Source organism: Mustelus asterias, unplaced genomic scaffold, assembly GCF_964213995.1.
Source record: "Mustelus asterias unplaced genomic scaffold, sMusAst1.hap1.1 HAP1_SCAFFOLD_1393, whole genome shotgun sequence".
Lineage (NCBI taxonomy): Eukaryota > Metazoa > Chordata > Chondrichthyes > Carcharhiniformes > Triakidae > Mustelus > Mustelus asterias.
The window spans coordinates 26,337-94,691 of NW_027591338.1; the positions used below are offsets into that span (position 1 = coordinate 26,337).

General features: G+C 43.9%; 1 protein-coding gene across 1 annotated transcript; it reads left to right on the forward strand.

The window, feature by feature from the left end:
* Positions 1–28,561: 28,561 nt before the first annotated feature.
* On the forward strand, positions 28,562–59,103 carry LOC144488232 (coiled-coil domain-containing protein 14-like; the record flags this gene model as incomplete). The annotated part of the gene is made up of 12 exons (XM_078206266.1): positions 28,562–28,943; positions 36,379–36,434; positions 37,076–37,151; positions 37,252–37,324; positions 37,954–38,094; positions 40,887–41,120; positions 41,301–41,395; positions 43,886–44,426; positions 50,697–50,838; positions 54,087–54,169; positions 58,660–58,878; positions 58,971–59,103. Coding segments are annotated over exons 1-12 (1,850 nt in total), but the record flags the coding sequence as incomplete, so codon positions are not given.
* Between the last annotated feature and the right edge of the window lie 9,252 nt (positions 59,104–68,355).

The window sequence follows — 68,355 nt, forward strand, 5'->3', positions numbered from 1 at the left end:
GCACAGTATTAGAAATTGCCAGAAGCATAGTCAGAATCCTTGGAAATGGCTAGAATTCAATTACAAAAGAAACAGCTTGAACATGAAAAAGAATTAAAGCAGCTTGAATTTGAAATGAAGGAAAGAGAGAGGGTAGCAAAACAGGATAGCCCTGGCAGAACAAAGGGCCAAAGAAAGGAATGCAATTGCAGCAGAAAAAGCAAAAGGAGGGGAAGGCCATTACAGCAGAAAAAACAAAAAAAAGGGAGGAACAAAAAGAAATTAGACTGCTTGAATTGCAGGCAAGGGAAAAAGAGAGAGGGAATTAGAACTTCAGACATGGCAAAGAAAAATTGAACTTGAAATGCTCGAAGTGCAAATGCGTAAAATGCAAGGTCAGCAGCAGACATGGCAGATGATTATGAATTAGTTCATAAATCAAAGTTTGGTTTCCGACATCAGTTTCAGCCTTTGGGAGATAGAAACTGGGGAAGAGAAATGCTCAGGTGGTGAAAGAAAAGGAGATCTTGTGGAAGATAATAAAGATAATGTACTTCAAGTTGAAAAGGAAATACAGGAGAGTGGAAGAGAAATGAAAAACCTCAGAATTTTTCATTGTAATAAATTAGGCCATGTAAAGTCACTGTTGGTGGTTTAAGAAAAACACTGGGAAGACTGATGTGGTAAAACAGGATAAGCCAGTGGGGTTTGTTAAAGTGGTAAAGGAAAGCCCAGCTTGGCCAGGAGTTGATTGATAAAGTGCCAGATCTCTCAAAAGAATTTACTTATGCGGGTAAAGTTTACTCGTGCATCAGGAGGAGTAGGTAAAGAGGTTAAAATTTTGAGATACAGGAGCAAGTCAATCTTTGATGGTAAGAGATGAGGAGTTACGTAGTTTGGGAGGAGTATTACCAGAAAAGGTGATGTGTGGAATTCAGGGTAAGAAGAGTAGTGTTCCATTATATAAGGTGAGGTTGGAGAGTCCACTGAAGAGTGGTGAAGTGGTAGTAGGAGTAATAGAGAAATTATCTTGTCCAGGAATACAGTTTATCTTGGGTAATGATATAGCTGGATCATGTTGAAGGTTAAATATCATGGGATAAAAGGTGAGCTAGCTAGACTGGTGGAGAACTGGCTTAGCCATAGAAGACAGATGGTAACAGTGGAGGGGTCTTTTTCCTGTTGGAGGTCTGTGACTAGTGGTGTTCTCCAGCATCTCCGGCATCTCCACATCATGACTAGTGGTGTTCCGCAGGGCTCTGTACTGGGACCTGTGCTGTTTGTGATATATATAAATGATTTGGAGGAAGATGTAGCTGATGTGATCAGTAAGTTTGCGGGTGACACAAAGATTGCTGGAGTTGCAGATAGTGATGAACATTGTCAGAGAATACAGCAGGATATAGATAGGCTGGAACTGGGCGGAGAAATGGCAGATGGAATTTAATCCAGATAAATGCGAAGTGATGCATTTCGGTAGATCTAATGCAAGGGGGAGCTATACAATAAATGTCAGAACCATCAGGAGTATAGACACACAGAGGGACCTGGGTGTACAAGTCCACAGATCCTTAAAGGTGGCAGCACAGGTGGAGAGGGTGGTTAAGAAGGCATATGGCATGCTTGCCTTTATTGGACGGGGCATAGAATATAAAAGTTGGCATATGATGTTGCAGCTGTATAGAACGTTGGTTAGGCCACATTTGGAATACTGCGTCCAGTTCTGGTCGCCACACTACCAGGACATGGAGGCTTTGGAGAGAGTACAGAAAAGGTTTACCAGGATGTTGCCTGGTATGGAGGGTCTTAGCTATGAGGAGAGATTGGGTAAACTGGGGTTGTTCTCCCTGGAAAGATGGAGGATGAGGGGTGACCGAATAGAGGTGTGTAAAATTATGAAGGGCATAGATAGGGTGAACAGTGGGAAGCTTTTTCCCAGGTCGGAGGTGACGAACACAAGGGGTCACGGGTTCAAGGTGAGGGGGGCAAGGTTCAACACAGATGTCAGGGGGACGTATTTTACAGAGGGTGGTGGGGGCCTGGAATGCACTGCCAAGCAAGGTGATTGAGGCGGACATGCTGGGATCGTTTAAGACTTATTTAGATAGCCACATGAACAGACTGGGAATAGAGGGATACAAATGAATGGTCTAGTTGGACACATGAGCGGCGCAGGCTTGGAGGGCCGAAGGGCCTGTTCCTGTGCTGTATTGTTCTTTGACACATATCCTAGGATTTTTCCTGATTGTGTAGTAACAAGATCACAAAGTCACAGGTTAAAACAAGAGGAGAAATCAAAGAGAGTAGATGAGAAAGTTGAAGTTCAATTATCAGAAATGATTTTTGATCAAATGGTTGGGAAAGAACAAGAACAGGTGGAGGATCAGGTAGTTGTTTTCGTTCGGGAAAGTTGGCAGAGTTACAATTGTTTTATTTCTATATCTTTCTGTTGTATCAGGAAGCATACACGGTGTATACCAGAATGTTATTACCTTTAAAAATGAGTCTTAGTGAGGAAATGGAGACCTTTACTTATTCAAGTGGATGAGAAGTGGGCAGAAGATCATCAAGTGATATTGCCGATAGGGTATAGAAAGGAGATGTTGTGAGCAGCATGAGGTGTACCAATAGGTGGCCATTTGGGAGTAAGGAAAACTCAAGCTAAAATACAAAAACATTTTTATTGGTCTGGACTGCATAAAGATGTAGTTAAATTTTGTCAGTCATGTCACACATGTCAAGTCATAGGGAAACGTCAAACAGTGATAGAAACAATACCCGTAATACCCATTCCAGCATTTGAGGAACATTTTACAAGGGTCTTAATTGATTGCGTAGGACCCCTCCCTGAGACAAAAAGTGGGAATCAATATCTTTTGACTATAATGAATGTGTCTATTCGGTTTCCAGAGGCCATTCCATTTTGTAATATTACAGCTAAAAGAATTGTACAGGAGTTACTTCAGTTTTTTTTACTAGATATGGACTACCCACAGGAATACAATCAGATCAAGGATCAAATTTTACCTCAAAGTTGTTCAAGGAGGTTAAGGATACTTTAGGAATAAAACAAAGTAAATCAACTGCGTACCATCCAGAATCACAGAGCGTTAGAACGGTGGCATGAAACTTTGAAGACAATGTTGAGGGCTTATTGTCAAGATTATCCAGAGGATTGGGATAAAGGAATTCCATTTGTACTCTTTGCAATTAGGGGTGCACCTAATGAGTAAACCAAATTCAGTCCATTTGAATTGATTTTTGGTCATGAGGTAAGAGGACCACTGAAATTGATTAAGGAGAAATTGGTGAGTGAGGGTTCTGAGACAACATTATTGGACTACATGTCAAATTTTAGGGAAAAAATTAGGGAAATAGAGCAGGTGAATTGGCTAGGGCAACATTTAAAAGTAGCACAGCATGTGATGAAACAGGAAACAGATATGAAATCAAAAATGCATAGTTTTGCTAGTGGGAAACAGTCTTAGTACTGTTCCCAGTGGTAAGTTAACCTTTAAAAGCAAGGTTTAGTGGGCCTTATCATTTCGAAAGGAAATTGAGTGAGGTGAATTATTTGGTAAGAATGCCAGATAGAAGGAAAACTGTGTGCCATGTGAATATGCTTAAAAGGTATTTTGATAGGGAAGGAGAGCAAAAGAACGATGTGTTAATGGTTATAACTCAGAATGAAGAACTGAATCCAGATGACTCTGAATTTGACATTCCTCAAGTTAAATTGGATAATAAAGACATTATTAAAAATTGGGATATATTACTGAGTTACCTTCCAGATGAAAAACAAATTGATCTAAGTTATTAAAATCACATGGACAAGTATATGGAAATACACTGGGATGTACTAGAATGGTTATTCATGATGTAGATGTGGGAAATGCTGTTCCAATTAAACAACATCCTTATAGACTTAACTCTCTAAAATTGGCACAAGTTCAAAAGGAAATTGAAAGTATCCTTAATGACATAATTTAAGTGAGTTTCAGTGAGTGGTGCTCACCCATAATGATGGTACCGAAACCAGGTGGTACCCAACGATTGTGTGTGGACTATAGGAAAGTTAATGCAGTTACGAAATCAGACTCTTATCCTATTCTATGGCTTGAGGATTGCATTGAGAAGGTGGGTCAATCAACTTTTATCTCTAAACTGGATTTACTCAAAGGTTACTGGCAAGTACCTTTATCCGAAGGGCGAAGGAGATTTTTTAGCTTTCATGACACCAAATGGTTTATACCAATTCAAAGTTATGTCATTTGGCATGAAAAACACCCCAGCCACATTTCAATGCTTAACTAACAAAGTCATTTCAGGACTACCTAATTGTGGTGTACATAGACGATCTGGTGATTTTTAATCAGACATGGAAAGAACATTTGAAGCATCTGGCAGAATAATTCAATCAACTTCAGGAGGCGGGCTTGATGGTAAACCTGGCTGAGTGAGTTTGGAAAAGCCGAAGTTACGTTCCTTGGCCACACAATTGGATATTGACAGGTGGCTCCATGGGATGTGAAAACAAAAGTTTTATTGGGAAGTTCCCAACACTACCGACAAGGGAAATAATGAGATTTCTGGGCCTGAGTGGTTTTCACCGTAAATTTGTACAGTTTAGTTTTCAGTTTTAGCAGGCGCCTCAAGCAAGAAAGAAGCTGCAGTCTCTCTCTCTCTGTCTCCCTGTCCTATTTGGAGATTCTGCTGGTTATCTCAAGGCAATATTTCTTCTGGAAGGAAAGTGCAGGCTTTGAAAAGACTCAATTCCAGTCTGAGATTTTAATCTATGCTGTGAAAAGGGTTTTGTTTGAGAGGTTTTGGTTTGTTGGAACAGCTTTAATATTCAATTAAGGGTTAATACATTATTGAGGTTGTTTCCTTTCTGTCTTGTTTGTAATTGATAAAAGGTATTACTAATTTTCTTTCTATACATGTTAACTATATTCTTAAATAAACTTTGTTTGATAAAAACTCTCCAGAGGGTTGTTGAATCATACCTGAAGTGAAACATATCATGCTCATCCTAGCCAAATTCAAGATGCAAAACTTATGGTTCGGGCAGTCTCCATAAAGTACGTTGGAGTTTCTAACCTGAACCATAACAATACCTTAGGACATCCCAAAGCACTTTATATCTAATTAAGTACTTTAAGTGTAGCCACTGTTATAATGTAGGGAGTGCAATATGGACACAATAAGGTACTACAAAAACAGCATTGTGATCTGTTTCATTAATGTTAATTAGCCTCTCACATCTGCTTTCAGGAAGGATCCCACAATTTAATTACCTTTCAATGCAGTGTAATATTATCCTTTTAAATAAGGATATCATGGGTAATTTTGTGAGTTGACATTACTGATGCAGAGCTTCTTGTGCCAGGAGAATATATTGGGCAGGCAAACCTTTGCTCTAATTTTCTGTCTGTTCAAATAATTCATAGTTATTCCTTAGCTTATTCCTAATACGGGAAGACCTAAAGGAAAAATTTTAAAGCAACAATATTAGAATAGATTTATATTAGGATGCAAGTTGCTTGCAAGTGAAAAGCAAGACTTTGCTTTTTATTCACAGAACATTACAAACGCCATGAAGTATGCCTTTGAAATTTTAAGCTCGAGTGAAGATGGTGGTCGAATCCCTTACACTACATTTAGATTCCTCTACAGTTATCTTGCCATGGTAGATGGTGAAATCCATCGATCACAGATTGAGAAAATGCTAAACAACATTGAGCGGCAAGTGTAAGTACATTATGCTATGAATGATATAAATATATATCAAATGAGATAGATGGCATACTTAGAAGGGTTGCTTTTTTTCTTTAAACCTCTATTCATCCTTGAATCACTAGTAATAAATTCAGTTAACAGGTGAGTTGCAGAAAGCAAAAACAGGAATAACTTTGTAAGATGTTTTGATGTCAGTAAAGTTACACTTTCAGCACATTGTACCATTTATTGATTTTCTCTTATTTTTAACATGGAAAACAAATGGTGCTCGGGAAGTAGAAATAATAGTCAGTTTAGATTGTGGTTTTTGGCCATCTCTGGGAGAGATACCGGCTGAAGAAAATTATCTAGTAAATGCTCAAGAAGTCCACTGGAAGAAAACTGTTATAAATTGAGCTAATCCACGCAAGAAGCCTTGGCGTTGAGAAAGTGATAAATCTTCCCTGGGATTTTGTGTCTGTAAGAATTGCTGGGATAAAAGGAATAGTGTGAGTCTGAATTATTTTCTGGTCACTTTTTTGTCTAATGTAATGTAGTAGATTTTTCTTGTTTGATAACTTTTAAACACAAAGAATAAAATGTTTAACTGACAGACCCTTGTGAATGTGCTCAGTAACTGACCTCCCCGGTTTCTAAATAAAAACAAAGTTAGGATCTACCAAGCCAGGTTTCACACTGGGATTTGACTTGTCCAGTATTAACATATATTGTGAACATAACAGCAGCATGCAGTTACTGAAATGTGATTAGCACAAGTATGCCAGAAAAAGGAGAATGATGTCAAACAATGTCTAATGCTGATTTGGCATCCCGACTGCTTTTTTTGGGCACTCTCCTCTACTAACCAGTCGCAGATGAACATGAATACAAGGGACTCTCACTTTCTCCATCTGAACGGTTCATCATTCATATTCAGCTGAAGTATTTTTGACTTTCTTGTGCTGCTGCTGAATTAGTGGAAGTACTGTGCTGAGTGTTATTGGAATGAGTAGTGCCAGACCTTTCAAAGGAGTCTGGTGGATTTTCAAGGCCTGTCAGGAGAAAGCATACTTTCATTACACTATAAGAACATAAGAAATAAGAGCAGGAATAGGCCATTCAGCCCTTCGAGCCTACTCTGCCAGTGAGATCATGGCTGACCTTCTACTTCTACACCATTTTCCTGCACTATCCCCATACACCTTGATGTTTTTACTATGTAGAAGTTGATCAATTTCAGTCCTGAACTTATTCAATGACTGAGCCTCCACAGCCCTCTGCGGCAGAGAATTCCAAAGAATCATCACCCTCTTAGTGAAGAAATTCCTCCTAATCTCAATCTTAAATGCCCTGTCCCTTATTCTTAGACTGTATCATCTGGTTCTAGAACTCCGAGCATAAGGCAACATCCTTCCTGCACCTATCCAATTGAGCCCTGTAACAATTTCATATGTTTGATTGAGATCACCTCTGATTCTTCTAAATTCCAGAGAATAGAGGCCTAGTCTATTAAATGGTTCTTCATAGGACAATTCCTATGAATTTGTATGGTGAATCTTCTTTGCATTCCCACAATGGCAAATATATATTTCCTTAGGTAAGGTGTCCAAAATTGCACATAATACTCTAGGTGTGATCTCAACAAGTTTATATATAATTGCAGCAAGACATATTTACTCTTATACTCGAATCCTGTTCTAATAAAGGCCAACATACCATTTGCCTTCTTAACTGCTTGCTGGACTGCAAGTTAGCTTTCACTGACTCATGGACAAGAACACAATCTCTTTGAAGTTCAGCATTCCCCAATCTCTCACCTTTTAAGAAATATCCTATTTCTATTTTTCCTACCAAAGTGGATAACCTTCTATTTTCCTACATTGTATTCCATCTGCCAGATTTTTGTCCACTCGCTTTGCCTCTCCAAATCCCCATGAAGTTTCCTTGTATAGTCCTCACAACTCACACTTAGTTTTGTGTCATCTAATCCTTGCATCCAAATTATTGATATAGATCGTGAACAGCTAAGACTCAGGCACTGACCTTTGTGGTAGTCCACTAGTCATAGCCCGCCAACCTGAGAATGGCCCATATATTCCTATTCTCTGTTAACTGATTTTCAATCAATGCCAATATATTCCCCACCCACCTCCCAATCCTGTGTGCCCTAATTGTGCTTGCGTTGGATCTTTTCAAAAGCTTCATGAAAATCTAAATATACTCATCCACCGGTTCCCCCTTATCTATTCTGCTAGTTACATCCTCAAAAATCTTAAACAGATTTGTTAAACATGATTTCTCTTGCACAAATCCATGATGACTCAGTCCAATACTATCATTATTTTCCAAGTATCCTGTAATTATATCCTTTATTATCGATTTGAGCATTTTCCCTACTACTGATATCAGGCTAAAAGGTTTGTAGCTCCTCGTTTTCTCTCCCCCTCATTTCTTAAAAAGTTTACCACCTTCCAATTTGCAGAAACCATTCCAGAATTTATAGAATTTTGAAGATGACTACTAAAGCATCTACTGTCTCTACAACCACCTCTTTCAACACTCTGGGTGTGGATCATGCGATCCAGGGAATTTAAGTCCCATTAATTTTTACAAATATTTATATCTTGCAGTTCTTTTAAACTAGTCCCTTGATTCTCCATTATTTCTGAGAAGATTCTAACTCTCTGAGCACAGACACAAAGTATTTGTTCAGTTTCTCTGCTATTTCCTTAATTCTCCTGACTCTGCTTGTAATGGACCCACATTAGCTTTGTATCCACATTAGTGGGGGGTTATAATTGCAATCCCTCGTGCAAATCATGCAGACTGAGCAGAGGAAGAAAACTATGATCAGAAGGAGGAAAAAGGGAATTCTCATTGAAGGCCCTATCCACTCCAGGTCTTTAGGGAACACATCTACTTGCACCTCAGCTAGGAGCATAGAATAGAATCCTACAGTGCAGAAGGAGGCCATTTGGCCCATTAAATCTACAGACTCTCAGACCGAACATTCTAGCCAGGCCCTATTCCCATAATCCTGCATATTTACCCCGCTAATCCCCCTAAGGGACAATTTAGCATGGCCAGTCAACCTACCCTGCACATCTTTGGACTATGGGAGGAAACTGAAGCACTGAGGAAACCCACCCAGACACGGGGAGAACGTGCAAACTCCATACTGACAATCACCCAAGGCTGGTATCGAACCCAGGCTGTGAGGCAGCAGTGCTAACCACTGTGCCACCATGCAGTGCATGAAGTGCCCATATTTTACCAAGGAAGTGATAACTTAACAGTGCTATCTATTGCAGCTGGACCTAAAGCTGTACAGTGGGGTTAGGAGGCATGCTAGTTCCTATGAAGACAACCGTGTCCTCAACTTTTATGTCTCAGGGTCTTTCCAAGTGGGAGCAGTCAAGATTTCCATGATTTCACAGTTCTCCATGCTGCATTGTATTAGGGAGGTGATAGAGACAACTTAAACGTCTTAATTTGTTCTTACTAGAGGAAGAGTGGGCACGAAACTTTGCTTAGCTAGTGGAATCCCCAATGATGCACGGTGCCATTGACTGCTGACACATGGTTCTGTGGATGGGGTGGGCGAGGCTCACAGAATGGAATTCTCTGTTGGCCTCGAGCGGAATTTTACGAGCCTCGCCCGAGTGGGGTCATAAAATCTCGGCCTACATATCAATTGGTGGTCGGGTGAGGGTGGGTGGCGTGTACAATGGCGAGTGGTGGGGGTTAATGAAATGTAAATATATTAAAATATATCTAAATCAGGGTCACGCATTGATTATGTCACTGGTGAGAGCTGGCAAAAATTGGAAGTTATGATCTCACTGGTGAGATCTGAGACTTCTGGGGTTTCGCTGAATCTTGTAGCCCTGCCATCATTCCCGCGGATGGAGACTGCAGGCTCAAGATCACTCCAAATGTTTGTGTCAGAAGTCTGATGTTGCTTTCACCATTGATAGTGAGGCTGCATTGGCTAGCCAGGTAGCAAATCTCTGGTATCTGAAAACAAACATACAAAAGGGGTGGAGTGGAAAGTAAGAGGTACATGGTCACACCATCGAGAGTTTGTATTTCATGCCATAGAATGGGAAAAGGGTGAAGTGGGATTTCAGAAAGTGTATATGGCAGGGATATACCATCATTCTGAACCTTCTCAGTGACTCAAGTACAAAGGCCTCAGTTATAGTCAGCTCCATGATGTGAAGCACTGCCTTCAAGGGCTCAGGCAATGCACACATGCCTGGCACCACCAGTTCTCTACTGCTCTACGTCGTTATGTTCGACCTTGTCCTGGAAGAGAGACAAAAGAATGTCAGTGAGAATGTTTCATTTTGTTTGGGCAATATGCCAGTCATAGCTGAATAGCTAATACATATGGATATGTGGAAACTGCAAAAGATGGGTGACAGGCTGGCAGTATTGGCAAGTGTGTGAACATAGAATGGAACATTGGAATGTTAGGTATGAGTCCTGATAGCTGATGGATGAGTGATTGGACTTTGGTGCACGAAGCAACATGAAAGATGTGTTGTTGTGGTGGGTAGAAGATATTATTTGAGGGTATATTCACTGATCTTGACCAACCTTGAGAAGTAATTGAAGTTTTCCTACAACTGGGCCAGATCCTCAAGCCAGACTCCAGGAATTGACCAGTCTGGTCATCTACTCTATTCCCTTTGCAGAGTGTGCCTTCAGAGCCTCCTGGCACCCAGTAGAAACAAGGCCTCCCTCCTCCTTTACAGCTCCATTACTAAAGATTTCAGCATGCATCTGAGAACCTGGGAAACTTCTCTTGGTTCTATTACCAGTCTTCCAAACACTGTTTCAGCAGCTGCTATAGCCAGAGTGCATCTCCCCTTTAAGAGTAACCGACTGCCTTTAAGAAGTGGAGGTCAGCTGTACACCATGTTAACCATGCTTGATGGTGAGGCCCTGCTGAGTGTGCAGATGGTCAGCATTGTGCTTTGCACTGGATTGCACAATACAATCATGTTGATGAGCAGGCAGCACAACGTTTCCATGCTACCTGCCTCTATTGGACTGGATGTGGGGTAATTGCACATGGTGTCAATGTCCATTGTCAGGCCTAAACAAATGTTTCACTAGATAGATTGATTTGAATTATTTGACTGATCATATATGCATAACTGGAATTTTATACTTTAAACATGATTATAAATAAGATAAGTTCAAAGTCTCCAATTATCAAAATTTATATCTCAATAAGAAGGGTCTGAAGTAGTAATCAAGACTTTTGCTTACAATTTAAAATAAAAAGAAATTAGAGTAATTATTGAGTAATGTTGTTTTCACCTTTATTATATCTTTTTTTTGTGACCTCACAGTGCTGAAAATGATGGACTTGTCAGAGTGAGTGATTTCACCAACTGCTGATTGCACAAGTAATAAATCATCTCGCAACTTCTGGAAGTTGAAGGTTACTTAATAGGTGAAATTCATTTCATCTTTCGAACGCATACCTCTCAGTAATGGAGTTACTGTGTCAGTACTGCTTCTTAAGTTGCATAGATCAATAAACCTCTTAATCTAGTGAGGCCATGCACTTTCGGAGGTCTGTGTTTATGTATCAATAACAGACGTTCTAGGAGCTCTTAACATTCAGAAAGCAACTCACTGATTTATTCATTTTCTTATCACCTGAAGAGCATATTATCAAAATAAGTCAGCACTGCAGTGGCAGGAATATTCACCAAGTCCAACATCAATTAATGTTTTATGATAATTTCAAACAGAAATTATAAAAAAATAACTTTGTATTAAATTAGCAAGTTATGACAGATTTTCTATAATGTACTATGTGTAAGTATTATGTAATTGTAAATTCAAAATGTCAAAGTCAGCAGTTCTCATCTACTTACTGCCCAAAATCTCCAAATATTTTCTCATCCATAAAGTATCAAATATACTTTTCACCTCATTCTGCAAATTGCATTCCAAGGAACACCTTCTGTAATTTTGTTCATTTCTCTCAGGGATGGGAAAAGAAAAGTAGAACCATTTGGGAAGAGGTTAAACATATTTCAGAGGGTTGAGAAAAATGAATATAAAGAAATGTTGCAGCTAATTATAGTGCCGTAAATCACACTAAAAGCAAAATTAAAATGTTTCAAAATAGCATTAATCACTCAAAGAATGAAAAGCTAAGCGAGGTTTTCTTCCTGGAGTTTACACAGCAATGATATTCCTTCAGCGAGAAAATGAAAGCTAATTATTGGAACAAGTCTTTTGCTTCAACAAAGCAGACCAATTAAAAAAATGCAATTAAGACACTGTTTCTCCAAAATCGGCCATGTCATAGTGCAAACACAGTGATGGCTACATTACAAAATTAACAGGCAGAAACATCTCTGGGACACAAAATACATTGATGCTAATCAGAAAATCCACCAAAAATTTCAAGCCTTCCAGCATCTTCCCTTCAACTTCTCTTCCCAATTCTTACAAGGCCCAGGCTAGTACTTAGATGAATGTCAAGTTGTTTATGCAATAAATTGTTTAATGCTCAGATTGTATTGCAATGCATATTTGTGGTATCAGAATTGTCCTTCCAGAGCCATTCTTCTCAGAACAGAGCATTCCTTCACATATGGCACCAGAGGCACGTGGAATGTATTCAATCACACTCCTAGTCATTCCCTTGTAGACGATGGAAAGGCTTTGGAAGTCAGGGAATTGCAATCAAAATACTCTGACCTGCTCCTGTAGCCAAAGTATTTGTGGCTGGATCAGTTAAGTTTTGGAAAAATGGTGGCATTCCGGGATGTTGATTTGGGATTCAACGATAATAATGCCATTGAACATCAAGTGGAAATGGTTAGATTATTTGTAGGAGATGCTCATTACCTGCCTCGTGTGGCATGGATGCTACTTGCCACTTATCAGCCATTATCTGTGGTTTATAAATGGAATTAACACTCTGCAATCATCTGCAAACATGCTCAATTCAGATCCTATGATGGAGAGAATAGTATTGATAAAGCAGCTTAAGGTAATTGGGTCAGGACACTGCCCCGAGGAATTCCTTAGCTGTTTAATTATCCATCACTATTCACAACTGGATATGGTAGTACTGCAGAGATTTGGTCTGATCTGTTGGTTGTGAAATTGCTTAGCTGAATCTATAGTATGCTGCTTCCACAGTTTGGCATCCCTACACTCTTGCATTGTAGCCTCACCAGGCTGGCACCTCATTCTTGATTATATTTGGTGTTGCTCCTGGATAGCTGTCCTACAATCCTCAATAAACCTGGGTTACTTCCCAGACTGGATGTTCACAGTAGAGTGAGGGATATGCCATGACAGGAACAGACCATGAGGTTACCAATTGTGGTGGAATACATTTCTGCAGTTGCTGATGGCCCAGAGCACCACCTGGTTGTTCAATTTTGAGCTGCTGGTTCTAAACCTATCACATTTAACATGGTTGTGTTGCTATACAATACAATGAAAGGCGTTCTCAATATGAAGACAGAACTTGGTCTCCACCAGGACTCTGCATTGGTCTCACTTTCCAAGGCATGTTCACAATCTACAAGGCATAAGTCAGGAGTGTGATGGGATACTACTCTCACTTGCCTGATAAGTGCAACTCCAAATATACTCAAGTTAGACAATATTGAAGACAAAGCAGGCTCTTTGTTCAGTGTCCCATCCACCATCTTAGACATTTATTCACTCCATCACTGATGCACAATGGCAGCAGTGCATAACATCTACAACTCACAAAGACCCCAACAAAACCTCTACCACCTAGAAAGACCAGTGCAGCAGATGCATGGGAACAGCATCACCTGCAGGCTTCCCCCAAGTCCCATATCAACCTAACTTGGAACTATCACTGGATCAAAATCCTGGAACTCCATCCCTAACAGCATGTAGGGTGTGCCTAGAGTACATAGACTGCAGAGGATCACTATACGGTCGAAGCATTAGCAAAAATCATCAACCAGAAGTGTCGAGTGGATGATCCATCTCGGCCTCCTTGGGAGGTCCTCAGCATCAGTCAATTCAATTCACTCCACTTGATACCAAGAAATGGCTGAAAAGCACTGGATACTGAAAAGGCCATGGGTCCTGACAATATTCTGGCAATAGTACTAAAGACTTGTGCTCCAGGACTTGCTGCACTCCTAGCCAAGCTATTCCAGTACAGCTACAACACTGGCATCTGTCTGGCAATGTGGAAAATTGCCTAGTTATGTCCTGTGCACAAGGAACAGGACAAATCCAATCTGGCCAATTAGCACCCCATCAGTCTGCTCTTGATTATCACTAAAGTGATGGAAGGGGTCATCAACAGCATTTACTCAGCATAATCTGCTCAGTTTGGATTCTGCCAGCGTCACTCAGCTTCTGACCTCTTTACAGCCTTGGTTCAAACACGGACAAAAGAACTGAACTCAAGAGCTGAAGTGATAGTGGCTGCCCTTGACATCAAGGCAGTACTTGACTGAGTCTTAGCAAAACTGGAGTCAATGGGAATCGGGGGGAAAACCCTCCCTTGGTTGGAATTAGAAAGATGGTTGTGATAGCTAGAGGTCAATCATCTCAGCTCCTGAACATTACAACAGGAGTTCCTCAGGGTAGTGTCCTAAGTCCAGCTTCAGCTGCTTCATCAATGATCTTCCTTTCATCATGAGGTCAAAAATGAGGATGTTCGCTGATGACTGAACAATGTTTAGTACCATTCACGATTCCTCAGATACTGAAGCAGTCCATGTTCAAATGCAGCAAGACCTGGACAATATCCAAACTTGGGCTGACAGGTGGCAAGTAACATTTGTGCCACACAAGAGCCAGGCAATGACTGTCTCCAACAAGAAAGGATCTAACCATCGCCCCTTGACATTCAATTACTATTGCTGAATCCCCCACTATCAACATCCTGGAGGTTACCATTGACTAGAAAATGAACTGTACTAGCCATGTAAATACTGTGGCTACAAGAGCAGGTCAAAGGCTAGGAATCCTGTGGCAAGTAACTCACCTCCTGACTCCCCAGAGCCTGTCCACCATCTACAAGGCACAAGTCAAGAGTGAAACGGAATACTTATCATTTGCCTGGGTGAGTGCAGCTCCAACAACACTCAAGAAGCTCAACATTATCCAGGACAAAGTATCCCGCTTGATCGCTAACCCTTCCACAAACATTCAATCCCTCCACCATTGACGAACAGTGGTAGCTGTGTGTACCATCTACAAGATGCACTTCAGGAACTCACCAAGATTCCTTAGCCAGCACCTTCCAAACAAACAACTAATACCGTCTAGAAGGACAAGAGCAGCAAATACCTGAGAACACCACCATCTGGAAATTCCCCTCCAAGCCACTCCATCCCGACTTGGAGGTCTATCACCATTCCTTCACTGTCGCTAGGTCAAAATCCTGGAACTAAATGTAGGTCACAGGTGAAAAGTGAACCAGACTTGTGACATGTTAAAACATGAACAGCAGAGTTTATGGAGGATAGAATGTTGGACACTAACTAAGCATCTGTTGGAATTGTCACATCTAGAGTTAACAAAGACATGATTGAGGGTTTCAGTAACAGATGAGCTGAGACAGGGGTCAAAGCAGGAGATGTTATGAAGGTGGAAATAGATTATCTTCGTGAGGCACAAATGAGGTAAGAAGCTCAGCTCTTGGTCAACAGTGACACCAAGGTTATGAGCAGACTGTGCTAATCTCACTGTTTCCACTAGTGGCTTTTGCTACCAAATATACCTGTTGAACTTTAACCTGGCGTTGAGATTTCTTACTGTGTTTGCCCCAGTCCAACGCCGGCATCTCCACATTAGACATGACAGACAGAATGGCCTTCAGTGTTGTAACCATACTGATTGATTGTATTCTTTATCTCACCATCACTTCTTTCAACCGCTCCACTGTCTCTAAATTATCATACTGCTTGTCCAACATCCAATAATGGATGAGCAGAAATTTCCTGCATCTAAATATTGGGAAGACTTAAGACACTGTTTTCAGCCTTCAGGAGACAGGGACAGAACCTGACGATATCTGTTCCCAAGATACTGACTCCATCCCTCTGCCTGGAAACAGTAAGATTAGCACAGTCTGCTCATAACCTTGGTGTCACTGTTGACCAAGAGCTGAGCTTCTTACCTCATTTGTGCCTCACGAAAATAAACCTGTTGGACTTTAACCTGGTGTTGTGAGACTTCTTACTGTGTCATGTCTATGCCAGCTCTTTGTGCCCACCCAATTGGATGACAGTGGAGAAGCCGAATAGTGTGATCAATTATGTCAATGACTGAGAAGGATGAGGAGGAAATATTTACCTTTTTAACCATCACATTAAGTGCTGTCTCGGTACTGAGACAGGGTCAGAAACCTAATTGGAGGGATTCAAGAGCCCTTGGAAAGATGGGCACAAATTTGGAACTTGACACATGGTCAAGAACTTCGGAGAAGAAAGGGAGCTTGAAGTTTTGGTAATAGTTTACAGGGACAAACATATCAAGTGGTTTTCTGAGGAGAGGGGGTGATAATAGGATTTGAAGGAGATAAGGACAGAACCTGAGGAGCGCAAACTGTTAGCAACATCAGTCAATACAGGTGCCAGGAAGAGAACTTGAGTGGTCAGTGATTTAATAGGAATAGGTTCAAGAGAGCAGGAGATGGGTCTCATGGACAAGATGAGCTTGAGAGGGCATAAGGAAGGGGAGCTAGGGGAGAAACAAAGATACATTTCATGGTGGGTGAGGGGGTGCTTGGAGCCTGAGATGAAGGAATGCTCCTGAATGTGACAAGAAGTTCTGATGTAAGCCTACCAATGCACCGTGCGTGTGCGTGTCCATCAGTCTTCTCCCAAAAGCCACCCCACTGAATTCATCATGGGAACTCTGCAGCAGACACATCTGAGACATAACTCTCCAGTGAATTGCCACACACATCATCCCTTCCCTCTGGCCTACCTACAACTCCCTCTTGCTCAGTGATTCAGCGTGAGCTGGCCCTGACTCTGTACACGCTCAATTCAACAGGATGTCCGGTCACATTGTGATCGCCATGTCACCCCCTTGTACCGCCCCCGCCCGCAGACATGCCTTTTTAAGAAAATGATGAAAATCTGCCAAGAGTATAGAAATAAAAATTCTATATATACTCATTGAAAAGTTGATCTCATGTAAAAGTTGATCTCATGCATTTTGGGCCAAAAGTATAATTTTTCATATGCTTTGTGTAAATGTTGATTGTAGATTTTCTGGAATCAAAGTCCAAAAATTTCAAAGTATAATCTTGGAGATATTAATCATTCAATTGCATTGTAAGTGTATAAATACAAATAAAAACGAACTGATAAATTCACTTAACATTTATGTTAGGTGAAATGTATATAGTTTGTAATGTTATAAAATAAATAAATGTTCAATAATTAATGAATTCTCTTGTGTTGGTTTTTAATTTGTTCTATTGCAGTAGACTTTGTTGCATTTCACTTGGACCCAAATCAAGCATGCATGTCAACCCCACAAAAAATTGGCCGGAATTTTCTGGTTGTTCATGCTGGTGGGATCTGCTGGTCCTGCTGACAGCACAGCCCCACAATGTGTCTCCCAACGGTGAGGGGTACATTTAACAGGAAACCTCTGACAACAGCAGGACTAGAAGATCCCACTGTCAGTCAATGGTGGGCCACCTCCGCTGCCCCAAAACATATGGCGGGGTGTGTAGAAAATTCTGTTTATAGGCTAGACTTTTCCAGCAGTTATCATTGGGATCTTTCAATCATGCCGATGGTGAATCCCCTCTGCAGGTTTCCCGGCAGGGGGGGCTGTACATGATGGAAACCCTGTTGACAGCAGTGGGATCTTCTTCAAAGGGGGCGGCTGTAAAACACACTGTGGGGGCATAGAAAATTCCACCTATGATCCATATAAAATAGATCTCATGATTTTTGCTTAACAAAATATGTCTCAAAAGTTTGACGATTGAGTGTTTGTATAAACGATTCTTTAGATGTGATTTAGGTGGAAATAGGAGGTTTTTGCAGGGAAGGATGAATAAGGCTGTCCACAGCTTAAGCAAGATTTATAAAGTGGTGGGTAGGTCTCATTAGAAGTATCTGAAAAGTCTGGGGGTGGAATTTTCCCAAAGAATGGCAGTGTCAGGTTCAGACTGAAAACTGGCGTGTTTCTCCCAGAGAAACAGGCAGGTTTTCAAAGAACAAAGAAAATTACAGCACCAGAACAGGCCCTTTGGCCCTCCAAGCCTGCATCGACCATGCTGCCCAACTGAACTAAAACCCCTGACCCTTCCGGGGACCATATCCCTCTATTCCCATCTTAGTCATGTATTTGTCCAGACGGCCCTTAAAAGTCACTATTGTATCTGTTTCCACTACCTCCCCCGGCAAAGAGTTCCAGGCAGTCACCACCCTCTATGTTTAAAAAAAACTTACCTTGTACATCTCCTTTAAACCTTGCCCCTCGCACCTTAAACTTATGCCCCCTAGTAATTGACTCTTCCATCCTGAGAAAAAGCTTCTGACTATCCACTCTGCCCATGCCCCTCAATCTTGTAGACTTCTATCAGGTTGCCACCTCAACCTCTGTCATTCCAGTGAGAACAAACCAAGTTTCTCCAACTTCTCCTCATAGCTAACGCCCTCCATGCCAGGCAACATCCTGGTAAATCTTTTCTGTACCCTCTCCAAAGCCTCCACATCCTTCTGGTAGTGTGGTGACCAGAATTGAACACTATTCCAATTGCGGCCTAACTAAGGTTCTATAAAGCTGCAACATGACTTGCCAATTTTTAAACTCAATGCCCTGGCCGATGAAGGCAAGCATGTCGTATGCCTTCTTGACTACCTTCTCCACCTGCATTGCCACTTTCAGTGACCTGTGTACCTGTACAGCCAGATCCCTTTACCTATCAATACTCTTAAGGGTTCTGCCATTTACTGTATATATCCTATCTTTATTACACCTTCCAAAATGCATTACCTCACATTTGTCTGGATTAAACTCCATCTGCCATCTCTCCGCCCAAGTCTCCAACCGATCTGTATCCTCATCGCTATCCACAAATCCACCAGCCTTTGCGTCGTCTGCAAACTTATTGATTAAACCAGTTACATTTTCCTCCAAATGATTTATAGCAAAGGTCCCAGCACTGATCCCTGAGGAACACCACTTGTCACAGCCCTCCATTCAGAAATGCACCCTTCCACTGTCTTCTATGACCGAGCCAGTTCTGTATCCACCTTGCCAGCTCACTTCTGATCCCATGTGACTTCACCTTCTGTACCAATCTGCCATGAGGGACCTTGTCAAAGGCCTTACTGAAGTCCATGTAGACAACATCCACTGCCCTACCTTCATTAATTATCTTTGCCACTTCCTCTCAAAACTCGATCAAGATAGTGAAACACGACCTTCCCTTCACAAAATCATGTTGCCTCTCACTAGTACATTCACTTATTTCCAAGTGGGAGTAAATCCTGTCTCAAAGAATCCGCTCCAATAATTTCCCTACCACTGACGTAAGGCTCACCGGCCTGTAATTACCTGGATTATCTTTGCTACCCTTCTTAAACAAAGGAACAACAGTGGCTATTCTCCAATCCTCTGGGACCTCCCCTGTAGCCAGTGAGGATACAAAGAGTTCTCTCAAGGCCCCAGCAATTTCCTCCCTTGCGCCTCTCAGTATTCTGGGGTATATCCCATCAGGCCCTGGGGACCTGTCTACCTTAATGTTTCTCAAGACCCCCAATATCTCCTCTTTTAGATCTCAACATGACAAACTATCTACACACCCTTCCCCAGACTCATCATCCACCAAGTCCTTCTCTTTGATGAATACTGACGCAAAGTACTCATTTAATACCTTGCCCATTTCCTCTGGCTCCACGCATAGATTCCCTCCACTGTCCTTGAGTGGGCCAACCCGCTCCCTGGCTACCCTCTTGCTCTTTATATATTAATAAAAAGCCTTGGGATTTTCCTTAATCCTACTGGCCAATTATTTTTCATGACCCCTTTTAGCCCTCTTTACTCCTTGCTTAAGTTTCTTTCTACTTTCCTTGTATTCCACACTTGCTTTGTGTGTTCCCAGCCTCCTGGCCATGACAAATGCTTCCTTTTTCTCTTTGACTAGGCTCACAATATCCCTTGTTATCCAAGATTCCCGAAACTTGCCATACTTATCCTTCATTCTTACAGGAATGTGCCGGTCCTGAATTCCTATCAACTTACACGTGAAAGCCTCCCACATGCCAGATGTTGATTTGCCCTCAAACATCTGCTCCCAATCTACATTCTTCAGTTCCTGCCCAATATTGTTGTAATTAGCCTTCCCCCAATTTAGCACCTTCACTTGAGGATTACACTTATCTTTATCCATTAGTACCTTAAAGCTTACTGAGTTGTGATCACTGTTCCCGAACTGCTCCCCTACTGAAACGTCGACCACCTGGCTGGGCTCATTCCCCAATACCAGGTCCAGTACAGCCCCTCCCCTAGTTGGACTATCTACATACTGTTTCTAGAAGCCCACCTGGATGCTCCTGACAAACTCTGCCCCATTCATGCCTCTAGCACTAAGTGAGTCCCAGTCAGTATAGGGGAAGTTAAAATCTCCCACCACAACAACCCTGTTACTTTTACACCTGGCCAAAATCTGCCTACATATCTGTTCCTCTATCTCCTGCTGGCTCTTGGGTGGCCTATAGTAAACCCCCAACATTGTGGCTACACCCTTCCTATTCCTGAACTCTACCCATATTGCCTCACTGTATGAGCCCTCCGAGGTGTCCTCCCGCAGTACAGCTGTGTTATTCTCCTTAACCAGTAGTACAACTCCCCCACCCCTTTTACATCCCCCTCTCTCCCGCCTGAAACATCTGTATTCCATCAAGGTCTTCCCATACTTTGCCATTTCAAAGCGGGGAGCATGATTTGAAGGACAGAGCCTAAAGATGCCAGCAAGCCCAGCTCCAGAGGTCGGAGAGCACTTTTTAAATGGCACCACGATTTCAAATCAACATGGGGGAACCCCCCCCCCCCACGATTTCAAATCAACATGGGGGAACCCCCCCCCCCCCCCCCACCCCGCAGTGAAGCGAAATCCCACCATGGCATTGGCTACAGGCCCTGCCCCCTGTGGGCCTCACCCCCAGCAGTACCACGTTAGCGGTGCCAGGGCCATGTCCCTGACTATCCAGGGGCTACACTGGCCTCCGAGCCCCCACATGTCTGGTCCCCATTTTTGGCGACCAGTAGTGATTCTTGCCGGCAGTTGGGAACATATGACATTCCCGGAAGATACAGCATTAAGCTGGTTTTGAATTTTTAAATACATTTAATTGAATGGTAATCAGGTTCACGCCCTCACTGGACATGGATTTGATTATGTTGCCAGCAGTGGGTGGGGAAGATCTCATTCTAAGATCTCCCCGGCACAAATCCCAATGTGGCTCTCCAGACAGTTTCCGCCCATAATGGGAGTTTCACCTGCATCAAATGGGGCCGGAAACAGTGCACCAGGAGCTTGGGGATGAGTACAGCAATTGCAGAGCAGCTCCACATATTAAGAGAGCTAACTAAGAGTTACCAGCTCTGACTGACTGGGGGTGACCAGCCTTTGACATGGCATGGGGGGAGGGGGGGGTCGGCTCTGATTGGGGTTGGCCAGCTTTTGACTGGGGGTGACCAGACTCTAACTCAGGACTACCAGACTTTGACTTGGGGCAACAAGGCTCTGACTAGAGGTGACCAGTCTTTGACTTGGGAGGTGCTGGTCCTGACTAGGGCGACCAGCGTTTGACTTGGGGGTATTGGCTCTGACTGGGGCGACCAGCCTGTGACTCGGGGTGTCAGGTCTGACTGGAGTTGACCAGCCTTTGAGTTGGGGTGACTAGCCTTTGATTTGGGCAACAGGGCTCTGACTGGGTTGACAAGCCTTTGACTTGGGGGTGCCTGCTCTTTCTGGGGCTGTCCAGCCTTTGATTCAGGGGGGCTGGCATTGACTGGGGTGCACAGACTTTGACTGGGGGACGGAGTCCGGGGAAGATGGGGGGGGGGGGAGAAGACCCCATGGTACTGGTGATCTAGTCGGGGGAGACCAGGGATTGACTGCAGGGCCCAGGGGGAAGACTTGGAGGAGAAGATTCTAGGTTACAGAGGCCTGGCTGGGGGAGATCGTGGTGAAGACTCAGGGGAGATCAGAGGGTTGGCTCAGGGGAATGATTCCGAGAGATCTGGGGGATGACTTGGGGGAGACCGGGGTGCTGAGGTGCATATTGACGAGTGCCCCCCATTGACCAGGTTGCGCCTTGGAGTGAGGCTTGCAACAATGCCTGTGCCTGAGATGAGTGCTCAGGATGCAAAAGAGTGGTGAAAGCTGTGGCTACTTGGTCATGTGGTGTGGGGTCTTATCTAACCAGTATTTGAATGAAGGATTGGCATCTATGTGATGCCTAGGACATGAGTTAGTGGGCTTTGAGAGGCAGCTTCAGATGAATGGGGAATGAGTGTTTTTTTAGGAGACAGAAGGTCAGCGTCAAGTCTCTCTCTTTGAAACTACAATGAAGAGACCGTATGAAACGGAGCCTGGTGAACTCACTGTCATTCTTCTCGCTCATTGGCAGGAAAGAAGAAGACATCAACAGAGTGGCCTAGCTCGCCAAAGGCAGGAGCAGAATTGTGAAGAGGAAGGGGTGGCAGGACCTGCTGTGCACACAGAGGATGAATCCCAGAGAGTTGCCACTCAGAGGCACCTCACTAGGCCCAGGGTATACAGACGACACCAAAATACCTGCAGATGTCTGAGAACTCGTGTCACTGAAGACTATGCATGTCCAGGGAAATGGTTGGTCACATCTGCTACCTTCTGCATGATTTGGTGCCATGAGGACTTGGAGGGCATCCACTGCCAGTGTTGCTGAAAGTTACAGTGACGCTCAAATTTTACACCAGTGGTTCCCTCCAGGGCTCCACAGTTGACCTCAAGTGCAGTGATTTGAAACATTAGTTCTGTCCTCGTTGACAGATGCTGTCAGACCTGTTGAGATTTTCCAGCATTTTCTGTTTTTATTTCAGATTCCGTATTATGGAGAATGCTTATTTATTTATATATTAATAGAACTATCAACAACTTCAAATGATAAAACCAAAATAAATATTTGCACTTTGCCATAGAGGGAATGCAGCATGCACCTCACTTTACTTGCCCTTGTTTCACATGCATATCACTTCAGTCATAGTGGTAGGGAAAAAGAAGCTATGCAGATGGAAATCAGCAGAATGTGGCAACCTGTGCGTGGGCAACAATCAATAAAATGTCTTATGGACCGCACTCAAGAGTCCAGATGGGGCCTGACTTGGCCCCTGGGCCACAAGTTGCACATCACCATTGAAAGAGCTGCTTATAGCACTCTATGATGCAGATTCAAGATCAATGGGGCATGGAAATGTGCTGCTGAGGGAAGAGGATAAATATTTCAGTTTGCAAGATTGCACTGAAACTTTGGAGTTTCATTCAATTCACTTTTGGGATGAGTCGGAAGTACCTACAGAATTTTGTCTTAGAAGATTAAGTTGATTAAGATTGATGATTATGGGTGATATATTTTTGGGGTTTTTACATTGAAAACATTTTATGGTCAGCGGCAACTCCAATAAGTGAATATCACTTCACTTATGAACTGAAGTGTATCTTTAGTTGCCAAATAAGATAAGTGTTGTGATCTAGGATCAAGAAGCCCTTCATAGCCCTTCCCATCACCTTTCAGTTTTCTGGAATATGTCATGTGCTGCTGCTTGACCTCATCTTCATAGATGAATGAACATATGCTATTTGACTGCGACTCAGACTATAAAATCAACAGACACATTTATTTCACATTAAACAAGTCCATGAACAGTTCTCAATCAAACAGCATATTTACAATAATTATAAACCATCCTTTTCAAAATGTCAAAATAACAGACACTATTTCTTTACTGGATTTTAATACAAGATTGATCTTTGAAGCATAATCACTTACTTCTTGTTTCAAAATGCTAGCAGAGAGCCTGATCTAACTTAGTCTGTCTGATGGCCTCAGACTCCCTGGCTGATATAAAATGAGACATAGACATATTCAAAGTCCCTTGAAAATTACAAAAACAAAGAGCATTAGAAATTTATTTCTCACGTAATTACCTTCGGGTAACAGCTTTTCATGGGCTGTCAGTTAGAGGATAGATGTCCCAATCCACTTTTTGTTTGCTGTCAAGAACACTACTTGAAAGATTGACACTAATAACTATATTCAACAGCCACATTTCTGTTTGAAAGGAATCAAACGTTAGTTGTATATTAATATTTTTGGCTCAAAGCCATGTTATATTATAAGTAGCCCCAGTGGCTTGATGGATAAGGCACTGGCCTCCTAAAACTAGGGATTGTGGGTTTGAGTCCCATCTGGGGTGAAGCTAATTTTGGAGGGGAACGGTGGCACAGTGGTTAACACTCGGTCTCACAGCGCCAGGGACCTGGGTTCAATTCTGGCCTCAGGTGACTGTGTGGAATTTGCATGTTCTCTCAGTGTCTGTGTGGGTTTCCTCCCACAGTCCAACGATGTGCAGATTAGGTTGGTTGGCCATGCTAAATTGCCCCATAATGTCCCAAGATGTTTAGGTTAGGGGGATTAGCAGGGTAAATACATGGGGATAGGGTCTGGGTGGGATGCTCCATTGCACAGTTGGTGCAGACCTGATGGGCCAAATGGCTGCTTCTGTACTGTAGGCTTTCTGTGATTCTATATTCTACAGCTTGCAGAAAACAATATTAGCCGTGTGTGCTGTGACCATCAATAAAGAATCAAAAAACTGTTCTAGAAAAATCAGCTAATTTGGTTTTACTATTAAATAGTGCACATATTTCTGTAGAGGCAAGCTGACTTGTGCCAGATGTGAATTATATTACTGATTTAAAAATATATTGCAGTTGTTTACTTTTCATAAGTATCCTTTCAGAACAAGCACTTACATAATGTGGATAGATTTCTTGCACATTTTAGACAAAAAAGCTGGATAAAATCATTAGTGTTCCCTCATGGCGCCTTATAATACATCCATTAGGGTTATTCTGTTTTGCAAGTTATGTCAATATTTCAAAACTTGATGCATTAATTGGTCATATTAACCCTGATGCAACTGGGATTTTTATAACATTGATATTGTACACCTTTTGAAATCTCAGTATATGTAGTATCTACGTTAATTTGTTTCATCTTTATAATGGGCACTGTTGATATTTTGATTTACTGATAATTATTTACTGTTGTGTATAAGTTGTTTTTATTTTTATGAACTAAGATTTATAAGGTTCCCTTGCTCACATAAGGTTAAGTCTCTAGAACCTCACATAAGGTTCTAGAGACTTAACCACATGGCAAGAAAGAGCACTTAAAATGAATTCAGGAAGTTTATGAATCATTAAAAAGGTAACAAGTCAGAGAGCTGAAAAGCAAAGTATCGATTAACAGCAATTAGCAGTAATTATAACAGTAATAGGAGAAAGCTTAATTTTAACATTTGAACAGACTTCTCACCAGCCTTCTCAGACCAAGTCCTGAAGTGACAACTCCAAAAAAATCAAAGACAGCTCTCAGCACCTCTCCATAAACATCACTCTCTTCCCAACTCTGTCTCTCGTAAACATCTGTCTCCCCCACATCTTTCCTTTACATCCCTCTCTCTGCCCTCTTTTCCTCTCTGCCCATCCTTACCCAAAATGACTTCTCAAGACCCCTTTTTTATACCTTAGAAACTGAAAGCCCACCTTAGCCAATTGGTCTATAACTTGTCAATAATAAAATAAGAATTAGCCCATAGGTTTTTAGTTAATTATGCATGTTGTCTCATTTTTAAGACTATGCTTCTTTTCAAACTATAACTCTCTTACCTTGAAATAGGCTTGAGTGTCAACCATTAATTGATCAATATAGCTGTCTATCATTTGTTTACATCTGAGGGGCGATCTTCCGAAGAAAATTCTAAGGGCGCAATCTTACAAAAAAAATGCAGAATGAGTGAGAAAATGGGATAGAATCATGGCGGTCTTTTTCGGTGAGCTGTGAGTTGCAATCTTATAGCACTTAGTGCAAAAGAAGTGCCAGGATACCATTCTCGCCAGCAAGAGGGGGTGGTGATGCTGGCTACAGAGCTCTTGGGGTGCCATTGTGCAGGTGCTCTGATCTTCCACTGCACTGGGAAATCTCCTGCCGCTCCCTCCCGAAAGACAGTAAGATCTCCCCACTTACCCCTGATCACCCCTGTGCTGACCTACACTCCCACCCGCCAATTGCCCCGTGCCAATCTAACCCCCCCACCACCAATCACCTGTTGTGCTGTTCTACCAATCCCCATTCACTCCATGGGCATTGCCATCCCCCTGCGGATCACCACCCCTACAGAGATCCCCCTTTCTCCGATCACCATTCTGCAGACGACTCCCCTTCCCCGATCACCACCCCTGCAGAGTTCCCTCCCTTCCCCGATCACCACCCCTGCAGAGTTCCCTCCCTTCCCCGATCACCACCTCTGCAGAGTTCCCTCTTCCCAAATCACTTCCCCTGCAGAGTTCCCCCTTTCGCCCTGCCGATCACCACCCCTGCAGGGTCCCCTCCCTCTCTGATCACCACCCTAGCAGAGTTCTCTTCACTCCCCGGTCACTACTACTGCAGCATTTCTTTCCTTTCCCGATCACACTGCTGCAGAGTTCCTTTTCCTTCCAGATCACCCACCCTTGTGGAGCTCCCTTTGCCTCCCCCTCTCCCCCCGACCTGGTAATAGCCCCAACTCCAGCAAGAACCACCCCCACTCAGACCCCACCCCCTTGGCACTGTTCCTGGCACAATTATAGTGCCAGGCAGGCAATGCCAGGTGAATGGTGGGCAGTGACAGGGTGCCTGTGCCAGGGTGCCAGTTGGGCACTGTCAGGCTGGCACTGCTCCCTGGGCACTGCCAAGCCTTGGTCCCGGCCACTTGAGGGCTTCACTAGCCTCCGATCCCCCTAGCGAGGCCATCATGTCTGGTCTCCGCGAGTGGAGACTAGCTGTGATTCTCATCGGTGAGAACCTCGATTGGCAAGCAGGTAAATGCAAGTGAGTAAAACATTAATATGGAAATTGGCTTTGCACCTTTTTTGGGTACCCTGAGTGCTGAATGAGCAGATGCACTTCATCCAGTCCTGTGCCTTGTCATCTTTAAGTACCAACAGTCTGTTCAATACTTACTCCTTATCAATTTTATTAATCTTTTCTGGTAACGTCATTTGAGGGATGGATGACCTTTACTTCTTTTGAGATGGTATTGAGAATTTAATCAAGATCAAAACAGAACTTTTCCTTAACATTATCATTGGAGTCAAAGGGTTGGGGCATAAGTGTTGATGACGTTGGTATGTTGGTTATGGCTGAGTTGTAGTAGAAGTGTCATGAGTCTTTCATTTATGCAATTGGGGTGTTCTAGCAGCACGTTCACATTCCCATTCCAAATGGCAAAACAAACTTCCTGGACATGACACCATTTCTCAAAAATGCACAACTTGAATGAACAAATTATATCATGCTCACAATGTGCAAAAAGCACTACATGGGCGGGATTTTCCAGCCGCACTCGCCCCAAGGCCGGAAATTCCCATCTGAGGTCAATGATTCCTGTGGTGGGCAGGACAGGAAAATTCCACCCCAAGTCTTTGAGAGACACCAAATTTTCCTACCACGCCAGACAAATAGATCATGGAAATACTAGAAAAACCTCAGCAGGTCTGACAGCACCTGTGGAGAGAGAATAGAGCCACACTCAAAATGTTGGCTCGATTCTCTCTCTCCACAGTTGCTCTCAGACCTGCTGAGATTTTCCAGCATGGGGTGGCACGGTAGTACAGTGGTTAGCACTGCTGCTTCACAGCGCCAGGGACCCAGGTTTGATCCCTGGCTTGGGTCCACTGTCTGTGTGGAGTTTGCACGTTCTCCCTGTGTCTGCATGGGTTTCCCCCGGGTGCTCCGGTTTCCCCTCCCACACTCTGAAAGACGTGCTGATTAGGTGCATTGACCCAAACAGGTGCCAGAGTGTGGCCATGAGGGGAAATTTTGCAGTAACTTCATTGCAGTGTTAATGTAAGCCTTGTGACTAATAAATAAACTTTAACATCTTCTGGTTTTGTTTCAGATTCCAGCATCCGCAGCATTTTGCTGTTAGAAATATATCATGGACTTGGAGCGGGAGAGTTTACTTGAAGGATTATTGTCATATTTGTTGTCATTATTGTCATATTTACAAAAACAAGCCTTACCATGTCACAAAACACACACCCCCTCAATGGGTTATTTCCAAGTGAATGCCGGGGCATAACCCTGGATTATTGCATGTTATGATGTGGAGATTGTGTCTCTGTATGCCCTGTGTGTGAGCATTTCTCCACTCCACCTGATGAAGGGACAGCGCTCCGAAAGCGAGTGGCGTTTGCTACCAAATAAACCTGTTGGACTTTAACCTGGTGTTGTTAGACTCCTTACTGTTATTGCATGTTGACAGTACCTTGGTGGGGGGGGCTGATTGGGAAGAGCGGGATAAACGCCTCCTTGCCCCGCGAATCCTCCTCTCGCCGCGCTCGCGCCAGCTAACGGCCGGGCTCGCGCCACCAACCGCCCTGCCTTCGAAATCCCCTCCCACCTGATAGGGCGCCGAGACTCTGATTGACAGCCTGGCCCGCCACTCACAGAGCAAGCCTCCAAAATGGGGGCGGGCCTTCCCACCGCGGGGCCAATCAATCCTCTCCTCTCCAAGGCGGAAGGTCCGCTCAAGCGCCGCTGACAGCTGGGAGCTGTTGATGAAATACCAAGCCGCCGTTGAAGCGAAGATCCAGGAGGCCGAATGTGGGGGGTGGGGGGCTTTATTTGGAAATCATGCGTGTCTGATCAGTTCATTCACTACTCATACCATTTGGCCGGCGCGTTGTGGATTGAAGTTGTGGCGTGTTTGCGCTCGTATGTTTCTTGCGTGTGTGTAGGCGGGACGGTTTGATAAAATCGGGCGGCGTATTTGAATAGTTTTGTTGTTGTGAGATGTCGATCAAGAAAAACCTTAGCTTGATTGCATGTTCGTTCGTGACCGGCGTGTAAAGTGGCCTGAAAATGCCTGTCGGATACAATCGGGAGACAACAATGAGGAAAGCAGCCAAGGCCTCCAAGGTAAGAAGTGCTGAGAATCAATGCTGGTTAGAACTGCTTCTAAAATAGTGATTTGTAACGTTCTGGTTTATCATGCACGACTTTTGCCATTTAAATTACGCGTAATTATTGTGAATGGGAGGCTGAAAGCATTATCTGAATCGTATTGAAAATTTGCAAGCTGGCTTGTTGTTTCGTTCCCTTAAAAATATCCACTTAACAAGTGTCTCTAATGTGAGACTTTCGGACACTAGTTTCACGATTTGGACTGAGAAGCACTGTGCTTGCGATTCCACTTTTTCTCCCGACTGCCCTGTGCAACATTCATCTCTCAATCAACACACCGAGGGTGGCACAGTGGTTAGCACTGTTGCCTCACAGCGCCAGGTACCTGGGTTCGATTCCTGGCTTGGGTGACTGTGCAGAGTTCGTACGTTCTCCCTGTGTCTGTGGGTTTCCTTCGGGTTCTTTGGTTTCTTCCCACAGTCCTAAAGATGTGCTGGTTAGTTGCATTGGCATTGCATTGCATTCTCACTGAGTGTGGGGCTTTTCACAGTAATTAGATTTATTATTGTCACATATAGTATACTAATATTGTACTACTGTATACTATATAGTACAGTATAATACTATATACTATATAGTATATAGTATTGATTGTGGTGCGGAACCTGGCTATCAGTCTCTGCTCAGCAACTCTGCGCTGTTGTGTGTTGTGAAGGCCGCCTTGGAGAATGCTTACCCGAATATCAGAGGCCGAATGCCCGTGACCGCTGAAGTGCTCCCCAACAGGAAGAGAACAGTCTTGCCTGGTGATTGTTGAGCGGTGTTCATTCATCCTTTGTCGTAGCGTCTGCATGGTTTCCCCAATGTACCATGCGTCGGGACATCCTTCCCTGCAGCGTATCAGGTAGACAATGTTGGCCGAGTTGCAAGAGTATGTACCGTGTACCTGGTGGATGGTGTTCTCACGTGAGATGATGGCATCCGTGTCGATGATCTGGCACGTCTTGCAGAGGTTGCTGTGGCAGGGCTGTGCTGTCCTGGTCACTGTTCTCCTGAAGGCTGGGTAGTTTGCTGCGGACAATGGTCTGTTTGAGGTTGTGCGGTTGTTTGAAGGCAAGAAGTGGGGGTGTGGGGATGGCCTTGATGAGATGACTCCCACTCACCTGACAAAGGAGCAGCGCTCCAAAAGCTCGTGGCGTTTGCTACCAAATAAACATGTTGGACTTTAACCTGGTGTTGTTAGACTTCTTACTGTGTTTACCCCAGTCCAATGCCGGCATCTCCACATCATGACTACTATATAGTAAGAAGTTTAACAACACCAGGTTAAAGTCCAACAGGTATGTACCGTGCATACTCTTGCAACTCGGCCAACGTTGTCTACCTGATACGCTGCAAGAAAGGATGTCCCGAGGCATGGTACATTGGGGAAACTATGCAGACGCTGCGACAACGGATGAATGAACACCGCTCGACAATCACCAGGCAAGACTGTTCTCTTCCTGTTGGGGAGCACTTCAGCGGTCACGGGCATTCGGCCTCTGATATTCGGGTAAGCGTTCTCCAAGGCGGCCTTCGCGACACACGACGGCGCAGAGTCGCTGAGCAGAAACTGATAGCCAAGTTCCGCACACACGAGGACGGCCTCAACCGGGATATTGGGTTCATGGCACACTATTTGTAACCCCCACAGAGTTTCACTGGCTGTCTTGTCTGGAGACAATACACATCTTTTTAGCCTGTCTTGATGCTCTCTCCACTCACATTGTTTTGTTTCTTAAAGACTTGATTAGTTGTAAGTATTCGCATTCCAACCATTATTCATGTAAATTGAGTTTGTGTCTTTATATGCTCTGTTTGTGAACAGAATTCCCACTCACCTGAAGAAGGGGCTTGCAGCTCCGAAAGCTTGTGTGGCTTTTGCTACCAAATAAACCTGTTGGACTTTAACCTGGTGTTGTTAAACTTCTTACTGTGTTTACCCCAGTCCAATGCCGGCATCTCCACATCATGACTACTATATAGTATACAGTGTTGTTTCTTGCATGCTATACAGATAAAGCATACTGTTCATAGAGAAGGAAAGAAGAGAGTGCAGAATGTAAAAGAGTTAGAATGAAGTTTTAGAAGCATTGAATGAGAGTAAAAGATAAAATTAGAAGGTATGTTGGGCACAGCTTACAAGAAGTTGCTTCGCTCCGGTGCCATCTTGAGAATAATTCATTGCAGTTTTAATATAAGCCTATGTGTGACACCAATAAATAAACCCTATCTTCTATGTTTTTCTGGTTGCTCATCATGTTGCTGTGTGCAAATTGCTGTTCTGTTTGCCTATATAACAATATTAACCAAATTTTCAAAGTAATTTCTAACTGAAATGCTTTGATGTTGTGAAAATTAATTTTCTTCCTATCTAATAGCTTATGACTGATTGTATCCCCCCTCCTGACTCCCCAAAGCCTGTCCACCATCTACAAGACGTAAGTGTAATGGAATAATACTCTTCACTTGCTGGATGAGTGCAGCTCCAACAATACTCAAGAAGGTTGACACATCCAGGAAAAAGCAGCCCACTTGATTGGTTCTCTTTCCACAAACAGTCATTCCCTCCACCACCAGCAAACAATGACAGCTATGTGTATCATCTACAAGATGCACTGCAGGAATTCACCAAGGTCCCTTAGTTAGTACCTTCCAAACCCACACAATCTACCATCTAGGACAAGGGCAGCAGATAATTAGGAACACCACCACTTGGAAGTTCCCCTCCAAGTCGCTCACCATCCTGATGTGGAAGTATATCACCATTCCTTCACTGTCACTGGATCAAAATCCTGGCATTCCCTCCATCACAGTACTGTCTGTATCCTTACTCCTCGGGTACTGCAGAGGTTCAAGAAGGCAGCTTACACTACCAGAAACTAGGGTTGGACAATAAATGCTTGTGATGGCCACATAGTGCAAAAAATAATTTAAAAATTTGCAAGTTTCCTTGTGTATTGTGTGATTTTATTTTAGGTTATTCATTGTAGTCAAAAACAGGTATTTTCCAAATGTTTTTGAGATGAATTTTGAAATGAGCATGCAGTGTATGCACAATCCAATTAGGAGTAGGCTATTTGGCCCCTTTGAAACTGCTCTGCTATTTACTAATATCATGGCTGATCTAAATTGCCCCTTAGCATCAAGGGGACTAGCTAGGGTAAATGCATGGGTTTATGGGATAGGGCCTGGGTGAGATTGTGGTCGGCGCAGACTCAATGGGCCGAATGGCCTCCTTCTGCACTGTCTGATTCTATGATCTGATTGTGACCTCAACTCCACGTTCCTACATACCTGGTGACTTTTGACTGCCTTGTTAGTCAAGAATTTATCTACCTCCGCCTTTAAAAATATCCAATTACCCTGTCTCCTCACTTCCCCAGAGAATAGAGCTCCAAAACCCTCGAAAAAAAAAAAAATTCTCAACTCCATCTTAAATGGGTTTTTACTAATTCATTTGTGGGACATGGGCATCGCTGGCTGGCCAACATTTATTGCCCATCCCTAGTTGCCCTTGAGAAAGTGGTGGTGGTGAGCTGCCTTCTTGAATCGCTGCAGTCCATGTTCTGTGGGTTGACTCACAATGCCATTAGGGAGGGAATTCCAGGATTTTGACCCAGTGACTGCGAAGCAATGGTAATATATTTCCAAGTCAGGATGGTGAGTGGCTTGGAGGGGAACTTGCAGGTGGTGGTGTTCTCATTTATCTGCTGGGTGACTCCTTATTTTTAAACTGCAATCCTCTAGTTCTAGTGTCTCCCACAAGGGCATTCACTCTATCACATCCCCTCCAGATCTTGTGTGCTTCTTTTAAGTCAAATTGGCCTATTAATCTGAAGAAAATTGATCATTCCCCATTTAATATAACACTGTAAATTAATTTTGACCAGTGAAATTTGCCACTTGTTGCAAATCAGGTTAGTCCAATTGAGTAAAATACTTAGAAATAGCATTGCACAATTGAGTGGAGATTGCAAGCAGTTTGAGAACACAAGATTGTCAGAAATTCAAGACCTTTGCCTTAGAAGAAAAAGCACATTATTATGAAGTATTCTGAGAAGCCCGCTGGAAACTGGGGAGGAAATTGTTAACACATTTGATATCTTTCCCACCTAATGTCAAATTAGTCCGCTCAGGTGGTCCAAGAAGACCGGACCAACTAATATCAGGTCATTTGGCCTCATCTTGTCTGAAAAGAAATTCATAAAAGTTGGAACTATCCCTGTTTCTGCATCATAGATGACCACTTCAAAATAATCATGCAATCCAGTCCATTTCAAAATATGAGTCGTCAAGTGATTTTCCCACAGTGTTGACAATTGGATGTGTGAAATTCCTTAATTATTTATTCACTTACAAGATCACATCTTGTAAGCTGGTAACTAAATGAGAGTGAAAAAGTAGGTAGTATAAGAAATGCTTTTTATTGAACAAAATTTAGATTTGAACTTGTGCATCTTTTGTTTAGGTTGGTGAAGTGGTACAAATGTCACTAAGGCAAAAACCACCAATGAATTTAATAAGTGTTTTCCCCCAAGAGTTGGGCTCAAAAATACAGGTGGCACAACAAAACTAAATATGCATGCATAAGTATTAAAATACAAAATCTGATTTTATACAAGGTATGGTATGTCTAAAGTAGAAATCATCAAGCAAACTGGTGGACATTGTGCGAGTCTAGATAACTTTGGTAAGGATCACAAAGTCTCCGTAAAAGCAGGACAGAGTGGGGTTTTCTAAATATTGCGACTGGAAGTGAGAAGTTTTTCCCGCCCAGGAGCAGACCCATCTGGAGGTCCTCCAATCCCTTCACTTGTGAGCTGTGAGTAATGATGGAAAGTGTGGTGTAAAATGAAGGCCCATTTGAGTGCAGTAAGAACAGGTTATTTGGTATACAAGATAAATACAATCTTCCTCCTGTATTTTGGAGATCATGGACCATGCGGGCTGATGACCTTGCGTGTCTATCATGCAAACTGTGATCTTATTAAGAGACTTGAGTAACACTTTATGCCATTTTTCAAGGTTAACTAAAAAAGTGATTGATTTGGTAGCTTCTCTTCCTCATTATCTGGAGCCTGGTTTTTGAAGGGATGCCACGTTAAATGCCCCACTGGAATACAGTTACGTTATTTAATAACTTCACGCAAGAGGAGTGATGAAAAGACCTCTGCACCAGCTATGCAGTTAGTGTTATAAATAATAAACCATGCTTGTCAGGCCACAACAGATCAAACCAGTAATTTTCAGTCAACAAAGCAGCAGGAAGCAAATCTATGCAGCCCTTGCACGGAGAGGAAAAAGACAATCTAATGGAACTGGGACTAGTGTGGACTGTGGAGGAGGAGGAGGTATCTTCAGCCAACTAGGCAAATCTCCTGAATACCACAATTGTACTGTTGCAGAATCTTTGGCCAGGCTGTTCACTTGTCCTAGGAAAGGCTATATGGTGTTGCTTTCTATTCTTAATTCCTTAACATCTGTATAAACCTCCTTTGCTTTGGGCAACAGTGACAAACTGAGGTGGCATGGCAGCACAGTGGTTAGCACTGCTGCCTCACAGCGCTAGGGATCCGGGTTCAATTCCAGCCTTGGTGACTGTCTGTGTGGAGTTTGCACATTCTCCCCATGTCTGCATGGGTTTCCTCCGGATGCTCCGGCTTCCTCCCACAGACCAGAGATGTGCAGGTTAGATGGATTGGTCATGATAAATTGCCCCTTAGTGTCAGGGCGATTGGCAGGGGTAATGGGCATAGGACCTGGGGTGGGATTGTTGTCAGTGCAGGCTCAATGGGCCAAATAGCTCCTGCACTATCGTGATTCTATTCTATGAATAGAAGTCTCTTGGTCAATCCTTTTTTTTCTCCTCCTCTCCCTTCTGAAGCCTATTGCACCACAGCAGTTTGGATAATGAACAGAAACAAATTTGAGAAGCATCCACCATCTTTCTCTGTTTCTCTTTTTTGTTTTTCAATTTGCCTTTATTAGATAGAAAGACCAAACAACTCTTTGAATCTTTCGTCTTATGTTTGCTGTTACAATCCATTTTGCTTTAGAACTGGAGTCACAGATCTGGTGAAGAAGAAGGGATGCAGTTAGTGGTGTAGAATCAAAGGGAATAGAAATAGAACAAGTGAAGAAATAAAAGAAAAGATATGTCCAGAAGAGATGTGACTGGCAGTAAGATGAACAGCTGCCAAGTGGAAGACTTGTATTTGTATAGCGTTTTTTAATGACTTTGGCACATCCCAAAGCCCATAAGCTTTCTAGTCAATAAATACTTTTAAAGTATAGTCTCTGTTGCAATGTAGGAAACGTGACAGCTAATTTTGGTATAGCAAACTCCCAAAATGGAAATGTGATCATGACTAGATAATCTATTTTTTGTGATATTGATTGAAGTATTAATATTGGCCAGGACACGGGATAATTTCCCCACAAAATAGTGCCATGGAATTTTTTTACAGCCACCCAGGCAGGCAGATAGGAACTCCATTTAACGTCTCATCCGAAAGACATCACCTCTGCACTCATACTTCCAATCAAGCTCCATCTAAGCTTGAGGAATTTTTTTGATGGGACACTGTACAGCCTTCCAGACTCTCAACATTGAGCTCAACAATTTCTTAATTTCTGTCCCCATTTTATTTATTTTTTCTCCTTTGCAGTCTTCAATTTTAGCCTAATTTTTCCCTGGTGTGTGATTTTCAGCCCTTGCAGTGTTGGCCTGGATGCCATGCAATTCTGGCACAATTTCCTGCGACTGAAGGCGGTGGGACTCCTTCAAAGCCTTGCAGTTGCTGCAGTGTTGCTGACAACCACTCCTGCAATCCCCAGTTCTGCTGCAGCATCTCCAACAGCTTTGGGATAATGGATCCCAGCGGCCTGGCACCTGGCTAGGGCCATCTGTTTCCTCAACTCCGGCAGATCTCTGCATGCCCGAGCCCTTGGATGTTCCTGTCTCCATGTGATGTGCATCAATGGCTGTGTGGTGCTCATCAGAAAGTGTCCCAGAAGCCTTATCGCTAACTTGTCCCACCATGGTGACCAGATCTGCGCCGGTGGATGGTGCAGTTGATGCCTGTGCCAACTCGTGGGTGCTTCCCTCAGAGTTGTCGTCAGAGCCTTCCTCTGAGGTGTTGGCTGGAGTCTCTGCTTGGGTGGGGGTGCTCATTGGGGTTGTCTACTGCAAAACAAGACACATGGATAAGTGCAAGGGAGGGGAAAGTATCTGGACAGATTGCAATTTACTTGATATATCGATAATGTGTGCCAAATTGCTTGAAATGTCATGAGATCAATGATTGGTGTCACCCTTTTAAAGGATTGGCCCACATTCTAATATAGCTGGAAATTGTCCACCTATTTATGGGTTTTTGTTTCATGCATGGTCTAATTTTCTTGCTAGGCACTGTCTTCAGGAAGGTTAGTAGGCTCTTCTAAGCAATGGAATGGAAAAAAGAGGTAGGATCTCCATTGTTTCTGCTATATTTTTGAGTTATTAACTTTTTATATGTATACTGAAAACTTCAATTATGATAAATTTCATGTAAAATGTATTGACATTTGGGGAAAAATTACGGCAGCTGTTGATATTTATAATACTGAGACTTGAGCTAAGAATGTATTGACTGAATTATTTATTGTTCAAGAAATTATATCTAATAACTGCAGTTTGAATAATTGGTGCAATTTTGGGTGTCCTTTTAAGGCTGTTGATTATTTTCTGTGCCAAGCTTTCAGAAATAGAACACTGGCTGAGATTAGTATTGAGACTTGTATGCTTTTTCAAAATTGGAATTTATTTTTATTTTCATAATTGTGGAATTATGGAAGATTGAAAGCCATTTGTTTCTTGCTGTGTACAATTATATATTCTTCTTAAAAAGACATTTCTTAGCATTCATATTTGGTACGTTTCTTTTCATAAAAAAATTAAAGGCTGCATTCTGCTGAATTTGCATCATCCTAAATGTCACCCTTTTTTATACTTATTGCTTTTTCTGTCAATTAGCTGCAGGATAATACAGGTAACACAGATCGCTGTACAATTAACATGGAAAGCAAAGGTTTTATTGATTCCATTTTGTTACTTTTCTTGCTAGGATTGCAGGTGGAAAAGCTTCAATAAACTCTGTAGAGTCTGGTTACTCCCTGTATTCCACTGATTCTGAGGATCAGGTATAAGATACTGTGGTTGATTATTCTGGTTTTAATTCTACTATTGTAATGTTATTTTAACATGATGGCATTCAACTATAAATTTCAATTTTTTCCAAAGGTTACAAATATTCATAAAGGCCTTGATCGTTGCGCAGCATTATTGCAGGATATTTTGAAAAATGAGACCACAGGTAAATGTTATAATTTAGTTCCTCTTTACATGTTCAAAACATAGTGCTATATCATTTGGAAATATGTCAACATTGATTTTAATGTGTTATCTCATTTGTACGAAAAACTTAATAGTGGTATTATAAATGCTAGATCCATCAGCATCCGAGATGCCAAGTTAGCATTTTGGATAGAATTGAAAATGGATTTCTTATTGATGAAAAGTGCTGGGGTGATTGGGTTAAAGGTCATTTTTGACAGGTTATAATAATACATTAACGGACCAAAATAAGTAATAAAGGTAGGCAAAGCAGAACGTAAATGAAAGAAATCAGTAATAAAATGGAGAAGCAATGACATGATAAAATCACGAGTCGATCCAGGAACAAAGTACACTGTTGCTGAAATTTTAATTGGAATAAGAGCAAAACCCTAAAGGGAGAATTGAAGTGACAAACTGCAGGGAGATTCAGGTCATTCTTGTCTTTTTTTAAAAATGGGTTCCCTCTGATTTCCTGCACGTCAGTTAATTTTCCAACTGTGATCAGAAGTCTTAAGTAATACATTTTTTTTCAATCAGACAATGCAATGGCAACATTTGCACATATTATAAAATGTACTAAAGCTGCTTTATGCATACCACTGTTAGATCTGAAGGTTGCCCCTCTGAAATCGAGAAAGACAAATGTTACAAAAGCAAAAGGGACATCAAGCAAAGGAGAAAACACCAAAAAGGAAGTCAAGAAAAATGGTCCTGTTTCCTGTGCTACACAAGTGCAAAAAGAGACTGGTGAGTTATGAACAAAGAAATATAAATGTGAGACCCAAAAGAGAAAATGCTGGAAAATCTCAGCAGGTCTGGCAGCATCTGTAAGGAGAGAAAAGAGCTGACGTTTTGAGTCCAGACGACCCTTTCTTAAAGCTCAAAGGCCTTACAGATGCTGCCAGATCTGCTGATTTTCCAGCATTTTCTCTTTTGGTTTCAGATTCCAGCATCCGCAGTAACTTGCTTTTATTAATATAAATATGAGTGTGTGAGTGTGTATATGTGTAATTTAGAGGTGCTGTTTAGTTGTACAATGTTGGACATAACTAGAATTTTGTTGGTGGAAATGAATAATGTATATTTTATACACCAATCATTTATGAATGATCTGTTAAAGTCACCACCACTCAACCTTTTTGCCTCTGGGCTCTGTAATTGACATAGCCAACATTTCTTGCTCAACGCACAGATCACTGGGTTATTTGCCAGTGCTAACAACAATCATGGCAGCTTCACCTGTGAAAATGCCAGTCACAATGAATGGGTACTCTAATTTGAATCTTCGGCTGCTCTCCAGAAGTGCAAGGTGTCATCAGTTGCACCTGTAGCAATCTGCACACCTTAAGATCAACCAGGAGTATGTGTTAACCAAAAGGGCTTTTACTCCAATATACGGCTGGCACATAATCACCAATAAAGAGTTTTTTCAGCAGTATGCCATGATGCTTTCATCCTATGGTAATCTAAGCTTACCATCTTTGGATGTGAAAGCAGACTTTAGAGGTGAATTCTAAGAGATAAAGGATAATGCTCTTCAAACTTGGCTGCTGACACCCATGAGAAACTTGACCAATGAGGTCCACCATTGATCACCAGATGCATCATCAAGTGCAATTGGTATACTTGTGTTTCTGTTCAGGGGCCTGGACAGAACTAGAAGTGCCCATTAGTACTCGCCAGCAAGGGGGTCCAAAATGATTGTGACTTGCTGCAATCTATGCAACATTATGCAGCTGGATATCATTTTCAGACTAATTAAGGAGGAGTAGGATAACATTAGTGAGATAGGACTGGCAGCTAACATAGCTAAGATTCGCTTTATGTTCTTGTTCAGTAAACCAATGAAAAACAAATTAACACCCCTGTTAAAGAGGCACAGCTTCATTATTTCAACTAAGACAGTAACTTTAACAGAAACTTATTTAAGTTAAAATAACATTTCCCATGGTAATGATGCATTCCAGCCCTGCAGCAGCCACCGGTTGTGTAAGACCTTGAGTGTATTGGTGAACTCCCTTTCCAGGGACATCCTGGCGCTGACACAACCTGGAAAAAGAGGCAGACAGTTGGGTCAAATGACCCCCTCAACTGTCTACTGCCTGGACTTGATTATGGTCACCGTAGCCATGCCCAGAAGCAGGCTAATGAGGAGGTCTTCAGATCTACCTGCTCTCCTCAGCATTGTGTGATTAAAGATCAGGAGCGTGGGGCGAAGTGCAATCAAAATCTGAGGAGCAACCCAGTTAAATAATGAAAAAGGGACAGCAACCTCACATAACCTATATACATATAGAACATTGTTCAAGGCCGCAGAAATTACAGGTGGCCAGGGTGGCAGTTGTATGGAACTGCTGCATACAGCACTCTCCACACCAAATCTATATATCCACTAACATAAGCGAGCCCACCAACAATCAAATGCAGATTGTATCCTTCCCTTACCCCCAGCATTGGTCCTATGTCAATTTGTGACTTCCCATTCATCAAGCCAGAGCTGAAAAGCCAGAGGTAGAGCAACGATACCTCAATAGCTGTTATGAGTGCTGAGATGCAATTGCTAACAATCCTTTACAGCTCATGAGGGACTTGCTGGAAACTATTCCACCTACACCTGTGAAGGTGCAGACTCTGCCATTGGGAGAGGAGACAGCATATTGGGTATTGATTAGGACAGGGAGTAATTGGTGAGAAGTGTGCAAGTGTTTTGTTTGGAGCCCCCACTTTTATTTTCCCCTTTGCCATTGTTCCTCTCGTGGGCCAGCCACATTATTTCTCCACTGCTACAACTGTGCCAAAAAGCAAAAGTCATCCTGTTTAAGACACTAAACATGTTGGCCTTCAGTATTTGCATGGTCATGGCATGCAAGGACTCATTCGATCGCTGCAACTAATATTCTAAGAGATTGGGTCCTTCATTCAGGCAAAACAAATGCTCTGCAACATCAACCCACTTATGCTTGAGGCAGATTCCTCCATTCTCACACAATGGTGGACAGTGTGTCAAAAGCCTATTGGTGTGTTACAGATTTTCTGTTCCCGTTTGAACAGTTATTCTTTTCATTAGTTCCTGGGCTACAGCATCTTTGTGTAGCTGAGTAGAGCTTGGAGTGGCTGTAACCTCCAATATGGACCCTTTACTGCTGTTCCTGCCACCACTGTCTGCTCTTGTTCACTTGAGCTGCAAATTCTGAAAAGCAAATTATCTGAACTCACTAAGTGGGAGGCTCTAACCTAGTCCATAATAAGCATGAGCCTTGCGACTGCACCCTTCAGTGTTGCTCCTGCCCATTTGAAGACCATGTTAAAGAGGGAAGATATGAATTAGTGCTGGGAAGACAGGAACGTTGAAACTTGTCAATATGAAGTTGATTATAGGATTTTGTATTCCCAAATCACTTCTGATTTTGAGATTTTAAAATGATTACATGATTTCTAAAAGCAAATTTCAGATTCCTAATGTAGTTGGAACTATTTAATGTGAACAGATTATGTTGTAGCTTGTGCTAGAGTTCAAATCTTATTTATTTTCTGCTTAGTTTCAACACCAAAGTTCAAGGTGACCCCTGATGCAGCAGAAGTAGGCGTGAACAACACAGTTCATGTGTCAACGATGCCGCAGTTTACAATTCCATCAAGCCAGCATTCTCCTGTAATAAATCAGTGCCTCTCTGATCATATACAGACACAAATGGGTCTTCTGAATGGCCACGGTCCAGTTAGTGCCTCTAATGGGATACCTGTCCAATCTTATTATACAATTTTGGACTCTGGTAAGAATCTGTTTAATGACTTACAGTTATTTATTCTTACCTTGGAATGTTTAGGACCTTTTGCAGGTGTCCAAACATGTTTGATATAATAAAGTTTCCATCTGCCAATAAATAACACAACATTCTTTTATCTTATGAAACTAGACATTACTATAAACAAAATGTAATGTGTTTTCTTAGGATCCCAAACTGTTCCAACATTTAATTGTCGACTCCCTACCTCTACACCAGCTATGTCTCCAAAGAATGCTGACCACCCATTAGTAATACAAGGCGTGAGTATATAAATGGCTTGTTCTGTTATAGATATTTTATTCATAAGGTCTACAACAATTCACTGTTAAACTAGCAATCTCCCTGGACTAACCAGATCTGTACACTAATGTCACCTTTAGCTTTAAAAAGTCCAGTAATTTATCTATTAGGAAAATGGAATTATGTTTATTGCTATAAGCCTGTCCCATTAAAAATATTTTGTTTTCATCCTTTTCACTGCTGCCATCATTCACTTTCTTACTCGATACTTTCTTTTCCTTCTTTGACTTATTTTAGTTAAACACCTATTTTGCACCTATTCTTGGACTTCCCTCGTGATCCCAGTCTTTTTTACAATTAGACCTCTTCCTCATTCTTCCCACTGACTATTTTGATGATAAAATAACTAAATATTGGTTCCAAAGCCTATTATTATTGACCAATCGAGTAATTGGTTATTTGTTCTTCTAATTTTTAAAAATTCATTCCTATAATGGCATGCAATGGAAAGACTTTTATCAACCAATATGTAGCTTCCAAGAGGATATGGGTTAGATTCCTTGATAAATAGAAACCGCTGCAGGGATGCAACAGCTCTGGCCTAAACTGACCTGTCACTCACCACCTTGTAAGGCAATTCAGCTACACAAGAAACCTCCCTCTTTGATAAAGTCCCTTGCATAAAGACTGGATTTAGTTGCTGAGTAATAAGTCTAACACATGGCATTAGTCATCAAGGTAGATGGTGCATTGCAAGTTACCTCATATTGGTCCTACCACCAAACCCAATGTTTGTTGTACATCAGCTGAGGAGTTCATTATGCTGTTTGAAGGCCTTACTTGGAGGTTGACTCCAATGTTTGGTTCCTGTAATGATTGGTTTGCAGAGAAGCATGAATCTGCTGCTGAAGCTCTGCACCACCAACTGGTGGAACCACTGTTCAATGGTGCATATTATGATCACTTATTTTCTGACCACTATTGTTGCTCATCATGCAAATTGAGATCCTGCTAGCTGTCTACTTTGAAAGGCATTCCATTTGCACTTTTCATTTTTCTAATGAACAACGAGTGACTTTCCTTCTTGGAGGGGAGGCAAGCTGGGTCTTTGGGTTAAGTTGGCTCCAAAATAAGTAAGACCTAGTGGTAGAAGATTAGAATCTTCCACGAATAATTAATTAATTAATCCAATACCTGAGCAGGAATGTTCAGGATGCTGTAGAACTTGGCGGAATTCTTCCCGTTCTGTTTGTTATCTTTGTAAGCTTGTGCCCGAACAGGTAGTGATCCTAATTGTTAAAGTAGAAAGAAACTTGGCAGTGCTCTGTTAATAATCATGTGTGGCTTTTGTAGCTAAGTACACTGCAACACTATCCCTGTGAACACTGATGACCCTGAACTTGGCTGTTGCCAATTTGTAGCTAAACTTCAAGCACTTTTAACTTGGTTCAGCAATCACAAATGTACCTAGCAGTTTATTTGGTATGGAAGCTTTCACACATGTTAATAGCGACAATCTAAGATCATTTTGAAAGAAACTTTACATTATTTGTCCAGAAGTGGTAAATTATTATATTTTACAATTATTTTTAGTAGAAATTTATTTTTTTAAATGTTGGTAGAGCGCAATCTTTTTAAAAACATGAGTAAAGGTAAGTTCATTGAAAATGTGAACTGAAATGCCTCACAAAGTAGTTTGGCTGGAAGGGGTTAAATATAATTCGGTCCACAGGTCTTTGATTTCTTGGGGACCTTGTAGCTTCTGTATGGCACCACCCAGTGGCAAAACTTGAGTATCTCCATAACACAACTCCAGAGTTGAAATCTCATTGTGTCACTTGAAGGCAAATGCTTAATAACATTGCTGCAACATTTGAATTTGCTTGTTTTTAATGTAAACATGGAAAGGTTAGTGGTGAGGAGTTCGATCTGTCTATCACAATCTTTTTCCCGAGCACCCTGTTTTTCATATTGTTCACATCCTGTTTTCACTTTGTGCATGCCAAATGTTTTTCTTTCTATGACTCTACCTGGTAGATTATTTTGAATGTAGTTCTTATATTAGCTTGGAAAAGAACAAGCCTGGATTTTCAATGGGTGGTGCTGGTGTCTCCATCAGAAACCTCCTTCTAAATGTCAGGGACTGTCAGTGCTGTATGGGCAATGTGTGTCCAAGCAGAGGCCCAACGCTGTCCCAAAATGTGATCTCTACCCAAGTACTTTGGATGAACTGCTAGCACCAGTTGCACCTCCGCAGACAGGTCTCCTTTCAGGAAGGTTGATTTCTGGGCTCTTGCCTTGGAAGGAAGACAGTAGGTGCTTTGGTGTAGTTAATTGTGGTGATTGTGAGTGCTGTGGAGACGGGCGAGACTTCACATTAAAATTGTAAGTAACCAAAGTTACTTAATTAACTAAGGTTAAATTTAATTCCTTACAAGGAAACTAGTCACTGTTTTTATCATTATCTTGCCAAATGCTTATTCACATTAACTTTTCCATTATTTTAGCAGAGTATGTCCACTGATGTTTATAATCAACCGGTTCACCATGGAGGAATGAACCTTTTACCGGCTTATTCAGCTTCAGCTCCCATTCCCCTTTCAGTACAACCTGTGATGACTTTTGCTCCATCTGCAGTCCCACCTGCTGTGATTGCACATCCTTTAGCTCACTTGGCTCATGACAGTGGTGGAAGTCACAGCTTAATTAACCATGACCAGCAACAACTGAAAGAACAAGAGCTACTAAAGTGTATTCATTGTCACATAACCCAAATGCAGCAGCAAGGAGAAGAGCCCCAGCAAGTGGCTTGGAACACACAGATACAATCGCAGGGTACTGACAAATCAGATACTGAGCAGAGTGATGGGACAACAAGCGAAGAAGATCATGTCAATTTAGTGGATATTACACCAGTGAGAGACACCAGCTGTCAAACCAGTTTTGACAAACATACAAGAGCTAAAAAGCAAAGTCCTGACAAAACAGCCAAGAAAGTGAAAACTATCCGATATCTTCTAGGTGAACTGAAGGCTCTGATTGCTGATCAAGGTAATTGCAAATATCTACTAAGCACCCGCTTCATGCTTAAGCTCCTGCTTGCACTCTGGCTTGGGACTATTCAGTGCTACTGTGAGATTATAGAAACATAGGAAACTACAGCACAAAACAGGCCCTTCGGCCCCACAAGTGGTGCCGAACATATCCCTACCTTTTAGGCCTACCTATAACCTTCCATCCTATTAAGTCCCATGTACTCATCCAGGAGTCTCTTAAAAGACCCTATTGAGTTTGCCTCCACCACCACTGACGGCAGCCGATTCCACTCGTCCACCACCCTCTGTGTGAAAAACTTCCCCCTAACATTTCCCCTGTACCTACCCCCCAGCACCTTAAACCTGTGTCCTCTCGTAGCAGCCATTTCCACCCTCTGAGAGTCCACCCGATCTATGCCTCTCAACATCTTATATACCTCTATTAGGTCTCCTCTCATCCTACGTCTCTCCAAGGAGAAAAGACTGAGCTCCCTCAGCCTATCCTCATAAGGCATGCCACTCAATCCAGGCAACATCCTTGTAAATCTCCTCTGCACCCTTTCAATCTTTTCCACATCCTTCCTATAATGAGGCGACCAGAACTGAGCACAGTACTCCAAGTGGGGTCTGACGAGGGTCTTATATAGCTGCATCATTATCCCCGGACTCCTAAACTCAATCCCTCGATTGATAAAGGCCAGCACACCATACGCCTTCTTAACCACCTCCTCCACCTGCGGGGCCGATTTTCGAGTCCTATGGACTCTGATCCTCTACGGTACTAAGAGTCTTTCCCTTTATATTGTACTCCTTCATCCCATTTGACCTGCCAAAATGGACCACTACACATTTATCTGGGTTGAAGTCCATCTGCCACTTCTCCGCCCAGTCTTGCATCCTATCTATGTCCCTCTGTAACTTCTGACATCCCTCCAGACTATCCACAACCCCACCAATCTTTGTGTCGTCAGCAAATTTACCAACCCATCCCTCCACTTCCTCATCCAGGTCATTTATGAAAATGACAAACAGCAAGGGTCCCAGAACAGATCCCTGGGGCACACCACTGGTGACCGACCTCCAATTAGACCTCCACTGTCATGAGCCCTCTATACACACTCTCTGCTTCCTTTAGGCAAGCCAGTTCTGGATCCACAGGGCAGCAGCCCCTTGGATCCCATGCCCTCTCACTTTTTCATTTGTCAAATGGTGATCACTACGTGTCTTTAATTACCAAATCAAAATGTTACTTTTGTCCGTTTTGAGTAACTATCCACAAAACATGCATCTTTTGGCCTGTGGAATATAAATCATAATTGAGCATAATTTTTCAAAATTCCTTGAATTTTGGAAAAGTCCCAGCAAATTGGAAAATTGTAAATGCAACACTTCTATTCAAGAAAAAGTGATACAGAAAGCAAGAAGCTAAAAGCCAGTTAGCATAACGTACATCATTGAGAAAATGTTGGAACCTATCCTTAAAGATGTAGTAACAGAATATTTAGAAAATCATAATACATGATTTTGATTTCATAATCATGAAATGGAAATCATGTTTGATAAATTTATTAGAATTCTATTGAGAATTTAACAAACAGTCTGGAAAAGGGAGCCAGTAACACTATGGGTGAAATTCTCCCAAAAGAAATCTAAATGCCAAATTTGTGTGAAAACGAGTAAATCCCTCTCATTTTTTTCAGTGGGATTTTCAAAATGAATCTCCCACACTCTGATGCACAGAGTGTCCTAGCATGAATCGCACTGAAAAGGGGGCGAGGCCTATTCCCATCGAAGAGGCCGACAGCATAGCACTGAGCAGGCCATCGTGCAGGCACCAATCGATCGGCGAGTGCACAGTAGCAGGCCAGGAGATTTCAGTCCCGGGCTTGCTAATGATAGGCAAATCCTTATTTAAATAATTTATTCAGCTCTGCACCAATTTCTGGCGTAGCGCTGACAACGCCAGAAATCCGGCGGCTGAAGATGCGCGGAGGCCATGGCGCCCAGTGGGAAGCCCACTAAATGGCCTCCACTTATGTTTCCCAGCCTTCTGTGCTGCTAGAGCAGTGCAGCGGGCTGGGAGAATCAAAGAACAAAGAAAAGTACAGCACAGGAACAGGCCCTCCGGCCCTCCAAGCCTATGCCGATCATGATGCCCTAACTTTAAAAACAACTTTCTGCCCTCACTCAGTCCGTATCCCTCTATTTCCTCCCTATTGATGTACCCATCCAGATGCCTCTTCACTGTTGCTAATGTGCCTTCCATCACCTCCTCTGGCAGCGCATTCCAGGCACCCACCACTCTTTGCATGGAAAAACTTCCCCCGCACATCTCCCTTAAACTTTTCCCCCTCTCACCTTGGACCTGTGCCCCCTTGTAATTGACACTTCCACTACTAGCTACAGATCTCAATTCTGAAAAACACCCTTCCGCCACTACTCTCTGTCTTCTATAACTAAGCGAGTTCTGTGTCCATCTAGCCAGCCCACGCTGAATCCCATGTGATTTTAGTTTTTGTACCAGTCTGCCATGTGGGACCTTGTCAAACCCCTTATTAAAGTCCATAAAAACTACATCCACAGCCCTTCCCTCATCAATTATCTTTGTCACCTCTTCAAAAAACTCAATCAAGTTGGTGAGACATGAACTTCCCCATACAAAACCATGCTGCCTGTCACTAACTTGTCCATTTTCCTCCAAATGTGCAAATATACTGTCCCTCAGTATCTTCTCCAAAAGTTTCCCCACCACTGATGTCAGGCTTACGAGCCTATAATTTGCTCGATTATCCCTGCTTCCTTTCTTAAACAAGAGAACAACATTGGCTATTCTCACAGTCCTCTGGAACCTTGCCTGTGGTCAAAGAGGATGTGAAGATAACTGTTAAGGCCCCAGCTGTTTCTCCCCTTGCCTCCCTCAGTAACTTGGGATAGATCCCATCTGGCCCCTGGGACTTGTCTACCTTAATGCAATTTAGGATACTCAACATTTCCTCCATTTGATATATTGATGTTCTCAAGGAGTGTTCACACACCTATCCCTGACTTCAACATACATCATGTCCTTCTCCTTGATGAATACCGATACAAAGTACTCATTAAGGATTTCACCCACTTAAAGACCATAAGACATAGGAGCAGAATTAGGCCACTCAGCCCATCGAGTCTGCTCTGCCATTCAATCATGGTTGATATTTTTCTCATGCCTTTTCCCCATAACCCCTGACCCCCTTATTAATCAAGAACCTATCTATCTCTGTCTTAAAGACACTCAATGACCTCGCCTCCACAGCCTTCTGCGGCAAAGAGTTCCACAGATTCACCACTCTCTGGCTGAAGAAATTCCTCCTCATTTCTGTTTTAAAGAATCGTCTCTTTAGCCTGAGGTTGTGCCCTCTGGTTCTAGTTTTTCCTACTAGTGGAAACATCCTCTCCACTTCCACTCTATCCAGGCCTTGCAGGATCCTGTAAGTTTTAATAAGATCCCCCCCCTCATCCTTCTAAACTCCAACGTGTACGGATCCAGAGTCTTCAACCGCTCCTCATATGACAAGCTTTTCATTCCAGGGATCATTCTTGTCAACCTCCTCTGGACCCTTTCCAAGGCTAGCATATCCTTCCTTAGATACGGGCCCAAAACTGCTCACAGTACTCCAAATGGGGTCTAACCAGAGCCTTATACAGCCTCAGAAGTACATCCCTGCTCTTGTATTCTAGCCCTCTCGACATGAATGCTAACATTGCATTTGCCTTCCTAACTGCCAACTGAACCTGCATGTTAACCTTAAGAGAATCTTGAACGAGGACTCCCAAGTCCCTTTGTGTTTCTGATTTCCTAAGCATTTCCCCATTTAGATGCCTCCATTCCTCCTTCTAAAGTGCATAATCTCCCACTTTTCCACATTGTATTCCATCTGCCACTTCTTTGCCCATTCTCCTAACCTGTCCAAGTTCTTCTGCAGTCCCCCTTGCTTCCTCAATACTACCTGTCCCTCTACATATCTTTGTAGTTAAAGTCACCCATCATAACTACCCTGCTTTTTTTTCACATCTTTTTCAGTATCTGCCTACACAACTGCTGCTCTCTCTCCTGTGGGCAGTTGGGAAGTCTATAGTACACTCCCAATATTGTGATTTCACCCTTATTCCTGAGCTCCACCCATAATGCCTCATGACAAGATCCCTCCAATGTGTCCTCTCTCAACACAGTTGTGATCTGCTTCCTAACCAACAATGCGACTCCTCCACCTCTTTTATTTCCCCTTCTGTCATGTTTAAAACAACGATATCCCGGAATGTTGAGCTGCCAGTCCTGTCCCCCCTTTAACCGTGTCTCTGTAATTGCGATTGCATCGTAATTCCATGCAGTAATCCAGGCTCTCAGTTCATCTGTTTTACCTGTTATACTTCTTTAATCGAAGCAAACACACTCCAGACCTACAGTCCCGCTGAGCCCTGTGGCTTCCCTCTGCCTGCTCTTACTCTGCGCTATGTTTATATCGGTCTCAATTTTTTCCCCAGTCCCTACACTTACTGGCCTGCTGTTCCGGTTCCCACCATCCTGCCACATTAGTTTAGTTGCCCCCTATATTTGGATTTCTAAATGGCATTCAAAAAGGTGTCACATAAAAGGTAAGCTAAAAGCGAGACAAGAACTCATGGTGTTGGGTGTTTTATATAAGCATGGAAGACAATTGGCAAACGGTGTCAGGAATAGTAGATCATTTTCAGGTTGGCAAACTATCTTGTGGGGTGCCACAGGGATCAGTGCTGGGGTCTCCACTATATGCAATCTACATGAATAATTTGGATGAAAGAACAGAGTGTACTATAGCCAAATTTGCTAATTATACAAAGATAAACAGGAAAGCAAGTTGAAGAGGATAGAGAGAGTCTGAAAAGATATAGATAGGTTAAGTGAGTGGACAAAACATTGGCATGAATGTACAATTTCTATCTCCTTTAAAGAAGGATATATCTGCATTGGAGGCAGTTCAGAGAACCAGTAGGTGATTCCTGGGATGAAGGGTTTGCCTTATAAGGAAAGGTTGAGCAGGTCGTGGCTATATTCATTGGAGTTTAAAAAATGGAAGGTAACTTCTTGAAACATACAATATTCTGAGGGGCTTGACAGGGTAGATGCTGAGAGGATATTTTACCTCATGGGGGAGTCTAGAACTAGGAAGCAACATTTCATGGATGTGGGTGTCACTGGCAAGGCCAGCATTTGTTGCCCATCCCTAGTTTCCCTAGAACTGAGTGGTTTACAAGGCAGTTAAGAGTCCACCACATTGCTGTGGGTCTGGAGTAGCAGGTGAGGACCGCAGATTCTTCAGCTACATGACATTAGTGAGTGGGCCAAATCTCCAATCGCAGCAGCAGGACTGGAGACTTCCAACCATCAGAAAAGGAATTCTAAGGGAGATTCATCCTGGCATGGCCAGGGGGAGGAAGAAAACTTATCGGAGCTTTACTGCTGGTGGTGGATTTGGGGAAACTCTGCAAACTGAGGGAATTGCCTGGGGGCAGTCACTCAAAAGTTATTACTTGGTAAAACACGGATCCATTGGAAGCTGGAAGTGACTGTGGACTATTTGTTAAAAGGACTATAATTCTGTAGAGTGCAACGTGTGCCAAGTATAAAAGGGGAATATTCCTTTCTGCAATTTAAGTTGCCTACAGGAATATTGTTTAGTAAATAGTATTCTAATGATTTGTTAGAGTTGGCATGTGGCTATAAATGGCCATTGGGTTGGTAGCATCGGTTGGCATAAGGTGCCATGGATGGGGAGTGAATGAGGAGATGTGTGAAGTGAGGGCTAGAGGGCCTAATATTTAGCCAAAAACTGAAAATGTCATTGCAAAGGTGGACCTTTTTAAGCAGCTCCCCATGGTACTTAGCAGCTTCTATGACTGTCTCCAATCTGCATTTGAGACGGCAGGCCTGACTCCATTCTGCACCGCCCTCTATCGGAGCAAAGATCTCACCATTTAGGTGAGTGGGTGCAGCCAGCCAGGAAATTTCATGACTTCCTCCGACCTGATGGGGGAGCAGAAATCTAAAATGCTCACCAATTTTAATAACAGTATGTATACATAACTTTACCTTTAATAGAGTTTGAGGAATCCCTTCATTCTTGAGCTAATCAGCTACATCTGATTCATGTTAGATAAATATTTTACATTGAAATCATGATCTATTGCATTGCAGGTAAGGTGTGCATTAAATACTTATGTGCAATAGTTTGACAGGATTTGTTCAATATTAATATCTTTCTGTTGACAGATGACTCTGAGGCTCATAGATTGATAATGGAACTAGAGGATAGTATCTCACTCCTACCAACTGTGATTGGAAGCACTAATGTACAAGCAGAAATAGCTATGAGTCTCCAACCTCTACGCAGTGAGAATGCACAGCTGCGCAGGTCAATAGTATTTAATTCCTAATGTCTGCTTTGTACTTTACTTTGCTCCCTTGACAGTCTAGCCAAGATGCGAGGTCATGGTGAAGAATCCCAAGCAGAGGGAACAAATTCTTACTATTTCAGTTTCATACCTCAACATGTTGCTACAGCTACAGTCTTTCAAAGTAGGCAACTACGGGACAAAGTCCATGCCGGTTTTGGATCTTGTCAGTTTTTGGTTCAGGCAATTGGCATCACACAGTTTTGGCCAGGTCAAGGTTCACTCTTAGCAAGAGGAAAAAAAACAGGCAAATAACTACTTGGTGCCAATGCAGCATCTAGCCCAACACCCAGTAGGTTATTTTACTTTTCTAATAATAAAAATTATGCACCGTATCTTAAAAAGCATATCCAGTTTTCAGACATTGTTCATTTTTGGATATGATGTGGAGATGCCAGTGTTGGACTGAGATAAGCACAGTAAGAAGTCTCACAACACCAGATTAAAGTCCAACAGGTTTATTTGGTAGCACAAACTTTTGGAATCTCGCTCCTTCTTCAGGTGAGTGAGGAGTTGTGTTCATAAACAGGGCATATGTAGACACAAACTCAATTTACAAGATAATGAGGAATGCGAGTCTTACAGGTAATCAAGTCTTAAAGGAACAAACAATGTGAGTGGAGAGAGGATTAAGCACAGGTTAAAGAGACGCGTATTGTCTCCAGCCAGGACAGTGAGTGAGATTTTGCAAGCCCAGGCAAGTCGTGGGGGTTACAGATAGTGTGACATGAAGCCAAGATCCCGGTTGAGGCCGTCCTCATGTGTGCGAAACTTGGCCATCAGTTTCTGCTCAGCGATTCTGCGTTGTCATGTGTCGTGGAGGCACATGTACCATGCCAGAGTATCCTTCGTTGTCCAATACTTCCCCGGAGGGGAAAAGCTACAACATCTTCTCCGGAGCCTTCAACATGTCATCGATGAAGACCAACATCTCGCCAAGGCCATCCCCACACCCCCACTTCTTGCCTTCAAACAACCGCACAACCTCAAACAGACCATTGTCCGCAGCAAACTACCCAGCCTTCAGGAGAACAGTGACCATGATACCACACAACCCTGCCACAGCTACCTCTGCAAGACGTGCCGGATCATCGACACGGATGCCATCATCTCACACCAGGTACATGATACATACTTTTGCAACTCGGCCAACGTTGTCTACCTGATATGCTGCAGGAAAGGATGTGTCGAGGCATGGTACACTGGGGAGACCATGCAGACACTATGACAACGGATGAATGAACACTGCTCGACAATCACCAGGCAGGAGTGTTCTTTTTCTGTCGGGGAACACTTCAGCAGTTACGGGCATTCAGCCTCTGATCTTCGGGTAAACGTTCTCCAAGGCGGTCTTCACGACACACGACAACACAGAATCACTGAGCAGAAACTGATAGCTACGTTCCGCACACATGAGGACGGCCTGAACTGGGATCTTGGGTTCATGTCACACTATCTGTAACCCCCACGACTTGCCTGGGCTTGCAAAATCTCACTAACTGTCCTGGCTGGAGACAATACACACCTCTTTAAACTGTGCTGAACCCTCTCTCCACTCCGATTGTGCTGTACCTTTAAGACTTGATTACCTGTAAAGACTCACATTCCAACCATTATCTTGTAAATTGAGTTTGTGTCTATATATGCCCTGTTTGTGAACACAACTCCTCACTCACCTGAAGAAGGAGCGAGACTCTGAAAGCTTGTGCTACCAAATAAACCTGTTGGACTTTAACCTGGTGTTGTGAGACTTCTTACTATTTTTGCATAGCCAGATTTGAGACACTGTACCTGTATATAAATGGGATATGCGAAAAGCTGGGATTTCCTCTTGGCCCAGTTTTCTCTAACATTTTTGTTGGTTACCAAAAGAAATGCAATTTTGATGGAAAATGATCCCTAATTTCCTCCTCCTTGATATTTCTAATGCATAGATTTGCTGTAATTGAATCTGCTGCATGTTCTTACACTCACACCTTTTTAATGCTATGCTCAAATTCCCCTTTAAATTGGAGTATTCTAACAAACTCACTTAGTTGAAATATCTGCTAACGTCTACTGCAAACCTACCTTCAATTTATGCATTGGGATTCCTACAGCTCCACATGCTATACTCTGTCTAGTCCTGTTAGAACTCTATAGATTTCAATGAATTTATTTTTCCCTCTCATTTTTCTGAACTCCAATGAATACAATCCTAACCAACTTGATCTCTCCTCGTATCTCTGTTTTGCCATCCCAGTAATCAGTCTGGTAAACCTTCTCTGCACTCCCTCTAGAGCAAGAACATCTTCCTAGCTTCTTAGTGTCCAAAGATAGGTAATTTAGCATGGCAGATCCACCACACCCCGCCCCCCCAATTAAGAAGTGTGACTTGTTGCTTAGATGCAAGTGTTTATCTTTAATAGACTGGTTCATTTGTCATCTTATTTTCCTTGAAATGAGTGGCATGTCATATGATGAATACTACAGAACTGTAACAAAAAAATTAATGTTATTGCAATCAAATGTAATGTGATATAACATTGGCAGAAAGAGTGAGTGGCCTTACATATTCGACTCCCTTAAATGAATCCAGCTGAAAATGGCATTTAAGGGAAAACACTTGCTTATTTGACTTTTTCAAGAACAGCATTTTCAGTTCTGTTTTTGTAAATTTGTAACAGGTGTTGTCTGTGCACTGTTCAATTTTCAGTCCTGTTCTTCTCTTTCAAAAATATAGAATTGTTCTGCAGCAAAGTTAGGTGGAAATATTTCAAGTCAGTGGAAGAACTTAGTAACTATTATACTCAATAATATCAAACCCTTAACACCTAAATTATCCCATGGTGCTTAACAGGGCAAGTGTGAAAGAGGGAGGGAGTTCGCTGCTAGTGACCTGCTGCAACTGGGAGAGCAAATTACTACTCCAGAAAAGTTAACTTTGCTTTCTTCTGCGCAGTCAGCAGCTAATGCTGCAGCTTTATCGCATGGCGAAAATCTGGGCCCCTTTTCTCTTTACAGATAATGCCAGAGATGCTCATTTTCTGTTTTTCTTTCAGATTCCCAGCACATGCAGTACTCTGTTTTAGATTTAAGTAATGGCTACATTTTGAATTTCTCTTGCCAATTAAAATATTAGCTTTTATTTAGGGTACCTTAACTTTGGTAAACATTCGAAGCAGATCTGATTTTAGTTCTAAAATTTTGTTTCTTTTACATTTTTTAGACGGTTAAGGATAGTAAACCAGCAACTTCGAGAGCGAGAAAGAGCTGAAAAAGACTCCAGATCAGTAGACTGCAATTTTGAAGGTATCCAGCTTTTAAAAAACAATGTACCTAAAGCTCATTCCTGGATACATGAAAATATACCGCCTGAAAAGGAAATACATTTGGTTAACGTATTGTAGAAAAGCAATCAGAAATGAGCTAGCCTCAGGCCCCAAAATGTGTAGGTTAGATGGGATTAGTGACAATGAATGTGTGGGATTAGAGAGATAGGGCGGGTTGAGGGGTTGGATAAAATGCTCTGTCAGAGAGTCGGTGCAGACTCGACAGGCTGAATGTCCTTTTCTGCACGGTATGTATTCTATGAGGTTTTCAGATACATGGATAATTGGAACACATTCTGGGGAAGGTGGGGACCTGTATAAACAGGACGGGGTGCACCTGAACCAGAGGGACACCAATATCCTGGGAGGGAAATTTGATACGGCTCTTCAGGGGGGTTTAAACTAATTTGTCAGAGGAGTGGGAAAAGGAGTTGTAGTCCAGAACTCAGTGTTGAGGGTGGTGAGGTATTGGGGAAGGTGTCAAGGGTGGGTACCGGTAGACAGGAAGGTGGGTTGAAGTGTGTCTACTTCAATGCAAGGAGCATCCGGAACAAGGTAGATGAACTTGGGACGTGGATTGGTACTTGGGACTACGATGTTGTGGCCATTACGGAGACGTGGGTAGAACAAGGACAGGAATGGTTGTTGGACGTTCCGGGGTATAGATGTTTCAGTAAGTGTAGGGAAGCTGGTAAAAGAGGTGGAGGAGTAGCATTGTTAATCAAGGATAGTTTAACGGCTGCGGAAAGGCACTTCGAGGGGGATCTGCACACTGAGGTAATATGGGCTGATGTTAGAAATAGGAAAGGAGCGGTCATGTTGTTAGGAGTTTACGAGAGGCCCCCAAATAGTAATAGAGATGTGGAGGAAGAAATTGCTAAGCAGATTATGGATATGTGTGGGGGTCACAGGGTAGTTGTCATGGGGGACTTTAACTTTCCAAATATTGATTGGAACCTTTGTAGGTCAAATAGTTCGAATGGGGCAGTTTTTGTGCAGTGTGTGCAGGAGGGTTTCCTGACACAATATGTGGATAGGCCGACAAGAGGTGAGGCCACATTGGATTTGGTACTGGGAAATGAACCGGGCCAAGTGTTAGATTTGGTTGTGGGAGAGCACTTTGGAGATAGTGATCACAATTCGGTGTCTTTTGTTGTTGCAATGGAGAGGGATAGGGCCGAACGGCAGGGCAAGGTTTACAATTGGGGGAGAGGTAATTATGATGCGATTAGGCAAGAATTAGGGGGCATAAGATGGGAACAGAAACTGTCAAGGAAAGGCACTAATGAAAAGTGGAACTTTTTCAAGGAACAAATACTGGATGTCCTTGATAGGTATGTCCCTGTCAGGCAGGGAGGAAATGGCCGAGTGAGGGAATCATGGTTCACGAAAGAGGTGGAATGTCTTGTGAAAAGGAAGAGGGAAGCTTATGTAGGGATGAGGAAACAAGCTTCAGATGGCTCAATTGAGGGTTACAAGTTAGCAAGGAATGAGCTGAAAAAGGGGCTTAGGAGAGCTAGGAGGGGACTTGAGAAGTCCTTGGCGGGTCAGATCAAGGAAAACCCCAAGGCTTTTTACTCTTATGTGAGGAATAAAAGAATGACCAGGGTGAGGTTAGGGCCGGTCAAGGACAGTAGTGGGAACTTGTGTATGGAGTCAGTAGAGATAGGCGAGGTGATGAATGAATACTTTTCTTCAGTGTTCACCAAGGAGAGGGGCCATGTTTTTGAGGAAGAGAAGGTGTTACAGGCTAATAGGCTGGAGGAAATAGATGTTCGGAGGGAGGATGTACTGGCAGTTTTGAATAAACTGAAGGTCGATAAGTCCCCTGGGCCTGATGAAATATATCCTAAGATTCTTTGGGAGGCAAGGGATGAGATTGCAGAGCCTTTGGCTTTGCTCTTTGGGTCCTCACTGTCCACGGGGATGGTGCTAGAGGACTGGAGAGTGGCGAATGTTGTTCCTCTGTTTAAGAAAGGGAACAGAAATGACCCTGGTAATTATAGACCGGTTAGTCTTACTTGGGTGGTTGGTAAATTGATGGAAAAGGTCCTTAGGGATGGGATTTACGACCATTTAGAAAGATGCAGATTAATCCAGGATAGTCAGCACGGATTCGTGAAGGGCAAGTCGTGCCACACAAATTTGATAGAATTTTTTGAGGAGGTAACTAAATGTGTTGATGAAGGTAGGGCAGTTGATGTCATATACATGGATTTTAGTAAGGCGTTTGATAAGGTCCCCCATGGTCGGCTTACGATTGAAAGTAAGGAGGTGTGGGATAGAGGGAAAGTTGGCCGATTGGATAGGTAACTGGCTGTCTGATCGAAGACAGAGGGTGGTGGTGGATGGAAAATTTTCGGACTGGAGGCAGGTTGCTAGCGGAGTGCCGCAGGGATCGGTGCTTGGTCCTCTGCTCTTTGTGATTTTTATTAATGACTTAGAGGAGGGGGCTGAAGGTGGATCAGTAAATTTGCTGATGACACCAAGATTGGTGGAGTAGTGGATGAGATGGAGGGCTGTTGTAGGCTGCAAAGAGACATAGATAGGATGCAAAGCTGGGCTGAAAAATGGCAAATGGAGTTTAACCCTGATAAATGAGAGGTGATTCATTTTGGTAGGACTAATTTAAATGTGGATTACAGGGTCAAAGGTAGGGTTCTGAAGACTGTGGAGGAACAGAGGGATCTTGGGGTCCATATCCACAGATCTCTAAAGGTTGCCACTCAAGTGGATCGAGCTGTGAAGAAGGCCTATAGTGTGTTAGCTTTTATTAACAGGGGGTTGGAGTTTAAGAGCCGTGGGGTTATGCTGCAACTGTACAGGACCTTGGTGAGACCACATTTGGAATATTGTGTGCAGTTCTGGTCACCTCACTATAAGAAGGATGTGGAAGCGCTGGAAAGAGTGCAGAGGAGATTTACCAGGATGCTGCCTGGTTTGGAGGGTAGGTCTTATGAGGAAAGGTTGAGGGAGCTTGGGCTGTTCTCTCTGGAGTGGAGGAGGCTGAGGGGAGACTTAATAGAGGTTTATAAAATGATGAAGGGGATAGATAGAGTGAACGTTCAAAGACTATTTCCTCGGGTGGATGGAGCTATTACAAGGGGGCATAACTATAGGGTTCATGGTGGGAGGTATAGGAAGGATATCAGAGGTAGGTTCTTTACGCAGAGAGTGGTTGGGGTGTGGAGTGGAGTCAGACACTTTAGGAACATTTAAGCGGTTATTGGATAGGCACATGGAGCACACCAGGATGATAGGGAGTGGGATAGCTTGATCTTGGTTTCAGATAAAGCTCGGCACAACATCGTGGGCCGAAGGGCCTGTTCCGTGCTGTACTGTTCTATGATGTCAGACAGCAGGGTGTGACTGTAGTCTGGGGGATCAATTCATTATGTGTTCAGGACAGTCCATTCTGGAACCACTAGACTATTTTAGAGCTGGTAATGTGTAATGAGACGAGATTTATTAATGACTAATGGGATTTACTAATTACTTCATAATAAAAGGTTCTCTCGGAGTGATCGCAATATGATAGAATTTCACATTCATAGAATCCCCCAATGCAGAAGAAGGCCATTTGGCCCATCGAGTCTGCACCGACCACAATCCCACCCAGGACCTAGCTTCTTAACCCCAGGCATTTACCCTTGCTCGTCCCCCTGAAACTAAGGGGCAATTTAGCATGGCCAATCCACCTAACTAGCACGTCTTTTGGACTGTGGGAGGAAACCCATGCAGACACAGGAAGAACATGCAGATTCCACATAGACAGTGACCCAAGCCAGGAATCAAACCCGGGTCCCTGATGCTGGCAGCAGTGTTAACCACTGTGCCACCATGTCCAAACCAATTTAATATTCTCTATCAATTATTTATTCACTTATTTAGCTATTATGAAACCTGCTTCCACTACTGTTTCTGGGGCATGCTATACTATGATATAGTTTGTATGAAATAAATTTCCGAACCAATTCCATTCATTTAATTTTCCTATAGGCATACCTTCTGAGTATAATGTACACCAAGGACTCTTGTGATTCTGTATGGTTTATGTATTGTAGGCAAGGATGATGTACTCATGGACTACCTCAGGCTGATGCTGTTGTATAAACAGGTGGTTAATTTAGAGCATCAGCACAAGGGGGGCTGGATGTGTTTCCACTTTTTAAAAAAAAAACTGAAATGTTGAAATAAGAGGACAATAAATTGGAACAATACAATATACATGCTGGGGTTCAACATGTCAGGATACTATTTTTAATTTTGTTGAATCTATTGCATATTCCATTACTTGAATCTTGTGTGTACCAAAGTTCTTTGAACATGAAAATAATCAATTGCATTCGGTGGAAAAGAAAATTGGACAGGTGTGTGAAACGGCTGCTGATTCTCAGCTGCCCATTTTGCTGTCCTGCCCAAGTTCAATTTCACTCCTTTTATCTTTGGATTTGCTCATACTTTTTGCAGTGATCTCCTTGCAGTCCATGAATGCAACATTGCAGGCCCAGTTGAGGGAATCTCTGAAAGGGCTCGAGTCTTTGCAAAAGAAAAATGAAGAGCTGCTGAATGTGATAGATAAACAGAGAGAGGAGAACAAGCAACTACTCAGATTGGTGCAGGGAAAAGAACAAGATCTGTTCCAGAAGAGCCAGCAGTGCGAGATAGACACAACTCGAGTCAAAATGGGTAGGTCAGAAATATTTTCTTAATTTTGTTTTAAAGAGTTCTATGACTGTTACCAGAAGTGAGACATCTTACTAATTCTGCCACTCCTACAGAAATAGGTGAAGCCTTGACAAAAATGAGAAACATTCAGCTGAAATTGGAGGGATCTGAGAAGGAGAATCAAATTTTGGAGATAACACTCCGACAACGTGATGCAGAAGTGAACAGATTACGAGAACTAACCAGGTAATAAAGAGGACTTCACTGGAGATTTTGGAAATTGGGAGACTGTTAACTTTCCACTTATTCCTTTACATAATTTGAATTTGAGATTTCTATTTGCAGTCTTCACTTTGTATTGTTGAAAAATATAAAGGCTGGAAATAACTAGTGAATCACACCTTTGTGCCTTTCGTGGGGGCATTTGGTTTTGAATCTAGTCAGCTAATGAAATTATAATTTTTTATTTATCGGTTGTTAAAGGTTCTAAATGAAATTTTGGGTAATGTCACCACAGTTCCTTATAGATGTGAATTTATTACACAGCTGTTTATAAATAGTAATTGACATCAAATATGCAATCTTGGGTAGACTGGTCATTAAGATAGCTCGTATAAAATGTAGAAATATTCCATGCGGTCAGGAATATTTTCTCAATTAGTTAGAAGTACGCTCGAGACAATAATATGGAGTCCATGTATATAACATCCAGAAGGGTTATTTTTACTACAAAAAGCCTGCTTACAATTTTTAAATGGCAACAGTACCATTTGCTTCCTAGCAACTCTTCCTAAGTAACAACTCTTATTGCCAGTAAACAAGAGATTTAAGCATGATGATAAAGTCATACTGTAACAACCCCAGATTTTTGTGTTGTGCCCTTGATGTCACTACAGGATGAAACAATTTGACTTGTGAAGTGTTTGCCTCATTTTGATTTTTACTTCAATATTTTAAAATTGTATTTTATATTTTTCATTTCCGTATAAGTTTGTGAATCTGTTGCATCTTTTGATTTCATAGTATTTGTGGGACAAATGCTTTGGTGCATTAATCCATTTTGGCTTGGTTTTGTCTGCTTTCAGCAATTTGATCTCCATCTCTGGGGTGCAGTCTTTCTTGGGATTAAGGGCGAAGGTGAATTCAGTCAGGTTGGGATTGTTGTCCTTACTGGTCTGAATGTGTTACATTTGTGATTTGCATCTTCCCACGAGTTGATTTGGGTGTTTGAGCCCCCAAAAATAAGCCCCGTCTACTTGCTGTTTCTCTGGTTCCACACAGATCATTCTTACTCTGTCTCTCTCTCTGCCTGCTCTCTCTCTCTGCCTGTCTCTCTCTCTCTGCCTGTCTCTCTCTCTCTGCCTGTCTCTCTCTCTCTGCCTGTCTCTCTCTCTCTGCCTGTCTCTCTCTCTCTGCCTGTCTCTCTCTCTCTGCCTGTCTCTCTCTCTCTGCCTGTCTCTCTCTCTCTGCCTGTCTCTCTCTCTCTGCCTGTCTCTCTCTCTCTGCCTGTCTCTCTCTCTCTGCCTGTCTCTCTCTCTCTGCCTGTCTCTCTCTCTCAGCCTGTCTCTCTCTCTCTGCCTGTCTCTCTCTCTCTGCCTGTCTCTCTCTCTCTGCCTGTCTCTCTCACTCTGCCTGTCTCTCTCTCTCTGCCTGTCTCTCTCTCTCTGCCTGTCTCTCTCTCTCTGCCTGTCTCTCTCTCTCTGCCTGTCTCTCTCTCTCTGCCAGTCTCTCTCTCTCTGCCAGTCTCTCTCTCTCTGCCTGTCTCTCTCTCTCTGCCTGTCTCTCTCTCTCTGCCTGTCTCTCTCTCTTGTCTGTCTCTCTCTCTCTGCCTGTCTCTCTCACTCTGCCTGTCTCTCTCTCTCTGCCTGTCTCTCTCTCTCTGCCTGTCTCTCTCTCTCTGCCTGTCTCTCTCTCTCTGCCTGTCTCCTTCTCTGCCTGTCTCTCTCTCTCTCTGCCTGTCTCTCTCTCTCTGCCAGTCTCTCTCTCTCTGCCAGTCTCTCTCTCTCTGCCTGTCTCTCTCTCTCTGCCTGTCTCTCTCTCTCTGCCTGTCTCTCTCTCTCTGCCTGTCTCTCTCTCTCTGCCTGTCTCTCTCTCTCTGCCTGTCTCTCTCTCTCTGCCTGTCTCTCTCTCTCTGCCTGTCTCTCTCTCTCTGCCTGTCTCTCTCTCTCTGCCTGTCTCTCTCTCTCTGCCTGTCTCTCTCTCTCTGCCTGTCTCTCTCTCTCTGCCTGTCTCTCTCTCTCTGCCTGTCTCTCTCTCTCTGCCTGTCTCTCTCTCTCTGCCTGTCTCTCTCTCTCTGCCTGTCTCTCTCTCTCTGCCTGTCTCTCTCTCTCTGCCTGTCTCTCTCTCTCTGCCTGTCTCTCTCTCTCTGCCTGTCTCTCTCTCTCTGCCTCTCTCTCTCTCTGCCTGTCTCTCTCTCTCTGCCTGTCTCTCGCTCTCTGCCTGTCTCTCTCTCTCTGCCTCTCTCTCTCTCTCTGCCTCTCTCTCTCTCTCTGCCTCTCTCTCTCTCTGCCTCTCTCTCTCTCTCTGCCTCTCTCTCTCTCTCTCTCTCCTCTGCCTGTCTCTCTCTGTCTCTCTCTCTCTCTCTCTCTGACTGTGTCTGGCTGTCTCTCTCTCTCTCTCTGACGGTGTCTGGCTCTCTCTCTCTCTCTGATTGTGTCTGGCTCTCTCTCTCTCTGAATGTGTCTGGCTCTCTCTCTCTCTCTCTCTCTCTCTGACTGTGTCCGGCTCTCTCTCTCTCTCTCTCTCTCTGACTGTGTCTGGCTCTCTCTCTCTGAATGTGTCCGGCTCTCTCTCTCTCTGAATGTGTCCGGCTCTCTCTCTCTCTGAATGTGTCCGGCTCTCTCTCTCTCTCTCGCTCTCTGACTGTGTCTGGCTCTCTCTCTCTCTCTCTGACTGTGTCTGGCTGTCTCTCTCTCTCTCTGACTGTGTCTGGCTCTCTCTCTCTCTTTCTGACTGTCTGGCTCTCTCTCTCTCTGACTGTGTCTGGCTCTCTCTCTCTCTGACTGTGTCTGCCTCTCTCTCTCTCTCTGACTGTGTCTGGCTCTCTCTCTCTCTCTCTCTCTCTCTGACTGTGTCTGGCGCTCTCTCTCTCTCTGACTGTGTCTGGCTCTCTCTCTCTCTCTCTCTCTGACTGTGTCTGGCTCTCTCTCTCTGAATGTGTCCGGCTCTCTCTCTCTCTGAATGTGTCCGGCTCTCTCTCTCTCTCTCGCTCTCTGACTGTGTCTGGCTCTCTCTCTCTCTCTCTGACTGTGTCTGGCTGTCTCTCTCTCTCTCTGACTGTGTCTGGCTCTCTCTCTCTTTCTGACTGTCTGGCTCTCTCTCTCTCTCTCTGACTGTGTCTGGCTCTCTCTCTCTCTCTGACTGTGTCTGGCTCCTCCTCTCTCTCTTGACTGTGTCTGGCTCTCTCTCTCTCTCTGACTGTGTCTGGCGCTCTCTCTCTCTCTCTGACTGTGTCTGGCTCTCTCTCTGACTGTGTCTGGCTCTCTCTCTCTGACTGTGTCTGGCTCTCTCTCTCTCTCTCTCTCTGACTGTGTCTGGCTCTCTCTCTCTCTCTGACTGTGTCTGGCTCTCTCTCTCTCTCTCCCTGACTGTGTCTGGCTCTCTCTCTCTCTCTCTGACTGTGTCTGGCTCTCTCTCTCTCTCTCTGACTGTGTCTGGCTCTCTCTCTCTCTCTGACTGTGTCTGGCTCTCTCTCTCTCTCTCTCTGACTGTGTCTGGCGCTCTCTCTCTCTCTGACTGTGTCTGGCTCTCTCTCTCTCTCTCTCTCTGACTGTGTCTGGCTCTCTCTCTCTCTCTCTGACTGTGTCTGGCTCTCTCTCTCTCTCTCCGGCTGTGTCTGGCTCTCTCTCTCCCTCTCTGACTGTGTCTGGCTCTCTCTCTCTCTCTCTCTCTCTGACTGTGTCCGGCTCTCTCTCTCTCTCTCTCTCTCTGACTGTGTCCGGCTCTCTCTCTCTCTCTGACTGTGTCCGGCTCTCTCTCTCCCTGACTGTGTCTGGCTCTCTCTCTCTCTCTCTCTGACTGTGTCTGGCTCTCTCTCTCTCTCTCTGACTGTGTCTGGCGCTCTCTCTCTCTCTCTCTGACTGTGTCTGGCTCTCTCTCTCTCTCTCTGACTGTGTCTGGCTCTCTCTCTCTCTCTCTCTCTCCGGCTGTGTCTGGCTCTCTCTCTCCCTCTCTGACTGTGTCTGGCTCTCTCTCTCTCTCTCTCTGACTGTGTCCGGCTCTCTCTCTCTCTCCCTGACTGTGTCCGGCTCTCTCTCTCCCTGACTGTGTCCGGCTCTCTCTCTCTCTCTCTGTGTCCGGCTCTCTCTCTCTCTCTCTGACTGTGTCTGGCTCTCTCTCTCTCTGACTGTGTCTGGCTCTCTCTCTCTCTGACTGTGTCCGGCTCTCTCTCTCTCTCTCTGTGTCCGGCTCTCTCTCTCTCTCTCTGACTGTGTCCGGCTCCCTCTCTCCCTGACTGTGTCCGGCTCTCTCTCTCTCTCTCTGTGTCCGGCTCTCTCTCTCTCTCTCTCTCTGACTGTGTCTGGCTCTCTCTCTCTCTCTCTCTCTGACTGTGTCCGGCTCTCTCTCTCCCTGACTGTGTCCGGCTCTCTCTCTCTCTCTCTGTGTCCGGCTCTCTCTCTCTCTCTCTCTGACTGTGTCTGGCTCTCTCTCTCTCTCTCTGACTGTGTCTGGCTCTCTCTCTCTCTCTCTCTAATGTGTCTGGCTCTCTCTCTCTCTCTGACTGTGTCTGGCTCTCTCTCTTTCTCTCTCTGACTGTGTCTGGCTCTCTCTCTCTCTCTCTGACTGTGTCTGGCTCTCTCTCTCTCTCTCTCTAATGTGTCTGGCTCTCTCTCTCTGACTGTGTCTGGCTCTCTCTCTCTAATCTGTCTGGCTCTCTCTCTCTCTGACTGTGTCTGGCTCTCTCTCTCTCTCTCTCTAATGTGTCTGGCTCTCTCTCTCTGACTGTGTCTGGCTCTCTCTCTCTCTCTCTCTCTAATGTGTCTGGCTCTCTCTCTCTCTCTGACTGTGTCTGGCTCTCTCTCTCTCTCTGACTGTGTCTGGCTCTCTCTCTCTGACTGTGTCTGGCTCTCTCTCTCTCTCTGACTGTGTCTGGCTCTCTCTCTGTCCGACTGTGTCTGGCTCTCTCTCTCCCTCTCTGACTGTGTCTGGCTCTCTCTCTCTCTCTCTCTCTCTGTGTCTGGCTCTCTCTCTCTCTCTGACTGTGTCTGGCTCTCTCTCTCTCTCTCTCTGACTGTGTCTGGCTCTCTCTCTCTCTCTCTCTGACTGTGTCTGGCTCTCTCTCTCTCTCTCTCTCTGTGTCTGGCTCTCTCTCTCTCTCTCTGACTGTGTGTGGCTCTCTCTCTCTGACTGTGTCTGGCTCTCTCTCTCTCTCTCTCTCTGACTGTGTCTGGCTCTCTCTCTCTCTCTCTGACTGTGTCTGGCTCTCTCTCTCTCTCTCTGACTGTGTCTGGCTCTCTCTCTCTCTCTGACTGTGTCTGGCTCTCTCTCTCTCTCTGACTGTGTCTGGCTCTCTCTCTCTCTCTCTCTCTGACTGTGTCTGGCTCTCTCTCTCTCTGAATGTGTCTGGCTCTCTCTCTCTCTCTCTCTCTGACTGTGTCCGGCTCTCTCTCTCTCTCTCTCTCTCTCTGACTGTGTCTGGCTCTCTCTCTCTGAATGTGTCCGGCTCTCTCTCTCTCTGAATGTGTCCGGCTCTCTCTCTCTCTGAATGTGTCCGGCTCTCTCTCTCTCTCTCGCTCTCTGACTGTGTCTGGCTCTCTCTCTCTCTCTCTGACTGTGTCTGGCTGTCTCTCTCTCTCTCTGACTGTGTCTGGCTCTCTCTCTCTTTCTGACTGTCTGGCTCTCTCTCTCTCTGACTGTGTCTGGCTCTCTCTCTCTCTCTCTCTGACTGTGTCTGGCGCTCTCTCTCTCTCTGACTGTGTCTGGCTCTCTCTCTCTCTCTCTCTCTCTCTGACTGTGTCTGGCTCTCTCTCTCTGAATGTGTCCGGCTCTCTCTCTCTCTGAATGTGTCCGGCTCTCTCTCTCTCTCTCGCTCTCTGACTGTGTCTGGCTCTCTCTCTCTCTCTCTGACTGTGTCTGGCTGTCTCTCTCTCTCTCTGACTGTGTCTGGCTCTCTCTCTCTTTCTGACTGTCTGGCTCTCTCTCTCTCTCTCTGACTGTGTCTGGCTCTCTCTCTCTCTCTCTGACTGTGTCTGGCTCTCTCTCTCTCTCTGACTGTGTCTGGCTCTCTCTCTCTCTCTCTCTCTGACTGTGTCTGGCTCTCTCTCTCTGAATGTGTCCGGCCTCTCTCTCTCTGAATGTGTCCGGCTCTCTCTCTCTCTCTCGCTCTCTGACTGTGTCTGGCTCTCTCTCTCTCTCTCTGACTGTGTCTGGCTGTCTCTCTCTCTCTCTGACTGTGTCTGGCTCTCTCTCTCTTTCTCTGACTGTCTGGCTCTCTCTCTCTCTCTCTGACTGTGTCTGGCTCTCTCTCTCTCTCTCTCTGACTGTGTCTGGCTCTCTCTCTCTCTCTGACTGTGTCTGGCTCTCTCTCTCTCTCTGACTGTGTCTGGCGCTCTCTCTCTCTCTCTGACTGTGTCTGGCTCTCTCTCTGACTGTGTCTGGCTCTCTCTCTCTCTCTCCCCTCTGACTGTGTCTGGCTCTCTCTCTCTCTCTGACTGTGTCTGGTCTCTCCTCTCTCTCTCTCCTGACTGTGTCTGGCTCTCTCTCTCTCTCTCTGACTGTGTCTGGCTCTCTCTCTCTCTCTGACTGTGTCTGGCTCTCTCTCTCTCTCTGACTGTGTCTGGCTCTCTCTCTCTCTCTCTCTCTGACTGTGTCTGGCGCTCTCTCTCTCTCTGACTGTGTCTGGCTCTCTCTCTCTCTCTCTCTGACTGTGTCTGGCTCTCTCTCTCTCTCTCTGACTGTGTCTGGCTCTCTCTCTCTCTCTCCGGCTGTGTCTGGCTCTCTCTCTCCCTCTCTGACTGTGTCTGGCTCTCTCTCTCTCTCTCTCTCTGACTGTGTCCGGCTCTCTCTCTCTCTCTCTCTCTCTCTGACTGTGTCCGGCTCTCTCTCTCTCTCTGACTGTGTCCGGCTCTCTCTCTCCCTGACTGTGTCTGGCTCCCTCTCTCTCTCTCTCTGACTGTGTCTGGCTCTCTCTCTCTCTCTCTGACTGTGTCTGGCGCTCTCTCTCTCTCTCTCTGACTGTGTCTGGCTCTCTCTCTCTCTCTCTGACTGTGTCTGGCTCTCTCTCTCTCTCTCTCTCTCTCCGGACTGTGTCTGGCTCTCTCTCTCCCTCTCTGACTGTGTCTGGCTCTCTCTCTCTCTCTCTCTGACTGTGTCCGGCTCTCTCTCTCTCTCTCCCTGACTGTGTCCGGCTCTCTCTCTCCCTGACTGTGTCCGGCTCTCTCTCTCTCTCTCTGTGTCCGGCTCTCTCTCTCTCTCTCTGACTGTGTCTGGCCTCTCTCTCTCTCTGACTGTGTCTGGCTCTCTCTCTCTCTGACTGTGTCCGGCTCTCTCTCTCTCTCTCTGTGTCCGGCTCTCTCTCTCTCTCTCTGACTGTGTCCGGCTCCCTCTCTCCCTGACTGTGTCCGGCTCTCTCTCTCTCTCTCTGTGTCCGGCTCTCTCTCTCTCTCTCTCTCTGACTGTGTCTGGCTCTCTCTCTCTCTCGTCTCTCTAATGTGTCCGGCTCTCTCTCTCCTGACTGTGTCCGGCTCTCTCTCTCTCTCTCTGTGTCCGGCTCTCTCTCTCTCTCTCTCTGACTGTGTCTGGCTCTCTCTCTCTCCTCTCTGACTGTGTCTGGCTCTCTCTCTCTCTCTCTCTTAACTGTGTCTGGCTCTCTCTCTCTCTCTGACTGTGTCTGGCTCTCTCTCTCTCTCTGTGCTGTGTCTGGCTCTCTCTCTCTCTCTGACTGTGTCTGGCTCTCTCTCTCTCTCTCTAATGTGTCTGGCTCTCTCCTCTCTGACTGTGTCTGGCTCTCTCTCTCTCAATCTGTCTGGCTCTCTCTCTCTCTGACTGTGTCTGGCTCTCTCTCTCTCTCTCTCTTACTGTGTCTGGCTCTCTCTCTCTCTCTGACTGTGTCTGGCTCTCTCTCTCTCTCTCTCTCTAATGTGTCTGGCTCTCTCTCTCTCTCTCTGACTGTGTCTGGCTCTCTCTCTCTCTCTGACTGTGTCTGGCTCTCTCTCTGACTGTGTCTGGCTCTCTCTCTCTCTCTGACTGTGTCTGGCTCTCTCTCTCTCTCTGACTGTGTCTGGCTCTCTCTCTCCCTCTCTGACTGTGTCTGGCTCTCTCTCTCTCTCTCTCTGCTGTGTCTGGCTCTCTCTCTCTCTCCTCTCCTGACTGTGTCTGGCTCTCTCTCTCTCTCTCTGACTGTGTCTGGCTCTCTCTCTCTCTCTCTCTGACTGTGTCTGGCTCTCTCTCTCTCTCTCTCTCTCTCGACTGTGTCTGGCTCTCTCTCTCTCTCTCTCTGACTGTGTTGGCTCTCTCTCTCTCTGACTGTGTCTGGCTCTCTCTCTCTCTCTCTCTCTGACTGTGTCTGGCTCTCTCTCTCTCTCTGACTGTGTCTGGCTCTCTCTCTCTCTCTGACTGTGTCTGGCTCTCTCTCTCTCTCTCTGACTGTGTCTGGCTCTCTCTCTCTCTCTCTGACTGTGTCTGGCTCTCTCTCTCTTGACTTTGTCTGGCCTCTCTCTGACTGTGTCTGGCTCTCTCTCCTCTCGCTCTCTCTGACTGTGTCTGGCTCTCTCTCTCTCTCTCTCTCGACTGTGTCTGGCTCTCTCTCTCTCTCTCTCTCTCTGACTGTGTCTGGCTCTCTCTCTCTGACTGTGTCCGGCTCTCTCTCTCTCTGAATGTGTCCGGCTCTCTCTCTCTCTGAATGTGTCTGGCTCTCTCTCTCTCTCTGCATTGCTCTCTGACTGTGTCTGGCTCTCTCTCTCTCTCTCTGACTGTGTCTGGCTGTCTCTCTCTCTCTCTGACTGTGTCTGGCTCTCTCTCTCTCTCTCTGACTGTGTCTGGCTCTCTCTCTCTCTGACTGTGTCTGGCTCTCTCTCTCTCTCTCTCTCTGACTGTGTCTGGCGCTCTCTCTCTCTCTGACTGTGTCCGGCTCTCTCTCTGCCTTTGCTCTCTCTCTCTGACTGTGTCTGGCTCTCTCTCTCTCTGACTGTGTCTGGCTCTCTCTCTCTTTCTCTGACTGTGTCCGGCTCTCTCTCTCTCTCTCTCTCTGACTGTGTCTGGCTCTCTCTCTCTCTCTGACTGTGTCTGGCTTCTCTCTCTCTCTCTGACTGTGTCTGGCTCTCTCTCTCTTTTTGACTGTGTCTGGCTCTCTCTCTCTCTCTCTGACTGTGTCTGGCTCTCTCTCTCTCTCTCTGACTGTGTCTGGCTCTCTCTCTCTCTCTGACTGTGTCTGGCTCTCTCTCTCTCTCTCTCTCTCTGACTGTGTCTGGCGCTCTCTCTCTCTCTCTGACTGTGTCTGGCTCTCCTCTCTGACTGTGTCTGGCTCTCTCTCTCTGACTGTGTCTGGCTCTCTCTCTGACT